This window comes from Hordeum vulgare, chromosome 1H (assembly GCF_904849725.1).
Source record: "Hordeum vulgare subsp. vulgare chromosome 1H, MorexV3_pseudomolecules_assembly, whole genome shotgun sequence".
Lineage (NCBI taxonomy): Eukaryota > Viridiplantae > Streptophyta > Magnoliopsida > Poales > Poaceae > Hordeum > Hordeum vulgare.
This window is the reverse complement of record NC_058518.1, coordinates 212,073,214-212,145,302: the sequence shown is the minus strand read 5'-3', so window position 1 is coordinate 212,145,302 and position 72,089 is coordinate 212,073,214.

The following is a 72,089-nucleotide window of genomic DNA, read 5'->3' as shown; positions in this document are numbered from 1 at the left end:
CGCATGAGAAGGTTACCCAGGTTCGGGCCACCTTCTGGTGTAAAACCCTACTCTTGCTTGTGTGGATTGCTTGAGGTGGAAGACGAGTACGGAACGTGAGTTCTTGCCCTAATGGAGACGACGTGGGAATCGATCCCTTCTAAGGAGGCCAGGAATCTCTATTATACTTGCCTTGGTGCTCTTCCCCCAAAAACACATGGCTGGAAGGGTTTCCACAATGTGCATTTTCAAAGGGGACAGAACTGCAGTCCACCCTGACAAAAGTGGTCGTTGACTACCAAAGCTCTACGCCGTGACGCATAGGTGGGCTCGGGGGTGACCTACGTTGTGCCGAGCCCCTAGCCTTGATCCTCTTGCACCCAAGGGGAAACCTTTAAGGTTTGCTTTGGAAGCCCGCCAGCTTGGCCCACTTCCTTAGCACGAAAGAGGAAAGCCTCCCTATTTGGGCCCGCTGGCACCGCTCCAGCATCGCCCGCGCACCCTACGTCTCCAACATGGGGGCGCAGGGTCACAAGATCCTGCCTGATTTCCCTTGGCGAGCCCGCCCTTTGAGAGCCTCAGGGGTGGCCTGAAGACGCTCCCTCGTTGGGCTTGACGATGGGCCAAACCAAGAATGTATGGCGGGGCCGCGGGCCGACGGGCCAGCGTACCTGTGACAACCCGAAACCAACGTTCCAGAAGATTCCCCTTCTTTTCCATTTCGGTCGTGTGTCTATTTTATTTGTCGCATCATCATCGCATCATCTGCATTGCATCGACATCTCCGTTGCCGCCAGTTTTCAGAACTTGCATCTGTTGTTAGTTGCCGGTTCTCGTCGTGGTCCGTTCTGAGCCCGACCACATACGCACGCCCCGTGGCATAGTCTAAATCTTGTTTTCAGAAGTTTGTTTAAAACTTTCTCTGATTGGGTTGGACCTTGGCATGCGGTCGTAATTAGTTGTCGCTAGGCCGCCTGTGAAGTTTTGTCGGAATCGGAGTCCGTATGGTACCCGAACGGTTGATCGTAGCGGCACCGAATTCGGTCTATCGTCGTACGTGTTTCGGTGTTTTAAATCGCGTTGCCGCGCCGCACCGTTTCCCTCTCTTCCCCGGCTAACCTACTCTACACGGCCACTTAACCGTCCCCGCGTTCGAGATTGTCCGATTCCGACCGTGCGGTTGGATCCGGGACGAAGTTCCGCTAAACCTAGCCCCCCATTTGTTATAAATAGACCTCCCATGCCATTTTTAGACACACTACCCCTTTGCCTCAAAATCCGTGTTATTGCCCACCTTCTCCACCTTATCCTCCCAGATCCAATCGGAGCGATCTGGACTGTCAGATCGGAGATCAATCGGACCAGATCCTCCCATGCCCGCATCTCCCCTCCTCCCGAGCTCCTCGCGGGATCTCCCATCGCCGTTCTGCTCCGCGCCCCACAGCCTCCACCCGACATCTGCCTAGGCCGGCCTCGAGCAATCGCCGCCGCCCGTCGTTTGTCCCTCGCCGGATCTGGCCAATGCGGGCCCCGCCGAACCCGTTCCGCCGTCGTGTGCCTCCCTGCTCACCTTGTCTCGCCACCTCCCGTCGCCCAACCTGCAGCGCCGCCTAGGTCAACCCCGATCTAGATCGGATCGGGAGAAGCCAGCCGCGAGCGACGCCAGATCCACCCACATCGCCCCTGGCCGCGTGGGCATCCTGCCCGAGCCGGCCCAGCTGGGCGCAGCCGCCTCCCTCCGTGGCCCAGCTCCGTCCCTGGTCAGGCGGCCCACCGCCTCGCCTCTCCCGTCGGCTGGCCCAGCGAGCGCTAGGCCGGCCCACCTCCCCGTCTGCCTCGCCCAAGTCTCCTCCGACTTGGGCCAGGGCCCGAAGGTGAGCGCCCCTTTAACCAGCGCCGTGCGCGTGTTTTAGCAATATTGCGCCCAACCATTTTTCGGCGTGGTAGAATATTAGGCCCGGTAGATATTTTTCTTGTAGGTATTTTCGGAATTAATTAAATTCCATAAAATAGACGTATATTCAAATGCCCGTAGTTTCTAAACCCTAAGTCGGATCAAGGTGATCTATATATGGATCTTGTATAGATTTTTGTGTATATTACGAATTCGCAACTTGCATAAATGTTTGACGTAGTTTGAACCGCCAAATGCCTAATTTTGCATGCTGTCCCAATAAGATACGTCCCGTAGTTATTTTTTTTCGGGCGTGTCCGAATTGCTCGAACACCGTAGATAAATGCTCATGTTTTAGGAACCCTTTTGCCATGTATTTTAGAGTAGGCGTTGGTATTTTTGCATGTAGGATTCCGTAGCTAGTTTGCTATACCGTGTTTAGGATATTATCTCGCATATACGTGTGGCGATATTTTTGTGTTGCAACCCCACATGTTTTATATGTTTTCAGGGTAGAAAAATCCATAAATTTTAACTGTGCATCTAGTTTTAGCTTTTGAGCAAGTTAGTTCGCGTGATATTTTGTCGTGTTGCCCTTTTGTTTATTTTGTGGGATTTAATCCGTGCGTGATATGATTAAGTTGTCAACTAGAGAGTTGCTCTTGGATGTAGACTAGCCCCTGGTAATTTTGGTTGCAATAGAAATCCATGTTTAGGTGTGGTTTGCTTGTTCTTTACTTGCTAGGAAATAGTTTTGTTTTGGAGATGCCGAAATATTTCTAAGTCTGAATCTGTTATATTTTGTTGATGTCTTGTCTTGAGTTTATCTGGTGATCTGTAGCTCTTTTGAGGTTGGTGCAATGGAGTTAGTTGTAGACTTTAGGATTCTCTAGCACGCTGTAAATTTTCATGCCATTTGGAGTCCTGTAGCTTATGTTTTTCCTGCTGTCAATATGCCTTCAGATTGAAAACTGCAGTTTCATAAACTGTCATTTTCACTAAGTCTGAAACTGTGTGTGAGAAGCCATTTTGTGACTTCTTTTCCTAGTGTTCCATGCTTCCATGCTAGGTGATATAAGTTGTATGTTGTAGTGCTTCTTGCCCTCTTTCGTGTCATGCCTTGGTTGAGTAAATTGGATTTATGTAGCTCGTAGTTGTGGGATGTAGAAAATGCTATGTGGCTGATTTTGGCAGATTGTAGTGATATCTTGTTTTGCTCGTAGTTGTTGAACCGTAGCTCCGTTTTGATCGTGTCCTATATGAAACTTGCTTAGAATCTTGTGTAGTTTCATATTATCTTGCTGGTTGCGTGTTTTGAAATGTTGTGGATACCATTTGCACACATATTGCATTCATGCCATCATATCTTGCGGTGTCCGTATCTTCTGAACCGTAGCTTCGTTGGAGATGTTCTATATGTGTAAATGGCTTATAACGATGCGTAGAATCATGTGAACCAATTTGTTTTGTTGTTTAACAACTTTTAAAACATGTTAGTTCAGATCTGGACAAAATTGTTAATTAACATGTGAGGTCGTTTCGGAGATGCTATATGTCATTTCCGACCTCATTTAAAATGCCTAGCTAGGTAGATTAATTATGCTTCACCTCTTGCCATGTTTCAGCACATTTAATACTGCCACGTACCTAATCGGGATAGAACTAAATAATTCGTATGTGGAGTTTTGTCAATATGCAACTCGTTGCATATTGAACTTCAGTTAATGTGTAGTGTTTGGTTGTTGTGAATTGACATGCCGTGTCTTGCATATGTCCAACAGCTCATGCATCATATGTGTTGTGCATCATGTGGTGAATACCGTGTGTTGATTCTGTTTCCGGTTTCCTTCGTCTCGATAGAGTTTCGCAAGCGTGTCGGATGTGAGGACCCGTTCGACTAGATCGGTTCGTCTGCTTCACAGAGTCATTCTTCTTCCAAGCGGGATCTCAGGCAAGATGACCATTACCCCAGATACCATTACTATCATTGCCATGCTAGTTTTGTTGCTTCTAACGATTATGTCTCGTTACCTACCACATGTTAAATATCAGCCTCTCAACATTGCCATGAAAACCTTCAACCTGTTCACAACCTAGCAAACCATTGATTGGCTATGTTACCGCTTGCTTCACCTTGTGTTAACTTTGCAAGTTGCAGGTGCAGTTGCTTCCATGTGAAAACATGGGTTCCTTGTTATATCACCCTGTTAAAGGCTATTTATTTTAATGCACCTATATACTTGGTAAAAGGTGGAAGGCTTGGCCTTTCTAGCCTGGCGTTTTGTTCCACCTTTGCCCCCTTAGTATCGGCTACCGGTGTTATGTTCCATAATTGAGTGCTCCTAATACGATCGGGGTTGTTATGGGGACCCCCTTGATACTTCATTCTAGATTAAAGCTGGTCTGGCAAGGCCCAACATTGGTACTATTTGCCCAACATAATAATTATGTTAATACTGAAAGCATAGGGCGTCATGAACCCGAGGAGTAATTTTAAATTTTAGAGGGAGGGCCAATGCTGATGGTGCTGGTCCAAAACAGAGCAACTTACTAACGCTACCCGGGGCAACTCGGCGTCTGGCGTGGTAACCATCGCTCATCCGTCGTGTCCTGAGAACGAGATACACGGCTCCTATTGGAATCGTCAACACGCCGGGCGGCCTTGCTGGATTAGTTTTACCTTTGACGAGATATCTTGTGCATCGGGATTCCAGTGATGCTTTGGGTAATCTCAGAGTTGAGGTTTTCCACTAAGAAATCCGACGAGATCGCAAGCTTCGTGATCGAGGATTTCTATGCGGCTCATGGTAATTTGTGATGGATTAGTTGGAGCACCCCTGTAGGGTTAAATATTTTGGAAAGCCGTGCCCACGGTTATGTGGCAACGTGGAAACTTTGTTTAACACTGGTTCTAGATAACTTGAAGTTAACTTAATTAAAATATGCCAACTGAGTATGTAACCGTGACTGCATCTTTCATGAGTTCCTTCTCCAATCGAGGACACGGTGGGGTTATGTTTGACGTAAGTAGGTGTTCAGGATCATTCATTTGATCATCAGTAGTTCACGTCCGTTATGCGTAGATCTTCCCCCTCTTATTTCTTATACTCGTAAGTAGCCACCAAATATATGCTTAGCCACTTGCTGCAACCTCACCACTTAACCTTGCCTCACCCATTAAGCTTTGCTAGTCTTGATACCTTTGGAAATGAGATTGCTGAGTCCCTTGTGGCTCATAGATTACTACAACACCAGTTGCAGGTACATGTAAAGGGTTACTTGACGCGAGCCCGTTGATTGTTCATTTGGAGTTGCTTCTTCTTCTTTATTGATCTAGGACGGGTTCCAGGCCGGCAGCCTGGGATAGCAAGGATGGACGTCGTTCTTCTTTTCTCATTTGTTATCGTCCATAGTCGGACCCTGCTCTTCTTCGTATAATGTATTGTATTGATGTGACTCTGATGTAGCTTGTGTCGAGTTTAAGCCAATTCTATATATATCTCTTCTTTTAAGTACATGTACTTGTAATGAATCCATTCTTGCGAAACGACGAGATGCGCTTAATTCCTTGACGAGGCCCTGGTGCCAAATTGAGGATATGATCGCATCTTGGGCGTTACAAGTTGATATCAGAGCAGTACCGACCTAGGAGCCCCCTTGATTGATCAAACTTGCCGAGTCGAGTCTAGTGAAAAACTACTTTGAGTCTAGTTATATATCGGAGAGTAGGATTCTTTTTTCTCCTTTTCTATGCTCTGGTGAGGAATCTTGACGTAATAATTTTAATTCTACTCCTCTTCTCACTTATTTTTTTAGATCACGCGGATATTTTTGGAATCTATATGATGCCGATGTGACGGAGTTCTGTCTTAGTGCCTCCTGTCTGACTTGATTTCTTCCGGGGATTGAGCTCCACGGGATTCTTCAGCACATCGTTATCATTCAGATTTCCTAGTATCTCAGAACGTAGGATGTTCGTAATTGCTTCAATACTAGTACTGGCAAGATAACCCCGATGTCCCCAGTACTGGTGCCGATTGTTCGGGAGTACTGCCATACTTTGTATCGTTGTGATCAGGAGGTTCTATAGTAGATGAAGGTCTGAGATTCTGGTTATGTGTTGACGGATGTGATACACTGGACGGGTTAGTATAGGATTTGTGTGAAATATTACTCCTTGTATCCGTATACCAGATTGCATGACTAGATATTTCGGGAATTCTTAGGTGGGAATTCAAGTAGTTACTTATAGGACAATCTTCCAACAAATACAGGGTGTTAGGTTGGGGTTCGACATCTAGTGGATTCGTTTGTTCACGGTCGTCTTACAACGGTTCTCGTTGTGTCTTAAAGAGTCCTTGTAGCTTGCTACGACTTGGGGACGCTTCGTATGTCGTGTGCACTGCCTTGCATAGGATGGCTACTGTAAGGTTCGAGCCCGTGCGATCCTGTCCACGAATATATCGGACGAAATCTTTCTCATGAGTTTGTTCTGGCTAATTGCAAGCCGCATCCTTTGTTTTGTTGAATATGGTAATTCGAGTTGCTTCGATGTCAAATGGTGACTTCATATCTTTCCAAGAGCTGTTCTCGTATTTCTATGGGAATGCTCATTAATTCTTTTGTTCAAATCAGATTTTCTTATCATTTCTCGTCAACCGGAGTCGACATGTTAATTCTTTCCACCCGGTGTGCTTCTCTTAAGTGGATTCTATCCTCTCCAATTTTGCAAGATCGATCTCCCTTTTCTTTCTGGAGTTGTCTCCTCTGTCTTAAGTAGTCTTTGTTTTCCCCGTCCTCCCGCCCCTTTTATTCAGTGATTGGATTTCATCCGAGTGCATTTCATTTCTTTATAGCTTCCTCTATCTTCTTACGTTTTGTATCCGGTGGTTCATTGTGAAGATTCTCAGGAGCTTCATGTTCTTCTTTATTCAATCTTGTTATCTTTTTTGGTGAATTCAATTCAGTTATCCGTGTCATCTTATCCTATTCATCCTTGTAATTCTTTCCTATGTTGGAAATTCTTATCAACCTATGTTGTTATTCATTCATCTCTTTTCTATCCGGTGTGTTGAAGATATCTCAGAGTTTCTTGTTTTCAGATCTTTCATTATTTCAAGGTTTTCTACCTCATCTAGTTTTCCTTATACCGGTGCAATGTCTCTTTTTCTAAGCAATCTTTTCAACGATGGTTTCTTTTGAGTGGGCCCATAACCCACAGGTTTTCCCAGGATCTTATCTGGCTATTGTAACCTTTCCGGAGATCTTTAATTATTTTCAACTATGACATAAGTATGAATTTCATCAGTCATATCCCTTCTCCAAGATCTATTCGAATTAAATTCTCATCCCGCTCAACCTTTCATTCTTCATTATTTCGGAGGTCTCAGTTATTCTGGTGATGTTCTTCTCGTCATTCTCTCCATTGAAGACCGAAGGGGTATTTCTCTCAATCTTGGTTCATTCTCTTGGAGATTCAGCTTTCAGCGTTGTGGCATCATCTTGAATTGTTCCCAATCATGAGTGATTCATTTCTTGCTATCTGGTGCATTTTTGAATTGTTTTCATTCTCTATCCTCCGAAGGCCATCATTTCAGAAGATTCTTCGTTCTCAGCTTTCAGCTTTCATCCTCAATTCTTCTCAATTATTGTCTCTTCGTTCGTCTCTCACTTATTCCGGTGTCTTGTTTAAGTTTTTATCTCACGTGGATCATGATCTCTTCATTCTCATGTATCTCCATTAATTCTTGGTATTCCCATTCAATTGTGAATTCTTACCGGTGCTTCCTTCAATTATGCTTCAAGTGGTGCTTACCTATCTCTCTCTTCAAGTTTCTTTCAAGAATAATAAGTTTTATGCTAAATCCGTTGCTTGTCATCAATTTAACTCGATGAAGGATAAGCATAACATATTTCTTATTCCTGTTTCATAGGGATTTCAATCTTTCTTCCGGAGCGGCTCATGATATCATTTCTTTTCTCAAGTGCTTATCTTTCTTTTCCGAAGTTCCAAGTTCTATTAAGTATCTCTTTGTGAGGCTACATCTAAATCTTGGCAAGGTCATAATCTTATTATTTTCTACCTTCATATCTTTGCATCATTCATTTGTATACGGAGGTCCTTCGTGGTGGTTCATCAAGGTTTCAATCCATTCTCAGGTGTTCTTCAAGATTCTTGTGATAGTAGTTGTCATTCTCTTATTCTTTCTTGTTCCCAATGATCTAGTTTTATTCTCTTGTTCCGGAGGCATTGTGATGTTGCTCTTTTGGTTCAATCATGTTGTTCTATCAAGATCATGTTGTTCCCTTATTAATTTAGTTGTTTGTTATGAATCTTCTCTAATTCTCCCATCTTATCGAATTTGTGTCCCCTTCTCCTACCGAAGTGGTGCCGAAATTTTCCGTGAATTCTTGCTTGTTTCTCATATCATTCCTCATCTCTTTGCAACCTTCAAGGATTGTTGGTTTCACTCATTTGTCAAAGAAGTGATTAAGTTTTACCACGTGCTTTCTCTTCCTCTTCCCCTTTCATTCTTGGATCTCGGGTCAAGATCCTCTTGTAGTGTAGGAGAGTTGTGACAACCCGAGACCGACGTTCCAGAAGATTCCCCTTCTATTTCGTTTCCGTCGTGTGTTTATTTTATTTCTCGCATCATCATCGCATCATTCGCATCATCTGCATTGCATCGGCATATCCGTTGCCGCCAGTTTTCAAAACTTGCATCCGTTGTTAGTTGCCGGTTCTCGTCGTTGTCCGTTCTGAGCCCGACCACACACGCACGCGCCCGCGACATCGTCTAAATCTTGTTTTCAAAAGTCTGTTTCAAACTTTCTCCAATTGGGTTAGAACTTGGCGTGCGGTCGTAATTAGTTGTAGCTAGGCCAACTGTCAAGTTTCGTTGCAATCGGAGTCCGTCTGGTACCTGAACGGTCGACCGTAGCGGCACCGAATTTGGTCTATCGTCGGACGTGTTTCAGTGTTTTAATTCGCGTTGCCGCACCGCACCATTTCCCTCTCTTCCCCGGCTAACCTACCCTACACGGCCACCTAACCATCCCCGCGTTCGAGATTGTCCGATTCGGACCGCGGGGTTGGATCCGGGATGAAGTTCCGCTAAACCTAGCCCCCCCATTTGTTATAAATAGACCTCCCATGCCATTTTTAGACACCATACCCCTTTGCCTCAAAATCCGTGCCATTCCCCACGTTCTCCACCTTATCCTCCCAGATCAAATCGGAGCGATCTAGACCGTCGGATCGGAGATCCAACGGACCAGATCCTCCCATGCCCGCAACTCCTCTCCTCCCGAGCTCCTCGCGGGATCTCCCATCGCCGTTCTGCTCCGCGCCCCACAGCCTCCGCCCGACCTCTGCCCGGGCCAACCTCGAGCAACCGCCGCCGCCCGCCGTTGGTCCCTTGCCGGATCTGGCCAGCACGGGCCCCGCCGAACCCGTTCCGCTATCGCGTGCGTCCCTGCTCGCCTTGTCTCGCCGCCTCCCGTCGCCCAACCTGCAGCGCCGCCTGGGTCAACCCCGATCCAGATCGGATCGGGAGGAGCCAACCACCAGCGACGCCAGATCCGCCCGCATCGCCCCTGGCCGTGTGGGCCTCCTGCCCGAGCCGGGTCAGCTGGGCGTAGCCGCCTCCCTATGCTGCCCAGCTCCGCCCCTGGTCATGCGGCCCACCGCCTTGCCTCTCCCGTCGGCTAGCCCAGCGAGCGCTAGGCCGGCCCACCTCCTCGTGTGCCTTGCCCCAGTCTCCTCCGACTTGGGCCAAGGCCCAAAGGTGAGCGCCCCTTTAACCAACACCCTGCGCACGTTTTAGCAATATTGCGCCCAACCATTTTTCGGCCTGGTAGAATATTAGGCCCGGTAGATATTTTTCTTTTAGGGATTTTCGGAATTAATTAAATTCCAAAAAATAGACGTATATTCAAATGCCCGTAGTTTCTAAATCGTAAGTCTGATCGAGGTGATCTATATATGGATCTTGTGTATATTTTTGTGTAGATTACGAATTTGCAACTTGCATAAATGTTTGAAGTAGTTTGAACTGCCAAATGTCTAGTTTTGCTTGCTGTCCCAATAAGATTTGTTCCGTAGTTATTTTTTTCGCGCGTGTTCGGATTGCACGAACACCGTAGCTAAATGCTCATGTTTTAGGAACCCTTTTGCCATGTATTTTAGAGTAGGCATTGGTATTTTTGCATGTAGGATTCCGTAGCTAGTTTGCTATACCGTGTTTAGGATATTATCTCGCATATACGTGTGGCGATATTTTTGTGTTGCAACCCCACATGTTTTATATGTTTTCGGGGTAGAAAAATCCATAGATTTTAACTGTGCATCTAGTTTTAGCTTTTGAGCAAGTTAGTTCGCGTGATATTTTGCCGTGTTGCCCTTTTTTTTTATTTTGTGGGATTTAATGCGTGCGTGATATGATTAAGTTGACAACTAGAGAGTTGCTCTTGGATGTATTCTAGCCCTTGGTAATTTTGGTTGCAATAGAAATCCATGTTTAGGTGTGGTTTGGTTCTTCTTTACTTTCTAGGAAATAGTGTTGTTTTGGAGATGCTGAAATATTTCGAAGTCTGAATCTGTTATATTTTGTTGCTATCTTGTCTTGAGTTTATCTGGCGATCTGTAGCTCTTTTGAGGTTGGTGGAATGGAGTTAGTTGTAGACTTTAGGATTCTCTAGCACGCTGTCAATTTTCATGCCATTTGGAGTACTATAGCTTATGGTTTTGCTGCTGTCAATATGCCTTCAGATCGAAAACTGCAGTTTCATAAACTGTCATTTTCACTAAGTCTGGAACTGTGTGTGAGAAGCCATTTTGTGACTTCTTTTCCTAGTGTTCCATGCTTCCATGCTAGGTTATATAAGTTGTATGTTGTAGTTCTTCTTGCCCTCTTTCGTGTCATGCCTTGGTTGAGTAAATCGGAATTGTGTAGCTCGTAGTTGTGGGGTGTAGAAAATGCTATGTGGCTGATTTTGGCAGATTGTAGTGATATCTTGTTTTGCTCGTAGTTGTTGAATCGTAGCTCCGTTTTGATCGTGTCATGTATGAAACTTGCTTAGAATCTCGTGTAGTTTCATATTATATTGCTGGTTGCATGTTTTGAAATGTTGTGGATACCATTTGCACACATATTGCATTCATGCCATCATATCTTGCGGTGTCCGTATCTTTTGAACCGTAGCTCCGTTGGAGACGTTCTCTATGTGTAAATTGCCTGTAACGATGCATAGAATCACGTGAACCTATTTTTTTTGCTGTTTAACAACTTTTAAAACATGTTAGTAACGATCTAGACAGAATTGTTAATTAACATGTGAGGTCGTTTCGGAGATGCTATATGTCATTTCTGACCTCATTTAAAATGCCTAGCTAGGTAGATTTATTACGCTTCACCTCTTGCCATGTTTAACCACATTTAATATTGCCTAATCGGGATAGAACTAAATAATTTGTATGTGGAGTTTCGTCAATATGCAACTCGTTGCATATTGAACTTCACTTAATGTGTAGTGTTTGGTTGTTGTGAATTGACATGCCGTGTCTTGCATATGTCCAACCGCTCATGCATCATATGTGTTGTGCATCATGTGGTGAATATCGTGTATTGATTCTGTTTCCGGTTTCCTTCGTCTCGATAGAGTTCTGCAAGCGTGTCGGATGTGAGGACCCGTTCGACTACATCGGTTCGTCTGCTTCACAGAGTCATTCTTCTTCCAAGCGGAATCTCAGGCAAGATGACCATTTCCCCAGATACCATTACTATCATTGCCATGCTAGTTTTGTTGCTTCTATCGATTATGTCTCGTTGCCTACCACATGTTAAATATCAGCCTCTCAACATTGCCATGAAAACCTGCAACCTGTTCACAACCTAGCAAACCACTGATTGGCTATGTTACCGCTTGCTTAACCTTGTGTTAGCGTTGCTAGTTGTAGGTGCAGTTGCTTCCATGTGAAAACATGGGTTCATTGTTATATCACCCTATTAAATATTATTTATTTTAATGCACCTATATACTTGGTAAAAGGTGGAAGGCTTGGCCTTTCTAGCCTGGTGTTTTGTTCCACCTTTGCCCCCTTAGTTTCGGCTACCGGTGTTATGTTCCATAATTGAGCGCTCCTAACACGATTGGGGTTGTTACGGGGATCCCCTTGATAATTCGTTCTAGATTAAAGCTGGTCTGGCAAGGCCCAACAATGGTACTATTTTCCCAACATAATAATTTTGTTAATACTGAAAGCATAGGGCGTCATGAACGCGAGGAGTAATTTTACATTTTGCAGGGAGGGTCAATGCTGATGGTGCTGGTCCAAAACAGAGCAGCTTACTAACGCTACCCGGGGCAACTCGGCATCTGGCATGGTAACCATCGCTCATCCGTCGTGTCCTGAGAACGAGATACGCGGCTCTTATCGGGATCGTCGACACGCCGGGCGGTCTTGCTGGATTAGTTTTACCTTTGACGATATATTTTGTGCATCGGGATTCCGGTGATGCTTTGGGTAATCTCAGAGTTGAGGTTTTCCACTAAGAAATAAGACGAGATCGCGAGCTTCATGATCGCTAATTTCTATGCGGCTTGTGGTAATTTGTGATGGATCAGTTGGAGCACCCCTGCAGGGTTAAATCTTTCGGAAAGCTGTTCCCGCGGTTATGTGGCAACGTGGAAACTTTGTTTAACACTGGTTCTAGATAACTTGAAGTTAACTTAATTAAAATATGCCAACTGAGTGCGCAACCGTGACTGTCTATTTCGTGAGTTCCTTCTCCAATCGAGGACACGGTGGGGTTATGCTTGATGTAAGTAGGTGTTCAAGATCATTCATTTGATCATCACTAGTTCACGTCCGTTATGCATAGATCTTCCCCCTCTTATTTCTTGTACTCGTAAGTAGCCACCAAATATATGCTTAGCCACTTGCTGCAACCTCACCACTTAACCTTGCCTCACCCATTAAGCTTTGCTAGTCTTGATACCTTTGGAAATGAGATTGCTGAGTCCCCTGTGGCTCACAGATTACTACAACACCAGTTGCAGGTACATGTAAAGGGTTACTTGACGCGAGAGCATTGATTGTTCATTTGGAGTTGCTTCTTCTTCTTCTTCATCGATCTAGGATGGGTTCCAGGCCGACAGCCTGGGATAGCAAGGATGGACATCGTTCTTCTTTTCTCATTTGTTTTCATCCGTAGTCGGACCCTGCTCTTCTTTGTATTATGTATTGTACTGATGTGACTCTGATGTAGCTTGTGGCGAGTGTAAGCCAATTCTATATATATCTCTTCTTTTCAGTACATGTACTTGTAACAATATCCAGTCTTGTGAAACGACGAGATGTGCTTCTATCCCTGACGAAGCCCTCGTGCCAAATTGAGGATAGGATTGCATATTGGGCGTTACAGTACCGTCGGTCCTAGGGCCCGACAATGTGTGTGTGAGAAAGATGATACTTCAGCTAAGTCAGGTGACCTAATATGATGAATGAACATAAGATGTTCAACCCCTTCTTACGATGACATTGTAACTTTTTTGTATGGATATCTCCAACCCGTTGATGCATGCTTTACAAGTTGATTCGAAGATGTCATTGCACTCAAAATTAGCTTTCCGCAACTTACCTACTTAGTTCTATACCATGCATGGTTATTGCCTTCATGGGTTGCTTGCGAGTACATTCAAAGTATTGATTGGCTTGCCACTGGTTATTTTATTGGCCAGGCATAAAAGAACATGATATGATGAAGAATACATTGGTGACATACATGCAAGCTAGGAGGATTCCCAGTCAGAATGTATGTAGGGTTCAGGCAGATGGCATGGGTTCATGCTATCGATGAAGATTTTCCGCTACAATTATATGAAGACTTGGCTATAAAGGACATACTCGAGTAAAACAGTATGTTATGGATGGAAGACACTCGTTATGCAGTTTATGTGTGTTCGGTGAGCATTGACCTATGGGATCATTGTGCATGTACATTCGTTGATCACAACTTATGATTCAGAGTCCCCACATGAGAAGACCACTTAGTGGATGTCAAAGACCCTTTTTAGGGGAGATCTATCATGGATTTCAAGGCCCATCACTCATAGAGATTTGGATGATATACCTATGTAACTTTATTTCCGTTCATGTTCTTGGATCTTGATGCACCTCTTTTGTTGCTTGTGATTTGATGAATATATGGTGTGGATCTTGCCAATAGAGTGATTTCCCTTTGATTTCTCCATGTATTTCCATCGTGTTCTTCATGTAATTCCCCGAATCCACCTCCAATTCATGAAGATCAGGCCACCCTCTGGTTTGCCCCATGTCAAGAACACAAGCGCTCGACCTTCCAATTTGTGGATGTTAAGTTGCACTGAATACAAGCTGAGTTTGCAATGCTTCCTACAAGTGATCCCAAAATCTGGACAAGAACTATAAACCTCTATCAAACACTATGGTCTTTGGAACTCCATGTAAACAAATAATACATGAGAGGTAGATCTTAGCAAGCTTCTGCGTGGAAAAAGTTGTCTTTACCTGGATGAAATGTGTCACTTTTGATAATAAGTCAGTGATGACCCAGATGGCATCATTCTCATGTCGCGACTGGGGTATTTCGACAATAAAATCCATTCCTATTGCATCCCACTTCCATGCCGGTACTCTAAGTGGTTTTAGTATCCCTTCTAGTTTATGATCTTCTATCTTAATGTGTTGGCATGAATCACAACATGCGATTAATATGGCTATATTTGTTTTCATTCCATGCCACCAAAACCTTTCTTGGATATCCTTGTACATCTTCTTCCCCCCTAGGTGGATGAAGGACGGGGTTGCATGCGCTTCTACAAGATTTGTTGCTTTAGCTCTTCCTGATTTGGTACACATAACCTTTCTCTCTACTAGAGAATTTCTTGGTCATCAATGGTAAATTCGGCGTCCTTGCCCAGGCTTTTTTTATCCCCTCGATGCTGGGGTGTCCCTTCTTAGCTTCATTCATCTGTCCTTCCAAGGTTGGTTTTATTTCTAGATGTGCAATCGTTCCTTCTGTGGCCAAAACCATGTTAAGTTTGGAAAATTCTGTGTTGAACTCAGGTCGTAGAAATTATAGATTGTCGTTGTTTGGACATGGGTTTTGGCTGAGAGCATCTACCAGAACATTTTCCTTACCATGATGGTAATGAATTCCCACATCATAATCCTTGATTAATTTGAACCATCGATGTTGTCGTAAGTTTAGTTGTGGTTTTTTGATATACTTGAGGTTCTTATGATCCGTATATATTTCACAACAACTGCTAACAATAAAGTGTGACCATTCCCTGAGTGAGTGTATCAGTGCTACTTATTCCAAATCATGGGTAGTGTACTTTTCTTTGTGTCGTCATAGTTGTCTTGAGGCATAGGCTATAAGTATGCCATCTTGCACTAGCGCACATACAAGGCCCTTCATGGGTTGAACACAATATAGTACAAAAAAGTGTACACATCCTCTACAATCAATACTGGTGCAGTTGCCAACCTCTTCTTCCGTTCTTGGAAACTCTTCTTGGAGGCTTCATTCCATTCAAACTTATTGTCTTCCTTCAGAAATTGGATCATAGGTTTGGCTATAGTGGAGAAGACTCCAATAAGCCTTCGGTAATATTCGGCCAATCCGAGCAAACTTCTAACGTCAGTCGCGTTGGCGGACTGGTTCCCATCTTGTTGGGATCCACGACAATCCCATCTTGTATTAACACATGCAGTAGGAAAACAACTTCGCGTAGCCAAAATTCAAATTTCTAGAATTTGGCACACAACTAATGTTTCCATAATTCTCCCGACATGATTCGGAGGTGTTGTGCAAGTTGTTCTCACGTCCTGGAATGGACTAATATGTCATCAATGAACACCACAACAAACTCATCCAAATATTTCATAAATAGTTTTTTCATGAGGTGCACAAAATAAGCTGGACCGTTGGTCAATCCAAAGGGCATCAGCCTGAACTCATACAACCAATATATGGAGGTAAAAGCTCTTTTGGGTATGTTTGACGACCGAATTTTTAACTGATGATAGCTCGACCTCAAGTCTATTTTGCAGAAAACTCTCACCCGTGCGAGTTGGTCAAACAAAATGTTACCGGCAGAGTAATCTTCATGTTGGTTTGGCATCTTCCTGGGATGACCCCTTGGAATATCCCCATTGGCTTTAGATCCATGTCGGGGATCTCCAGCTTCTTGATCACATTTGGTGAGATAAGGTTCAATATGGACCCACTGTCTACCAGTATCTTTTTCACTTGGTGGTTCCAAATTCTTGGTGAAACCAAGAATGTCACACACCCAACGACAATGGTCCGGTCAGGGTGATTCCCAACGTCAAAGATGATGGGCGTGTTGGACAACTCGAGGGGCTTTTGTGCCTCTGCTGCCAGTTTCACCACATTGATCTCATAGGACCATTGTTCGAGCTATCAGTGAGAGGAGTGCAAACATGCACCTCCATCAATGCACATGGCATGTATCTCCTTCTAGAACTCCAGACCATAAAATCCTTCTTTATCCTCGTCATCATGATCACCTTCGCTGTCTGATTTCTTGTCTCGTCCTCTACAAGGATTCTCCTTTTGTTGCTTGTCCTTGTAGTGGAGAGCACCATGGCCGCCACGGTTCTTCATGCCGGAATAATTAACACCATCTTGGCCCTTCTCCTTGTCGCGCTTCTCATATTCTTGCTTTTGTTTCTCAGCAAGCTGCTCGACTTGTCAGCACTAATTTATGTCGTGGCAGGTGCGATGGATCTTGAAGTACGAACGGTCAGCCTTCTCGCCTACTATGGCCTCATTATCGCCTGAGAATGCGGCAACCTCCTTGCGAGAGCTCTCTTTAATGCATTACTTGTCAGTTTTAATGTTTTTGGAGCCTTCAGCGACCATAACTGCTTTACATTTGCGTTTGCGGTTGCGCTTCCATCCTTAGTTGTTGGAGGTGGATACATCTTTGTCGTCAAACTTGACGAGTGCACCAACATCTTCTTTCGGAAGCCTTCTCCCCTATTTGACACGTGCACACATCAACTAGGGAACATAGCTCGTCTATATTATGCACCTAGTTAACGGTCATCTCCTCACGCGTTCGCCTATTGCGCATGTTTGTGTGGAATGCGATAATAACTGCAGCAAGAAGGGCGTGTGGGATGTTGTGCTACATACAATTGAATAGCTCAACATACCTGCAGAGGGATTCACCATCGCTATGGGGAGCACATGCAGATAGCTCGGCTGTCGAGGAAACTAGTGGGCTCCATGGTATGCACCAACAAACTAATCGCATAGTTCCGGCCAGGAGCAGATGGAGCCCTCTAGCAAGTGCATCAACTAGCTCCTCACGTTGGGCTTGAGCGCAAACGAGAAGTAGTTGGCAGATACCTTCTCATCTTGTCCCCCGACACCCTGCACCATGATTGTGTAGATGCCAAGGAATTCTGACGAGCTGATCTTGTCGTCATACTTGTCTCGCAACTCAGGCTTAAAAGTCTTTGTGGAGGGCCAGCGGACTTGCCACTACTTACGGGTGAATGTCGGGCACCTTATCTCATAACAAAGGGTGTCAGGAACCCATGGCGAAGGCTCGTCGACACCTGGGCCGGCACGGTCATTTGAATAATGGCATGCATCCTGCTGTTGTTCGATGGTGGTGCGGGCATCCTCCTTTTGCCGGTCTTTCAGGAATTGGTGTTGACCTTGGTGCTGCCGTTGGCCATTAGTAATGTGGGCTCTCTATTAGCACCAACCATAGTAATCAATAAAGCCCCATCCCATCAGGGGTATCGTGGTCGTGCATGTAAGGTTAGAGTAACAGTCACAGCTTAAACCAATCCGATTTAAAAAACCACACATACTCACAAGCCTCCGTATACCACTTCTTTCTGAAGTTGCAACCTAGGTCACACCATCTCCCTCGGTCATTAGTGGCACCCGACGGGGATTTCATACAACCTTTGAAATCACCTTCCTTTACCGTTACCATGCATGTACTCAATCCCATGCGTAGCACCACTAGCAACCTAACTGCACACCACCCGCACAACCCTCATCGGTAGGTAGGGTCGTGCCGAGGTGCAAGTGTCAACGAGGAACTTTCAAAAACACCCTACCGATGTAGTTACAGACTCAACATGATCTTATGCATCGGAAGAAAATGCTAAATATAACATGCATGAATGTATTCTCTTAGACATGGTCAAGGGGTTGCTTGCCTTGCTCAAAAAAGTCTTTGGGGTCTTCAAAGTCTTCCGGTCCAAGTCCCTCGTAAGCAATGCAATCTATCATCGCAATATCAACAGGGAAAAAAAAGCAATGAACCAATAACAGAAAAAATAATCTACTCAGAAAAATGTCACACCATTTTTCTAAAATACTAGGCTGAGTATAGGTACTGTTGAAATTATTGGGTTTTACTTTCAGACTGTAAAAAGTTGTAGAAACTATTTTAATAGAGTGTATGCAACCTATTGTAAAAATTACACAAGTGGCACCCTAAAATACTACACAATATTACAAGATTTTTTGTTGAGGAATATTTCAATTTGGACAAATATTTAAACTTAAGAGATAAAAATAATACCACTATTCCCCATGGGATAAACCGGCTCGGCAGAGCCGCCGAGAGGGAAACCAGCCTGCGCTTCATACGTCCCAAACGTATCTATACTTTATGTTTGTTCCATGCTCTTTTGGGTGACATTGTTATATGTTTTGCTACACTTCCATACCTTTTTCCACATATTTGGACTAACCTACTAACTCAGTGCACCGAGTGCCAGTTTTTGTCTGCTGATGTCTTTTTTGCAGGGACTTTTACCCCAATTTACAGAGCCCCAAAAATTCGGAGCAAAATATATAAAAATCAGCATGACGGAAGCTTCACGAGGCATCAAGTGGGGCCAGATGGGAGCCAGGGCTCACCCAGGCAGCCACCCTGCGCGGCCCACCCCCTGGCCGCGCCACTAGGCCGCCTGGGTGGGGCCCATCCCCTCTCATGCCCTCCTTCGACCTATATTTACCTCTCTGACAGAAAACCCTTACAACAGATCCATAATCGCTAATTTTTCCACTGTTTCCGCCGCTGCAGCGCTTCCAAGATCGGGAGCACCAGAAAACCTCTTCCCGCCACCCTGTCGGAGGGAGGATTGATCTCCGGGAGCTTCTCCACCACCATGGACGCTTCCCGGACATGCCGTGACTAGTCCTTCTTGGATCATGAGTCCTTGACCAGTAGCTATGTGATGTCTTCTCTCTAATCCTGTGCTTCAATGCTTAGCCCTTTGTGAGCTTCCCTACATGATCAAGGCATCTATATAATTTACTTGTTGTTGCTATGCTACGTTTGCTGGGATCCGATGTATTATGAGATTATGTTCAAATTGTGATGAGTTATATATTTGGTTCTCCTTTTATATTATGTTCTTGAGTAATTCATGCATGTTCTCCATTGCTTTTTATTGCTTTGGCCGAGTAGTAGATTGTAACTCGAAGATGGAGCGTTATGCATGATTGTGGGTTTATTCCCCCTGATGTCTAGCTTGAGTGACATAAACATGAGACTAGGGGATGTGTTGTTGCCACCAGGGAGAAAACAATGGAAGTTGTGACCACGGTTGCAAGGATTGTTCGTTAATGTAGTTGTCCGTTGCTTTGAGTTTACACCTTGGGTGGGGCTTGCAACTTAATACCAGCGAGATGTTCTGTATAGATATCTCAATGTGGATGATTAGAGAGTAGATGCTGATGGATAAACGGTCTACTTGTCTTTGATGTACTGGCCATTACTTTTGAGCCTTAACTTTCTTGTAGCATGATTAGCATTGTGGTGCGTTTATAATTCTGTCAATTGCCGAGCTGTAATTTGTTTACCCAGCTTAGTTTTTTATCACCACCCCTATAAAAAGCACGAGTAGGCAGATCCAAATCACAATCTAAACCGTCTAATTACATAATCAATGGCCTAAAATCTTCATTAACAAAATGCTAATGCTCACAACTCGCACGTCCTCTTCACCCTGCCTCCCCTTTCACGCCCCTCGGCCCGCTCACCCGCATGTCGCTCATCCCAGAACCAATCCCCTCTGCATCTGCGCCTCCACTCTCCTCCATCGACACCAAGCACCCTAACCGCTCCTCCCCGACCTGCCTCGACGCCTCCCCACAACCGTGCTCCCACACCCTACTCCACGTGTCACCGTCTCTCCTCCCAACTATCATCGTCGCCGCGCCTCGCCGTCCTCCTAGCGGAATGACAACTAGCATGGTCGGGGCATTCCCTCACTCGCTCGAGCATAACCGCCTTCATACAGTGAGAGCAAAGCAGATGCAGCGCTGGATCGAGTGGGCGGCACTGGAAGACGCACGGCAGGTGCGAGCGCTGCCACTCCCGCATACCAGGTTGTGGGCGAGGACACGGGCTTGGGTGCCGCTGCCGACTTATCCACCACCACTAGCCAATTCGAGTTTGATGTTGTTTTAATTTTCGGATCCTGCGATTTTACTTTGTCCTTGTCGATTTCCGTCGGATGCATGGATTTCAGAGGATCAACGCGTGGATGTACAATCAGTCCTCTTCTAATGATTCTACTTGAAGGGATACCAATGTGTGGAAGGCGCCGCGGCCAGGACAACACCATGCATAGAGCTTCTCCCAGTATGGTGTTTTATCCATTTTACAGGTTAATTATGTGTTCCGTGGCTAGGTGTCTTGTGCAGTCCTAACATAGGTTATGCGGGACACTAGCAAGTGTTCCCCGTCGTACCTAGAGAAAATCAAGTTCGATGTATGAAAGGTTTTGCTCTTTCAAAATAAATGCATTTGTAAATAACAAGCTTAATAAGATTTTTAGGGAGGCTTAAGAAGGTTTCCTGAAAGTACTGAAAGGATCTGAACTTCAAACTCATTTTTTTTCTTTGGTTGCTTGGCAGTACAATCTGCAGTATATAAAAATTCTTATCATTTCTTTAGTTATAGTCACATCTTTTGAGAAATCTTGTTAGAGGAAGGCGATGGGCTTTAGAGAACACAAATAATGGAATAGTGGTAAATAGAGGGATAATTGATCTTCGTAGTAAGTGCTGGTTTATGAAAGTTTGGTACCAAATTTACCCAATTAGAAATAACAATTGATGGAGCTAGTATGTTAATCTGAAAGCCCCGGCATTAAACATGTTCTTCTTTTGTCCTGTATATCCACATTTACCTCCTTGCAATTGTAACATGTTGGTCACTTGATATTCAACGTTTTATTTAGAAAAAACTATCTGACGAGGTTTAATTAGGAAAGTTGGGTTTATGTGACCTTTTTATTTGGACAAGCATATGCATCTCTGTTTCTTTTTTGTCATTTTAATTGTTTATTTGTATAGTTGGAACATTAGTTTGTTGTGAGTTTCAGATAACATATTTTGAATTGGCCCCAAACTGCGACCAATTTCATCTCTAATGCGTCCTTGTGAGGACACGGGGCAGCCTGGTGAAGTATTCCACATGACAGGCAACAAAGACTCCACCACGCTACGATCATATAGAAGCTCCACCCTTAACATCCGTCATTCGTCCGCACCGCCCATGGAACAGTTGATGCATGCGACACATCCAATTCGATGATCTGCATGTAGTTACTGCTTTGCTGAGTCTCCATAGTTGTTTTCGTGTGAATTGTGCAAACTACAATGAGGTTCTTATTTCCTCTAGTTTGCAGGTGTCGAGTTTTGCAAGAATTGCACGTGTACATGGACGATATTGCTGAGTGATCTTAAGATGCCCTACTATACTACATGGAAGCAGGTAATTATGCAAATCGTAATCACGTTGGTATAAAGGTTGGACTCTACTGCATGGAATAAAGAAACATTTTATGAAGTCCCTCGACTAAAACCATTAAATCTATTTTACTCTGTATTGTTGCAGCTTCATTACCAGTTCATTAAACATTTGGAAACCAGCATTAGATGAGACTACCCAGATTTAAAACATATTAATATAGATAAAAATATACTATCAAACTCAGGTAAAAGGTAAGTACAATTTTTAAGGAGTCGTGTCTGCTTCAACAAATATGTTCTTCAAAGCGTAGAACAAGCACGTACATCTCCATTAATGTTTATTTACTTCCATTTGTAACACTTCAGCTCATACTTATCGAATTTTAGGGAAGCTTCATAAGATTTTTAGGGAAGCTTAAAAAGGTTTCTTGAAAGTACTAAAGGGATCTGAACTTCAAACTTAGTTTTTTTCTTTGGTTGCTTGGCAGTACAGTCTGCAGTATATAAAAAATCTTCTCACTTATTTAGTTATAGTCACATTTTTTGAGAAATCTTGTTAGAGGAAGGCGATCGGCTTTAGAGAACTCAAATAACGGGATAGTGGTAAATAGAGGGATAATTTATCTTCGTAGTAAGGGCTGATTTATAAAAGTTTGGTACCAAATATACCCTATTAGAAATAACAGTTGATGGAGCAGGCATGTAAAAGGTGAGTACAATTTTTAAGGGAGGGGGGTATAACATCGTTAATTTTAGCTCTTATTATTATAGATGGGTGGACAATACATCTCTACTCAGTCCTTTCCATAATTCTTGCCATTGTTTTAGTTCAAATTTCTTGACAAGAATTATGCATGAATTGGAGGGAATAGTTTGGTACATTATTCATTTATTCTTGTTTATTCCTCATATGTGTGCTTGTAAGCATTTCAGTTAATGTTTTGCTACCATGACAACACAAAATTCAGTTCATTGATTGTCGATTGGATATCTGATTGAACAAAGAAATGTATATTTAGGCATTGGACATGTTTCATGTCTAAAATTCCAGACTAGGCATTAGTAAATGGATAGATATACAAGGAGTACTCTTGAAGTAAGATTGGTAGAAGAAGGTGATCATAGCATCAGATTGTCTTAACTTGGTGCAAAACTTTGGTCATCATGCATGGGCATATCTCTTCCACGACCAAATCCAAGACATAAGTCAATGATGGCTAGATTTTTGTGTATTTATTTGTTTTTTTAGTCGATGGTGTAATAGTTATTTATTTGTTAGATCAGCTACCCAACTTGTATCTGTTCCGTTGTATGAGGCTCGAGGGTTAACCCTAGCTCTTGTGATGAACAATTCAATCAGAAAGTTTCTTGTTTTATATTTCGATTATCAAGCATGCATTTGTATACCAATAGTCAATTCTGAAACATAATAAGCAAGACCATGCCCTTTGGGCCGTCGAACGAAAAAGTCTCCTTGGTCCTTTATTTGCACCAATCCTTGTGTAACCACAATGAAAAAAGACTTGAGTTTCTAGACGGAAATAATAAATCAATGCAAGTTGTACTAGAGTATTGCAGATGATGTTGTTTATGATCATTTAGCAATAACACACAACATGCTATCTGGTTTGAAAAGGTGGTTCGAAAACTAACTTTCTCCAAAAGAAAGACTTGATGAGATTACCACTTATAATACTAGACTTTTTAGAATTCTTTCTTAGCCTTAGATGTCCTTGATGTCATGAATGAATTTATTTTCCAGTGAATAGACACGTTATATCCTCTAAAGCTCTTATGTTGTAGTATTTTTAATTTTACTCTATCAGTTAACACGTGCATTGCACGTGTACGATTACGAGTCGTATTTTGGGAGAGAGACATCACTAGTGAACATCATGAGACTCTGGTCCACATTACCACCGTTGTTTACGCCTCCATCATTTACTGCTTTTATTTACTTTTCCGTTGCAATCACTATTGCTATTCCCGCTTGTGTTTTGATCCTTTGCAAACTACAAGGTCAGAGAGATTCACAACCTATCGGAACTCGTTGGGAGCAAAGTTATTTCTTGTGTGTGAAGGTCCACGTCTTCTGCTAGTGCCAAAGCCACGGACACGTACTTGTTGATCCTCGGAGTCCTCCTGGTTCGATAAACTTTACAGTCCATGTGTAAGGGAAATCTGCTGGTGACTACATCTCCACCTTCCACTTGGGGTAGCCAATGAGGGGCAAGAAGTATACCCATCAACTCGTCATCAGCGCCAGGCGGCCATGTCGAAGGCGCAAAGGCGTTTTACACCTTCAGTCGACACGGCATACGGACGACTGATGCATTCAAACCTGACCACTGGGCCCGAGCAGTCAACGAAAGGGGGAGGCGGAGAGGAGGATGGCAGGCGGGTGCCTACCGGTGTCGTCTTCAACCTCCTGACAGGAGAGAGGGCGAGCTCACCGCCAGCGAGATGGGGCATATCTGGGCTCGGCGATGACGGGAATGGGACCAGCGTCGTCTCGCCATTTGGTGGATGGTGGAGGGAGCAGTTGAGGTGCAGCGAGTCGCCGATGGCGATGTCTTGTGGCGAAGGTGCTTTGGGAGGGTGGTCATTGGGGCCGAATCCGCCACAAAAAGAAAGGGGAAGAGGGGGGAAACATCGGGAAGCTACCACGGTTCAAATTAGGAAGAAAGGAGGGCCCGAGCGGCCATGTACCCGGGGATTGACGGAATACGGATGCGGAGGATTCAGAGCTCGATCTCGAGCTTGGGAGCTTCTGGCTAGGAGTGGATGGTTCAGGAGGTCGATTAGGAGTAGCAGGTGCTCGAAGGGAGGGAGAGGGAAGCTCTGGGTGGCTGTTAATAGTAGGGGCATGCTCCACCGAGAGCTCGTGGGCCGACAAGACCGTGGCGACTACCAGGGGAGGAGAGGGGACCTGGGGACACATTTGCGGTCTTCATCGCCGTGGTCCGGGGTTGGAATGAGGGCGAGGAGGAGCAAGGGCTGGCTCATCGCGTGTTGTGGTGGCGGCCACCTTCTGATCGAGTCGGGCGGCCGAGGGCACGCGTCGTAAGGCGGAGGAGAAGGGTAGAGAGGAGGGCCCCTAAGTGGCGCAGAGTCTCGGTTGTTGAGGGCATCTCAGGAGACAGCCGGAGGGGGCACGAGCTAGTCGGGCCTAGCCGCCCTCAGTGCGGATGCGCACTGTAGCGTGTCGAGCGCACAGTTTTGACATGCCATGACATGTTGGTGCGCTCTCGCGCGTTCTTCCTTATCCACTAGCGTCTGGGGCAGTGGAGATCCTTTTTCGATGCCATGGAGCCGAGGAGAGAGGAAGTGGTCAAAGGAAGAGGGGGGAAATCCTCTGCTAGGGTGAATCGGAGGGTTAATTGGGGTCTTTGCCCACCCCCATGTTGAACCAAAGGTGGGTGTCTTTGCTGTAGATGAAGGGCAACACTATGGGCTTGTGTGAAGAATTTTGTGTGTAGGAGAATGGTAGAAGGGGTGAAAGCAGTAGTTTTACCGAATCAGCAGAAGGTGTTTGATGTTGGTTTGAGCAAGATAAACTTCACAACTTGCAGTGAGATTTAACATGATTATTTGATGGGCAAAATAAGTAGGATTCACCAAGTTTGAGCTCATTTGAGCAAAGTTGATAATGTAAACATGAAAACCCTAGAAATGGATAGAATGAGATTTCTGTGGACCTAGGTGATCAAATTAACTCCCACAAATGCACAACTTGGTGTGGCATCCTGATTTGTGGGCTGGATCACTCCTGTAAAGTTTGGCATCAATTGGATAAAGTTGGCAATGTAAAGGTGCTCAAATTTATTCTGAACACAAAGGGTTTTGGGATTGTTAGGTGGAACAAATATATTTGGATTAATATGAAACTTTGCAGGATCACCAAATTTATCATGGGTGACTTGCTAGAAATTTCCTAGAATTTATTATTTCGAAAGCTTGAAATAGACAGAAAGGCTTTTGAGGGGTTTTGTCCAATATTTTGTCAAATATTACTCAAATATTTTTGAAGCAAGAAAAGAATCTTTTGCCTTATGAAATACAATTTCTAGCCTCAGAAAAAGGTATTTAATTAAAATAGGAATATAGCTTTTAAAATAAGTATTTTATGGTTTTGGAAGTCTTTTGAATTATAGGATCCAAATAAAATCTTTGGGGTAAAACATCTCTCCTATATTGGACACTTGCAGTGGCATTCCCAAATGAGAGGTTTTGACAAACTTAAAATAAATAATTGCCTTTTAGTAAAATCATAATTTACAAAAATGGTCTGCTGGTTCTATTCACATGGCATGATCATTAGGCAAGGCCTTGGGGTCAAGGAGGTGGGTTTTAGAGAGGAGCACAACTATAGTCGTTCAAAACTTAGTGAGTCACACAAGCAAGTTGCAACAAAATCAACCATCACACACATGCAAAAAGTTTTCATTGGCTCCAATTTTTATAAAAACAACATGTGCCAAAAGTAGTACAAACACAAAGTGTGACAGACCTTCCCCCTTACGAGAATCTCGTCCCCGAGATTCCGAGGCTAGGCGTTAAAAAGAGAAGGAAACTCTGATATGAGGTAGTCTTCACGCTCCCATCTTGCTTCTTCTTCAGTGTGGTTACTCCCCTGGACCTTGAAGTGATAAGTGAGGTCTCGCTGTAGATTGATGGCTTGATGATCGTTATCCTTGTAGAGCTCATGGCGGTTGGGAACTTGGAGGCACTTTCGGAGATGCGACACTTGGAAAACATTGTGCACATTCGAAAGTTCGGATGGTAGCTCCAGCTAGTAGGAAACTTCTCCCCGTCTTGCGGTGATCTTGAAGGGGCCAATGTACCTTCGTGCAAGGTTCCCCTTGTCGTGGAAACACTTCGTTCCCTTCAGAGGCGTGACTCGAAGATAGACATAGTCCCTAATATGGAAACTCATGTCTCGGCGATGGGACTCGGCATAGCTCTTTTGTCTTGATTTGGTGGCCTATAGACGGTCCCTGAGGAGTTGAACTTGCTCTTCTTCTTGAGGGATGACATCTTGTCTGAAGACTAGCATGTGTCCGGTTTCTGACCAGTTGAGGGGAGTGCAGTACTTGCGACCATACAACACCTCAAATGGTGCCATCTAGAGGATGGACCGATAGCTTTTGTTGTAGGAGAACTCGACAAAGGGCAAATTGACTTCCTACTTGGATACATATGCCAAGACATAGGCATGGAGAATGTCCTCGACTATCCGGTTTACTCGTTCTGTCTATCTGCCTGTGTGAGGGTGAAAAGCGGTGCTGAAGGATAGCTTGGTTCCCAAGGCCTCTTGAATCTGTTCCAGAACCTCGAGGTGAACTGAGTACCTCGATCTAACACAATCTCGTTAGCTACTCCATGGAGGCTTACAATCTGGGTGAGGTAAAGACTTGCCAACTGGTTCCAGTGTAGGTCGTCTTGACGGGAATGAAGTGTGCTACCTTGGTCAGGTAATCGAGAATGACCCAAATGGAATCATGTCCCTTGATCGATCTGGCAAGACCGGTGATAAAGTCCATCCCGACTTTGTCCCACTTCCATTAAAGCACTTGGAGATGTTGTAGAAGTCTAGCGGGTTGCTGATGCTCAGCCTTGACCCTCTCTCATATGTCACATTTAGTGAGATAAGAGGCTATTTCTCTCTTCATGCCATGCCACCAGGATTTTTCCTTGAGGTCTTGGTACATCTTGGTTCTTCCAAGAAGGAGGGAATATGGAATATCATGTGCTTCTTGCAAGATCAGGTTCTTAAGCTTAGCTTTGTTGGATACGCAAATGTAGTCTCCAAACCATACAACTCCTTGTTCATCCACTAAAAATCGTGGGGCCTTGCCATCCTTGATCTTCTTATTGATACTTTCGATGCTCTCGTGTCCCTTTTGAGCTTCCTTGATGTCATCCATCAACGTAGGCTTTGCTATGAGGTTGGCCAGAAATCCTGGTGCGACTAGCTACAACCTGAAGCTCTCAATTTCCTCATACAAGGCAGGTACATTTCCTTGATCATAGCATTCAAGGAACAAGCATTTCCACTCAAGGCATCTGCTACCAGATTGGCCTTTCCGGGGTGGTATTGAATACTGAGGTCGTCATCTGTGATCAACTCCAACCATCTTCACTGCCTCATGTTCAGTTCCTTCTAAGTGAAAATATACTTCAAACTCTTGTGGTCTGTGTATAACCCACATGACTTTTCCAGAAGCTAATGTCGCCATGTCTTCAAGGCATGAACCACTGCTACTAGCTCAACATCGTGAGTTTGTAGTTCTATTCATGAGGACATAGTTGTGTGGACACCTATGCCATGACCCTTCCTTCTTGCATCGGGACACCACCAAGCCCGGTCCTTGATGCATCATAATATATGACAAACTCCTTCTTGTGTGGCCAATACTAGGGGCATTGCCAACCTCTTCTTCAGCTCCAAGAAACTTTCCTCACACTTAGGTGTGCATTCGAACTTCTTGTGCTTCTTCAAGAGTTGAGTCATAGGTCGGGCGATGCTTGAGAATACTTTGACAAACTTGTGGTAGTATCCTGGGAGTCCGAGGAAGCTTCTGACTTCCTTCACGTTGGTCGGCGGTTGCCACTTCGTCACGCCTTCAATCTTGCTAGGTTCAACTGACAATCCATCTACTCTCAACACATGGACGAAAAACCCAACTTAATGCAGCCAGAATTCACACTTGTTGAATTTGGCATACAACTGGTGCTCTCAATGCTTTTCCAGCACCGTCCTCAAGTGCTGCTCATGTTTTTCTTCACACTTGAAGAAAACGAGTATGTCGTCGATGAAGACAATGACAAACTTATCTGGATACTCCATGAAGACTTTGTTCATGAGGTACACGATGTAGGTTGGGGAATTTGTTAACCCAAATGACATGACCGTCTATTCATACAGGCGATATCTTGTCAAAAACACCGTCTTCAGGATATCTTCGGGTCTGATCTTCAACTGGTAATACCCAGACTTTAGATCGATTTTGGAGAACACCTTGCCACCATTCAGCTGATCAAACACGTCTTCAATCTTGGTGAGTGCATTTACTATGACTTTATTGAGAGAACGGTAATCAACACAGGTCGTGATTGTTCCGTACTTCTTTGACACAAATAGAACAAGCGATCCCCAAGGAGAAGCACTAGAATGAATGAATCCTTTTATGATCTACTCAGCGAGTTACTTCTTTAGTTCAGCCAACTCTTCGGATCCGATTCTATATGGATGCTTATAGATGGGTCCTCCTCCATGCATTAACTCAATAATGAACTCAATGTCACAATCAGGTGCCAATTGGGGCATCTCGGTATTCACATACCACTGGCACTTGATCTTTCCCAATTCCCAAAAGGCAATTAAACTAAGGGGCTTGATTAGACGTAGGGTTGGGAAGTTTGACCCCTTGGCTATTTGTCAGTGTAATAGTCATGTTGGCACAGTACAACAAGCCTTGGTGCTTGGTTACTCAAACCATGCCAAGTATCACTTCCAAGCCGTGCGACTTTAGGACAATGAGATTTGCTATGAAGTCTACACCATTGATGTTGATCCCAACTCTACACCCTATCTTGGTCCTCATTACTGCACCCGGTGTTTGTTCCATCATGTGCCTACCCAAAGGCATAGCCTCCATGCCACTCTCTAGTGCAAACTTTTGGGTACCAGAAGAATGTGAAGCACCACAATCAATCAGAACTGTTGCTCGGGTTGAGTTGACAATGAACGTACCCAGTATGACAATCGGGTCCTCCGGGGCTTCCTATGCGGAGACATGATTCACACGACCTTTGCCATTGTTGTGTAGGTTGCGGGGATCTTGTTCTAGGGCGGCGCTCGACGGCCTTGTCCCTGGTTTGGCGCATTGGGGTGTGGTGCATCTCGCTTCTTGTGGGGGCACTACCTCGAGATGTGTCAAGGCTGACCACACCCAAAGCATGTGACCTGCCTGAAATTGTTGGTTGTGTCCCCATTGTTGTTGCTGGGAGGGTTGTATGCCGGCCTGGGGTTAGCATACTGCTGAGCCTGGTAGCTCGAACGAGGTGTAGGAGTCCCGGATTGCTGAGTCTAATAGTTTGGACTTGCTGGGGCTCATTGCCATGGGGGAGTCTTCTGGCTACTGGAGCCACCAATGATGCTCATCTTGCGTTTTCGTGTGTCCTCCATGGCATGAAACTTATATTTGCAGAGCCAAGGAAATGTTTGAACATTGGGGTGCGCTTGCTCTCCAACCTTATTCAACCTTTCAACCTCACGGCGGCCCTACGGTAGCACAAGACAGTTTACCCAGGTTTAGGCCACCTCGTGGTGTATAACCCTACTCCTTCTTGTGGTGGGATTGCTTAGGGTGGAAGACAAGTACAAAGGTGGGTTGGGGGGTGACCACCATCCTGCTAAGACCCCAGCTTTAGTCCCCTTGCACTAAACGAGAAACCTCTGGGGTGGTTCGGGAGCAAGTTAGTTGGCCCAACCTGCTTAACACGGAAGGGGAAATACTCCCTGCCCGTGCCTGTTGGCACCGCTCCCGTACCGCTTGCATAGCCTGCCTTGGCCATGTGAAGGAGCTGGGTCATGGGACCCAACCAACATGCCATCGGTGGGCCCGCTCCGCAAGGGCCTCCGGGGAAACAAACGCCCTCCCGAGGTCCTTGGCGACAATACTCAAGCGCTCGCCTCACGAGGTTTGCACCCTCGCGAGGTTCTTCTTTGCCAGAATCTCCGATGGGTCGAGCTAGGCTTATCTAGCCACGTCTCACGTGGGGCCATAGGCTGAAGGGCCTGGGTACCCCCGGTCTCAGGGGCCCGATAGTAGCCCCCGGGCCCGCATTGGATACGACTCTTCCGAACGGGAGGGGAGAGGTGACGCGGGCCACAACCGCCTACAGGCCTGGCGTGGTCTGGCACTCGGCCAGTTGTGGAAAGACCTTGATGCTTCCCACGATGCCTCGGTAACCATCATGAACTGGCATAAAGCTCGAGCCCGCGGTTGGCCCGTCATTGCTCTTCCTTGCCTCGTGTCGCTTCCCGATGTCTTCATTCTTGCATAAGGTTGCTCCATCCGCCAAACAACCACCGACCCTCCCCACACTATGTTTCCACAACCCCTCCAATCGGGGAGAGCAAGGGAATGGCGGAAGAAGGAGTTTGCTAGACTCCGGGGCCCGTGCTGGGCAGGCCCATAGTGCTGAATCACGAAGGGCTCAATAAGATCCTACCCATCGTTGCGGCCAGCTCACGCGAATGGGGGCCAACCAAGATCTTGTTGGGTTCGACCCCCCTATCGAGCTATTAGCAACTTCCATCGCCCTTCACGTCCCGACACTCTTCTCCGGCCTGCTTCCACCATTCTAGGAGTTCTTCCTTGCCTTTCTCACGCATTACTAGATTCACGCATTGCATCTTGATCCGAGGTATGTTCTCCTCCTCTTGTCCTTCGCCTTTCTATGCGAGGATTTCCATGGTGTCCTCCCTTTGGTGGTGCTTCTCTGGCACTTCTTCTCCCTCCAGCTAACGGCGCCCGACCAGCGCTCTGGGAGCGTGTCCTTCCAGGAGGAGGACACGACGGCGAGGGAAAACATCCACATGGATATCGATCACTTCGCCGAAGGATTTAGGCTTCAGTGGGTGTTTGTGGACACAGTGCTGTACAACCCCCTTCTATTGACCCCATCTTCCCCGATTGCACCGAGCCCCAGCTGGGAGCATGCGCCACTCGCCGACCCGAGGTTGTTGTCGGTGTGGAGGTGATTGGAGACTTTGAAGGAAGCAGGGGTGACCGCCGCACTAATCATGAGGGAATTCCTCATGCAGCGGATCACCCCCATCAATGTCACTCCCTCCTGATGTAGTCCTTCTCTGGGCCGAATGATCCCATGCGGGTCCACTCGGGGTGCATGTTGAGTGACACGCTCGACGGGGTGCTCTAGTCTTCTCGGCAAGTCCTTCGACGGCCTCGCCGTAGGGGGCGCCCCTGTGTAGAAGTACACGAACGGGGGACACTTTACCCGGGCGTTGCCCTATTTCGACCATTGGGGTCTGCTTCCCGGAGGCCAAGAGGGGCCTCAGGACGTGCCTGTCTTGGTGCCTTCGAGCCAGGGGCCTCGGGCTCTGCTGACGGCATTGAAGAAGAGCAATAGATGGACTACGAAGGACTAGTAAGCGCCACTCCTCCATTTCCCTTGCCTCCTTGCTCCACGTGTGACAGACCCCTCATTCGAACACGCTTCTAGCGGGCAAGCGGCCCTACCAGCCCCTAGCCTGGTGCGCGGCTCCTTGCCGTCATCCAGGGCTAGGGAGAGAAACCTTGGCACGCCGGACCACCATGCGAGCGATGCGCCTAGTCGCGAAGCGACCCAACCCTCGCCTCCCAAGGCCGAAAGGCAAAGGGGGCAAGTTTCCTCGCGTCCCCCGCTGGGAGCACCGTGGGTGACCATGTGTCGGGGGGGGGGGGAGAAGCCCGATTCGCCCTTGGCGCCCCTCTAGACGCCATGGAGGATTCGGGGGGTGTGTGCTAACCGCCCCGGATGGGGACTCGAGACCATAGCTCATGGCGCCCAGCTCCGACGGGGCAGCATGTCCATCAACTAGTTTTCATCCCCCTGCGAGAAGAGGTGTGGCCTCTAGGGCCGTGCCTGGGGGCGGATGTGTTGGGCCTGAGATGGATCGCGCCCTCGAGCTCGTGGATTCCCAGACTTCGTTTCGCCACGACCTCCTGAGGGGTACTTTGAGCATGGTAAAGCATCTTGGGGCAGAGCTTCAGGACGTAGACGCACACTTCGCCGGGGAATGCCTGCCAAGCTAAGCCTCCGCGAGCACAAAGAGGCTTGTGTGAAGATTGAAGCGTCACTCGCCGTGGCAAGAGAGGCGCGTGAGCGCGCCCTCATGTCATGGGAGAACGAACACCTATGGGACCGGGAGGATCTCTTGTGGTTCGGCAGGGGAGAGGGATGCACAAAGAGCAGACCAAAGAGTCGGCACAAGGGGAAGTTTTACCCAGGTTTGGGCCACTCGGAAGCGTAATACCCTACTCCTGCTTTGTGTGTGTATGTATTCGATGATAGCAGAAGATTTGCTAGGTAAGTCCTGGTTGAAAAACTAGCTAACCTCCCCCTATTGAGCGTGCCGTGGGCTTCCTTTTATAGATCAAAGGGGTCACCAACACTGGCAGCACAGGGTTCCCACGGGGTGCACAGCGGAATAGTGCACCCATGGGGCGTACAAGAAAGTACAGTGTCTGGTGTCTAAGCACACACATTTAATACTTCGTCATGTGTCCCAGAGATGGGACAAGGGCGCATCCCTTCTGTACTATTCTCCCTAGGTACCGCTCGACACACGGCGTGTGAATCGACACGTATCAAGTGGCGAGGGGCATCTGGCCGCTTCAGTGGCACAGGGGCGAGCTTGGATCCTGCCGGGGACGAGTTGCGCTGGAGCTTCGCTGAGTCCCCCGGCAAGGGCCCTGCCATGGCTTCGCTAGCCTCCCCTCGCAAGAGTATTGTTGCGGGCTATGTCTTCAGTCTTCTGGGCTTGGATGCCTTCATGGGCACCCCCCCGGTAGCGGCACAACACTCCGGGGAGGTGCTCTTGCCGGGGCGGGCGTCGGAAGTCTTGTCGGGTATTTGCCTTGTCGTGGCTGTGTTGTCTCCCACCCTAATCTCACCGGGGCTCTTTCCTTCTGGTGTTGGTCTTCCTGCATGCTGATCTTGGCGCCTTCTCGACGGCTTCGCATCTGCTTCCTTTCATCCCCGGCAGGCCTTGCCGTAGGCGTGGCTACCACTACCCGTGCACAAGTCCTGGGCGCTAAAGGCCCATTCTTTAGTGCACCGACAGGAGCCCCCGGGCCTAGGCCATGTGTGTGAGGCGTTGTTGGGCTAGCCCGAAATAGTGCACGGACACGCGTGGCCTGGGTTCAAGGTTTGGGCTTCCTTCGATTGCCATGTCCCCATTATGCACCTTTGAATGCCCGATGTGGGAGACGTGTGCGGAGTGGCTGAGAAACCCGTGCGGCTGGCGCGGCCACCATGATTGGCCGTTTCCGCCATGTGTGCTGCATGAGTAGCGAGGGCCTAGCAAGTTGCGCCCGGGACTTAAAGTCCTTACTAGGCAGAAACCGCCGCGCCCTGGATTGGAGAAGTGGGGCGGCCACCTGTTGGCCCGTGATCGTGGGCGAGGGGATTGGTGGAAGTGGGCGGTGACTATTGTAGGTGGAGGAGAGCCAACCCCCGCACTTCCCCCTATAAAGCTGGGGGATTGCGAGGGGCGATGCTCATTCATCCTCCAAGAACGCACTCTTCTACTTCCCACCCTTCTCCTTCATCTTGGGTTGTGCTTGCCCTCGACCATGGCCAGAGGGAGAGGGCGGCCACGATACTATGCCTCAACGATGAGGGGTTCCCGCTTGGATCATGCCATCGCTTCAGTCGCCGATGCGGAGGATGGCCCGAGCGCCCGCGACGACAAAGGGACGAGGGGCCGTGGTCATCGTGGAGGCCGTGGTCGAGGAAGGAGGAGCGCCGCTCCACCCCTTCCCCCAGCGCCAGATCCTCCTCCCATGGAGACCGCTGTAGTTCAGCGTCAGGCTGCACGACCCCATCTTGAGTCATCTACGCCTCCCCGCCCCTTTCACCAGGGTGATGGAGGTGGACAAGCCGCTCGTGTTGTGGATGTGGGCGCACGGCTGCTGTAATGGCAATGTGCAGGTGGACGTGGAGTATCCCGAGCATCGCTGCTCCTCGAATGCGGGTGGAAAAGCTTTGCCTGTGCCCACAACCTCATGGGTACACACATTCTCCATTTCAAGATGATGGAGGCCGACATGCTCTCCGTCAAGATTTATGGGAGCTCAGGTGCGTGCCTCAGCTGCTGCAAAGAGAGCACGAGCGGGATAGAAAGACTTTCCTCGCGTAATAGCAGCGAGGAGGACATCTATGGTAGCGGCAACAACGATTGGTCCGAGCCCCGAGAATTCAGGTCGGAGTACGATGACCTGGGCTCGGACTGACCGTCGGTTCCACCATCAGTGTCATCTCACGCCTCTCCCCCTCTCCGGCAGGGCGGACTCGCTGGTGGATCCGACGCTGCCTCATCTTCCAGCAGGCTCGTGGACCCCGGCTTTGTCATCCCTTCCGGTTAGCTTCTCCTTTGTGCCGTGTTGGTCCTGGAGGGGCCAACCTGGGCCCCTGCCGTAGGCCTTCCTGCTCTTTTTCTTCTTCTAGATGCCGCCTCGTGGCAAAAGACAATATTATCTTAAGTTCTTATGGCAACAACTATCAATATAATATATTTGACTATATCATCATGAATAAAAATGTATGTTCTTTTCCTTGTTCAATTCCTTCCCACGCGGTACAAACCCTACGTTGTATTGGAAACCCACCGGTGGACACAACCCTGCCAAGAGCGTTTTGAGGAACGGGTCCTTAGCAGCCTGATGGAGGCGCCGCTACCGGCAAGCAACCTTGCGAGGATAGATGTTGCCGGTGCGTACGACCCCGCCGCGAGCGCTCGAAGGAACAGGTCCTGGGCACCTTGCTGGGGGTGTAGCTTCCGGCAAGGCATCTTGGCGCAGTCAGCGCAACCGCTTAAGTTGTTGCATGGACTCGAAACAAAGTAAGGGTGCAACCGACCGTGACAAGGTTCCTTCGCGTTCAAGTGTTTCATACCGAAAAGGTTGAAATTAACCAAGGGAAACAACCGCTTCACTGGGACCTTGCTGGCATGCTAACCCCGCCGCGAGCGCTTTGAAGTACGGATCCTTAGCGGCCAGCTCGAGGTGTTGCTGTCGGCAAGGCTCCTTGGCGTTCTCAGCACTGCCGCTTAAGTTCCTGAGCAGGCTCGAAGCAAAGCAAGGGAGCGCTTGATCACAACAAGTTTCCCTCGCGCGCAAGTGTCGGAATAGGGGAGGTTCGTTAACACTTGCCGGAAGTAAGCGTAACGCACAACTACGCACACCAATAAATATGAAAGTCGGCAAGGAATGCGAAACGTTTAACTTTATTTAACTGTGCATATGGTATGTGCATGGTTGTGTGCAAAGGTTTACATGCCCTCCCGGCAAGACTTGCACAAAGGATGGTTGCCGGGAGCCCCCGGCAACCATGCTTCATGGACTGCCAGCAAGGATCTTGCCGACCTGGAAGCAGCTAGTGCGATGCCAGGGCTGCTAGGGAGCGACGGGCCCCGACAAGGATGCGACGTCTTGCCGGGGGTGCTCTCCAGCGTTCCCTCGACAGCTGCGCAACACTACGAAGACGCGCGCTTGCCAAAGTGAGCGCCTGGGGTCCTGTCGGAGCCCATTGGCACACCCTCGACAATGGTGCATCACTCCAGGGGAGGTGCACTTGCTGGAGTGGGTGCCAAAGGTCTTGCCGGAGCCCCCGGCGCGCGCTCGACACCAACACTACACTCTATGGGGAGGTGCGTTTGCTGGAGTGTGTAGAAGCCCATGGCCCCGGCCTCCTCCTCCCTCGTCCGAGCCGCTGCCGGTCTGCATAGTTGCAGGTGTGGTGGTCGAAGACCGATTAGCCACCATGGCCGCCCTTCTCTTGGTGGCCGTGGTGATGGTGACGATGATGGAAAGGATGCCCTGACTACCTTGTCAAGTTAGCGCACCTCCCTTTCCCTCTAACTGGAACGCCAGAGATGTCGTGCGAGAATGAACACCTACAAGACCTGGAGGATCCCTTGTGGTTCGGCGGGGGAGAGGGATGCACCAAGAGGAGACCAAACATTCGGCACAAGGGCAATTTTTACACATGTTCGGGCCGCTCGAAAGCGTAATACCCTACTATTGCTTTGTGTGTGTATGTATTGGATGATAGCAGATGATTTTCTAGGGAAGTCCTGGTTGACTAACTAGCTAACCTCCCCCTCTCGTGCATGCCTTGGGCCTCCTTTTATAGATCAAAGGGGTCACCAACAGTGGCAGCACAGAGTTCCCACGGGGTGCACAATGGAACAGTGCACCCATGGGGTGTATAGCAAAGTACAGTGTCTGTGGCGTCTAAGCAGACACATTTAATGCTTCGTCAAGTGTCCCAGAGATGGGACAGGGGCGCGTCTCTTCCGTACTGTTCTCCCCAGGTACCGCTCGACACGTGTCATGTGAATCGACACGTATCAAGTGGCATGGGGCAGCTGGCTGCTTCGCTGGCACAGGGGCGAGCTTCGATCCTACCGGGGACGAGTTGCGCTGGAGCTTCATTGAGTCTCCCGGCAAGGGCCCTGCCATGGCTTCGCTAGCCTCCCCTGGCAAGAGTCTTGTCGGGGGCTATGTCTTCAGTATTCTAGGGTTGGATGCCTTTGTGGGCACACCCCCGACAGCAGCGCAACACTCCGGGGAGATGCTCTTGCCGGGGCGGGCGCCAGAGGTCTTGTCGGGTATTTGCCTTGCCTGGGCTTTGTTGGCCCCCACCCTGATCTCACCGGGGCTCTTTCCTTCTGGTCTTGGTCTTCCTGGATGCTGATCTAGACACCTTCTCGACGGCTTCACATCTGCTTTCTCTCGTCCACGGCAGGCCTTGCTGCAGGCGTGGCTACCACTACCCGTGCACAAGTCCTGGGAGCTGAAGGCCCATTCTTTAGTGCGTCGAAACCTCCAGAAGGCCGATGAGGCGGCGGGCCCCAAAGGCTGCCGAGGAGCATGAGCGGGAACTTCGGGCCTCGAAGACTGCTTTGGAGGAGCGGCTTCAGGGGTGGAGGGCGAGGCGGAGGACCTTGCCCTCCACGAGGCAGACCTCTGGCCCCTCGATCTACAGCTTGCTTTGGCGTCGTCGGAGCTTGTCGGATTTCGGGATCCGCAAAATCCTAAAGATTCGAATACAGGGGCGTGTACGAAGATCTCTCGCGGGCTAGCCTCACCTAACTTGCTACTCACTGGGGATGCCAGATTACTTACTTGATGGTGAGGAAGACACAAAACACGGCAGTTTACCCAGGTTCGTGCCGCTGAGAAGCGTAATACCCTACTGCTGCTTTGGTGGATTGCCTCTCGTGGAGGTTGGTGGATCAACTAGTACAGTGTTCGAGGTCCTCCGGAGGCTGGATGGCCTTTGTGCGGTGCCTATGGGCGAATGGAAGGATCTCGTGTCCTATGAAGTAACCTACTCTCTATATATATAGTGGTGGCCCGGTCCTCTTCCCTTATTGTTTCGGTCGAAAGGGATCCCACAATGGCCAATTTTGAAGGGGAACAGGGGAACATGCTCCCTTGCCCAAAGGTAATCTTTGTCTACAAAGTGCCTGCCAGCGATGCATGGATGGGTCCAGGGATGACATTTGTCCTGCTGTCGGGCGACATTTTTCCTTGTTTCATCATAAAGGAAACCTTTGGAAGATGCTTTGGGAACCCGAGTTCGTCCTTGCTCCCTTTGCACTAAAGGGGAAACTGCACCGTCCTGTTGTATGCTGCTCGGCTGTCGTTCCTCCACGTCATCTTTGACTCGTGAGGCCGGGTCTCGTTGTGTCGGTCCGTTATTGCTTTCCTTTCTCCTGCACTCGCTCTTCCCTCCTGGTTTCCAACTCCAACCGACGTCTCCTAGATCCAACACCGTGTCGTATCCTTGTTGGTTCAGCGATGGCGCCCGCCGGCAAGCACAAGTCATAGACGCAAGGTCCTGCCCTGGCTTCTTCGCTCCTGGAGTGCGCCCTCTCCAAGGACGTGGATCTTACCCCAGTGCTCCCATGGACTGCGGCCAAGTCCAACGAGCACGGGCGGACCCTGATCTGGCCCGGCGCCACAGCAAAGCGGCCCACGTCGAAGGCGGTATAGCCCTTCTTCCTACATAGCGTCTTCGCCGGGCTGGTGCCGCGTTTCTCCTTGTTCTTTACCGCCATCCTGAACCACTATGGGATCCAGGCCCTTCACCTCTAGCCCAATTCCATCTTGCTCCTGTACGTCTTTGCTTTCTACTGCGAGGCCTTCGTAGGCGTGCGTGCTTTAGTAGCCCTCTTCCGCCAGTTCTTCAGCCAGAGCCTGCACGATGGCGCCCATTTGTCGGCATGCGGCTCCTTCGTAGCGGCCCAGGGCGGCAATTTGCTCCTGAAGGCCAGGAAGGAGGTGGAAAACTTCAGGCACCGTTTGGTTTTCATGAGCCTCAAGGATGCCAACCCTCGGCTGGAGGTGCCAAAGGGGCTGCCGGAGAAGTCTTCTGCGTGGAGCTCAGCAAAGCTCTCCGACCTTCCAGCCGTGCCCATCCTGGAGCGCTTCTCCCGCGACATCAGCGCCAAGAGGCTGACCGGTGGGATGATAGTGAAGGAATTCTTGGCACAGCGCCTGGTGCCCCTTCACGCCCATTCCAAGCTCATGTGGGACTACTAGCTCGGTGACGACAAGCTCAGGCTCCGGTCCCAGGACCTTCCTACTGAGGAGAAAAAGAGGGACGTGGCGACCCTGCTGGGCGGTGACCCTCGTGACCTGCCCGATGCTCTAGGTCCGCTATACCGTCTCAACGACCAGGCCGAACTGATCGCCGCGCTGACTATCGTTGATGAGCGGGGGTTCTCCCCGGCTGAGGGCTCTGGTCCGGTAGAGGTGTCATCAGACGAAACCTTCGGTGGGGAGGACTTAGAGAAGATCGCCGACGACTACCCGGCGAGCGCGCCTCTCCCGTCACAGGTCGTCCTTCTGCTCGAGCATGAAGATGATGATGCCACCAGTGAAGTCTCGGCGGTGATCTCCTCACGCGTGACTAAGATCTCTAAGGGACCCTCTTCGACCCGCGCTCCAAGCGGTCCACGTGAGTGCTTGCTCTCCGGAAGCACGGGACTGAGTTGCCCTAGGCGCATCCTGCCTCCGTCGGCGGGAAGTCTGAGGCGCCGGGCTCGCCCCCCTTAGTGGGGGGCCCTGTCGCCCATGCTCTCGCTTGGGCGGAGAGGAAGAGGAGATGGGTCGATGTCGAAGAGTAAGTGACTCGTCTTGGCACGCCCCGAACGTCTATCGTCCGTGCATGGATGATTCCCTTTTTGCGAGATGTCCAGCGGCATTGCATCGCTGGAGGCAAAGAAGAATGTCGGTGCACTAGAGACTTGGATCTCCCGTGCCCCAGACTTGTGCACGGGCACCAACAACACACTTGGCGGCAATACTCCAAGCCGGCCGACGGGAAAAGGAATCCTAGGCTTGCCAAGACCACAACCCGCCAAAGGTGTAAAGAGCCAATCCAGGCTACAAGGCCCCGGTGAGCCCTCCACACCGGGAAGCCTCACAAGGCCCCGGCGAGCCCTCGTCGCCGGGAAGACTCACAAGGCCCCGGCGAGCCCTCCTCGCCGGGATGACTTGCAAGGCCCGGGCAAGGCCTCTTTGCTGGGAAGATGTCCAGGACCCCGGCAAGCCATCCTTTCCAAAATGGTTGGCGAGGCCGTGGGCAAGGGCGCCAGGCCGGTAGGCTCTCTTCGCTCGCTAGGTGTCCCTCCTGCCATAGTGCTGCCGACCGCGACCGCTTCAGCACATCCCTCATGCGCCAGTGCAAAGCCCAGGTGTCACCACACCTGGGCATGTGTCGAAGCCACCTTGATGCAGGTCAGGGGCCAGACAAGGCATTTACTACCCCTGACACCACAATAGAAAGATAAGCGGTGAACCCTGTTCACTATGCAACCCGTGAGTGCACTGTTGGTGACCCCTTTGCCTATAAAAGGAGGCCCATGGCTCATTTTCTATAGGTTGGACCTTTTGGGTTTCAAGACTCCCTAATCACCAGCTAAATTACTGTAGCAAATAACCCTACAGTAAGCCCCCATTACAAACAAAGCAGGAGTAGGGTTTTACGCGCCAAGTGGCCCGAACATGGGTAAACGACCTTGCCGGTGTTGATCGCTAGCTCCGCTCTCAGCGCCACCTCTCTCCCTCCGTAGAACGTTCGAGGGACCCTTAGAGCTTCCCATACGTGTTGATTTCCCTCACATCTTTTCATGCCCCAGGTAGGGGGACGCGGCCGATGAGGGCTTTTCTTGCGGATTCGAGTAAGTTCCGGACCAGATCTTGGGAAGTTGAGCGCACCGTCACGGTTCCCAGCGTCAGAACGCAGCAGTGGTCGCTCCACATCGCTATGGCCTCCTAACGCATGCGTGAGCACACCACTACACGAGCACAGGACAAGGAGGCGGAGACCCCGAGCTTGATGGCATCAGGTTGATGCGCAACTCCACGGCAATGTGTTGCTGTCGAGGGTGTGCCTGGGGACTTCGGCGAGGCCTCCGGTGCATACTCCGGCTGACAAATCTCCACGGAGTGATGCATAGCCGTCGAGGATGAGCCGACATGCCCCGAAGCCCAGACATGCACTCCAGAGGAAACGTTTTCCCCCCTTGGATGCGTCGTGTCGCTATCGAAGGTGCGCTAGGGGGCTCCGCTAGCACAACCTGGCAAAATTAGAAAAGGACTTATACTCCGAAACCCCTTTCCTATACGATAGTCAAGGACTATCGGCAGGAACCTTGCCAGAGGGGAAGGTGCCGGGAGAGTGTAACCTCCTGCTTGCCGGGGATCTAAGGCCCCGGAAAAAGACCTAAACGTCGTGGGAAGAAGTGCCGCGGCACAACAGATAAGTTATAGAGATTCTAGATGAAATTTCAGAGTAGATAGGTGTTTTCTCTCTAAAAAACCCAATCTTTGTTTGAGAAACCTGCGTGCAGATGGAATCTTGTCAGGATCAGTGCACCTTGGCTTTGTGTCGAACTCGTTCAACGACCTGAATGGCCACAAAGCGCCTTTACATTGTTTCGAACTGGTTCAACAGACGAAGCGGCTATGCAGCGCCTTATTTCTCCTCGAGCTGCGCTCGATGATCTAATGGTTGCACTAAGACAACAAGGAGCCATGCTGGTAACGACCCCTCCGACGAACTACTAAGGATCCGTTCCTCAAAGAGCTAGTGGCAAGACCAGTCACGCTGGCAAACTTCCGGAGAACGCAAAGTGTGTACTATACAAAGAGAAGGATCAGACACAAAGGAAACAACATTTCATTTGTCTGTTTGAGGCAAACTCAGACATATTACATGGATGATTTTTACTACTCTAACCTATGATACTATCTTTTGGCGAATGACATGCTTGCCGGACAGAAGTTCAAGCAGACAAAAAGCCGCAAGACCCCCGACATGACCTAGGATTGCTCCTCCAGGACCACCACTGTGCCGACGAGAACGGGACCAGCCCCGGCAAGCACCGCCCGGTCTCTCCAGTTTAGCGCAGGAGGACAGGGCCACAGGAAGGGGCGAAGGATCCAGAGCCCGCGAGCGCGCCTCCTCCCGGAAGACAAGGCACCGACGCCAGCCCCGGCGAGATAACCCGAGCAGGAGGGGATGGAGAAATCAGATCTTGCGGAGGTGCCTCCACCTGTAACACGAGGCACCGACGCCAGCTCTGGCAAGGTAACCCTGTCGGGCGGGGGATAGGCATGAGTTGGCCTCGGTGGCTTGGTCGGCGGCCAGTCAGAGCTCGGGGTGACGTGATCCGAGTTTACCACCCGAGATCCTGACATGCCAAGTGCGCCTCTGCTGTCCTCCTCACCGCTATCGCTCGAGGAGGGACATTCGGCGCCACTCGAACTCTCTTCGCAGCAGCCAAGACGCACGCATGAGCGCCCCAAAAAATTGATGGATAGCATATTGTCCTCCGCTAGCTTGAAGCAGAGGACATGCCCTTCGTTGAGGCTGTGGGCGCGGGCGAAGGGTTTCCAGTCCTGCCCGAGCAACATGGAGTGGTGTTTCGGGTACTCCACGTGCACCTGCATAGAGCCGTGGGATCAACCATATGCCCGCAACCACAAGATGGGAGGCTTGGCAGCCCCCATCGCCCGTGTGCCACCTCGGGCGCTCGGGCCGCCCTCCGCAGCTGCGGCCCCTGAAGCTCTGGCATGATCCGAATGGGATCCTCTTGCTGTCCTGACAGCCAATGGAGGCCGCCCTCGTCCCCTAGCCATGGTTAGGGGGAGCGCCACCTCATCCTGAAGAAGACACCATAGACACAAGCCGGGGATGTAGATTGTTTCAGGAGTTGGATGGATGAGCAAAACCCCCTCGCAAAATTCCTAATTTTTAGGGCGAGGCGCGGGGGCTAGCTCTCCTCACTCCAAAAACCGCCGCCCCTCTCGCCCAATCACTCTTGATCACGGGCGAACAGGGAACCACCCTACTGTGCCAATGCATGCAGGGGCGGGCCCTGCCACGACTGTAGCCTTTAAAGCCACGAACGACACTTGCCTGACCGTTACTTCACATGCCTCACGCGTAGCAGTAATGCTTCAGGAGGTGGGGAGGCCACTTTGCACGCACCTCTCCACCTCGCGCGCTCAATGCACGACATGGGGAGGGCCACTTGCAACGGCTCCGAACTGCCAAGCAGAAGCCAGTGCACCACTTTGGGCCTGGCCCAACTACGCCTCGCATGCGTGTGTGGCCCAGGCCCGGGGGCTCCTGTCGGTGCACTAGAGATTGGGGTCTCCCACTCCCCAAACTTGTGCACTGGCACTAGCAACACACTTGGCGGCAACACTCCAAGCCAGCCAACGGGAAAAGGAACCCCAGGCTCGCCAAGACCTCACCCCGCCAAAGGTATGAAGAGCCAACACAGGCTACAAGGCATCGGGGAGCCCTCCTCACCGGGAAGACTCACAAGGCCCCGGCGAGCCCTGCTTGCCGGGAAGACTCACAGGGCCTCAGCGAGCCCTGCCCACAGGGGAGACTTGCAAGGCCCCGACAAGCTCTCTTGGCCGGAAGATGTCCAGGACCCCAGCAAGCCATCCTTGCTGGAAATGTGGGCAAGGCCATGGGCAAGGGCGCCAGGCCGGCATGCTCTCTTCGCCCGCTAGGTGTCCCTCCTGCCACAGTGCCGCTAACCGCCACCGCTCCAGTGCATCCCTTATGCGCTACCGCAAAGCCCAGGTTTCAACACACCTAGGCATGTGTCGAAGCTACCTTGATGCAGGTCAGGGGCCAGACATGGCATTTAGTGCCCCTGACACCACAATAGAAAGATAAGTGGTGAAGCCTGTTCACCATGCAACCCGTGAGCGCACTGTTGGTGACCCCTTTGCCTATAAAAGGAGGCCCATGGCTCATTTTCTATAGGTTGGACCTTTTGGGTTTCGAGACTCCCTAATCACCAGCTAAATTACTATAACAAATAACCCTTTAGTAAGCCCCCAATACAAACGAAGAAGGAGTTGGGTTTTACGCGCCAAGCGGCCTGAACCTGGGTAAACGACCTTGCCGGTGCTGATCGCTAGCTCCGCTCTCAGCGCCACCTCTCTCCCTCCACTGAGCGATCAAGGGACCCTTAGACCTTCCCATAGGTGTCGATCTCCCTTATAAAGAAGAAGGCGGGCGTCAAGCCGAAGGCGACTCTTGACGCACCGCCGGCCCTCCCCAATGCGTTGCCGTCTGCCGATGAAGAAGGGGAGGCTCGTGTGGCGACCTCTCAGGCCTTGATCGCCGAGCCCCCGAGCCCCCGAAGCGTCCTCAGGAGATCGTGGCAGCGCTGTTTCCCGAGGGCCAGGATCTTGTGGCCCCTCAGTACACTGATGTGCCAAAGCTCGCAATCTCCTAGCAACCTTCGGAACCCCCTGTTCCTCGTGGCACTGCCTCCCCGATGACACCGCAGGCGACAACACTAGAGGCTCCTCAGGGAGAGATCTAGAGGACTCCGGTATACATCCAAGGTGTGCTGAACAAGGCCTTTTAGGCCCTGGGCAGGGTGGCGATCGTGATGGCGGAGGGCAAGAAGGAGGCCAAGGCCGCCCTTGTTGGGAGCGAGGACGCGCTGGAGGAAACCGAATCCGCTCGTGACAATGGAGGCGCGAGGAGGCGGTGAAAGGAGCCCTCTGGCTGCCAAATGCTGTGAAGAGGGGGAGGCTCGCCTGAAGTCCTTCCAAGAAGAACAAGCCAAGCTAGTAGAGCAGCTTCGCCTACGGGAGGAAGAACTAGAGGCCCGCAAGACCAAGCTCGCCGCGCGGAAAGAAGAACTGTCCCAGGAGGAAACTCACCTTGGCACAAAGCAGGCGCACTTGGACCAGCAGGATAAGGAGATCACCTCGAAGAAGACCCTTTTTTGATGTGAAGGGGGAGTCCCTCGCCGTGGCCAAGAATAAGGAGGCCGCGGAGCTGGCCGGTTTCCCTGACGTTGAACTCAGGTTTTGCACGATGCTCCACACCCTTTGTCGGGACGGGTTTGACGAGTCTCTGGCCACCCCAGAGGGAGGCTTCGCCATGCTCGAGACGGAGCTCGCCATGGCGTTGGAGGATGCCGTCATCCAGGTGGAAAAGATCTTGGACACTGAGTGCCGCAACGTATTTTCTGAGGTCGCGACACGCGTCTTCTGTCACCTTGATCTTCATGAGCCGGGGTTTGACTTCGACTCTGTGATCCTGCCGGTCTCTACTGAGGCACGCGACAGCACTGCGGAGGCGGTGCAGGGCCCCGTGGAGGCGTTGGTGAAAAGGTTCGCACGTGTCGCAGTTCCTCCATCTCCAGATGCCGCTAAAGCAGACGGCAGGGAAGATAACGCCATTGACGCCGACGACAAGCCCACTGAAGATGGAGCGACCGGTGGCAACGGTTCTTCCTGATTTCTTCCCCCTGTCTTTTGCCTGCAATGCACATCGTGCCTCGTGGAGGCGTCAAACTCTTTTGCGTTTTCAAGAACTTGTTAAGGCTTGTAATAACTGGCTGACTGCTTGAATGTTTTCTTTGCCTCGTTTCTTACATGTTTGCTATGATACTCTGCATCGGCAGGGCCCGGCCCGTGCATACCTCAGCCGCCATTGAACCGAAAGGATTCAAGGACGGTTCCCGAGGTGAGGGGCTACGGGTCTAGTTAGGCTCCTGAGTCGAGATGCTCAGGAGTCCCCCTTCACGTGCGAGCAACCCTCATGAGGGGAACGCAACGAGGATTTTGAAACTTCAGAACACCTTCACCACTCTTCGTCGGCAGGGTCCACCCCGCGCATACCTACGCCGCCTTTGGGCTGACCGGAGACCAGGATGACCCATGGGGGAAGGGGCTACGAGCACATTTAGGCCCCTGAGTCGCGATGCTGAGGAGTCCCCCTTGACGTACGAGCGACTCCAATTTTCCTCCTAAGAAACTGACAATTTGAGACTCCCAAACTCCTTCAGCACTCTGCATCGGCAGGGCCCGCCCCGCGCGTACCTCTGTCGCCGTTGGACTGCCTGGGTGGACCAAGAGGGAAGAGGCTACGGGCGCAGTTCAGGCTCCTGAGTCGTGATGCTCACGAGTCCCCCTTGACATACGAGTGACTCCAGCATTTTCCCTAAGAGATTTTAAGTAGCTTGTTGAGCGCACTAGGGTCTGCGCCGGCAGGGCCCGCCCCGCGTGTACCTCCACCGGCCCGATGAGTGCAGCGCGCGCGAGGGCGACTTGGTCTTGTTGCTCCAATGCATCTACTTTGAGCAGGACACGCTCGCGGCATGGGACTTGCAGCGTCATGAGCGCGTGCGCGTCAGCGTGTGGCCGAGGAACCACGTGACAACTTGCTTCCTCTCCTGGCCTTGCCCTGGGTTCGCGAGGACGATCATGGGATGCGCTTCCTGCCTGGGCTTGGGGCACGTCACGCTACGGAGGTGGGGGTGTTGCGTCTTGCTCCTCGTCATTCGCCACGTACGATTGAGGTCGAAACGAGCAAGAGAGCATCGCGGAATCACCGGCAGCGGTGATGTGCTCCTCGCTGCGCTGGAGCGAGTCGTTGTGGCAGTCAGGGGCGGGCCAGTAGCGGAGCAGCTCGGTGGCCATGGAAAGCGCACGCCGGCCATGCGTCATCCCCGACCGAGCGCGCCAGGCCGACCCAGAAGCCCGGACGAGCGACGGAGTGGCAGTGCGGCCGTCGGGCTGCTCGGTAGCCGGCTGGGAGGAACCTTGCTGTACTTGAGCGTCGGGGCCCATGGCGGTGTTCACCATGGGCGATGGTGACCGGCACACGCCGGCAGGGCCCACGGACACTGTCTCAGCAACACGGGTGGCACGGCGCTCGGCGCGAGCCCGTCGAGCGTCTGCCATCGGAGCGGCGAAGCTTGGAGGAAACCTTGACACACCCCCTTACTGGCGCGCCAAATGTCAGATTTCGGGCTCCGCAAAACCCTAAAGATTCGAATTCAGGGGTGTGAACGAGGATCTCTCGCGGGCTCGCCCCACCTAACTCGCTACTCGCTAGGGATGGCAGAGAACTCACTCGATGGTGAGGAAGACACAGAACACTGCAGTTTACCGAGGTTCGAGCCGCTGAGAAGCGTAATACCCTACTCCTGCTTTGTTGGATTGCCTCTCGTGGAGGTTGGTGGATGAACTAGTATAGTGTTCGAGGGCCTTTGGAGGCTGGATGTCATTTGTGCGGTGCTGGTGGGCGAATGGATGGATCTTGTGTCCTATCTAGTAATCTACTTCACTTTTACTGTAATTCAAAAATGTGAGTTTGTTAAAACTTTTCAAAATCAATGATGTGAGTGCCATGGTTGTCATTGTATGCTTGTATGCTTGATTGTGAGATATCAAAAATCATATTTTTCATAACTCAAATATTCTCAAAACTTTTTGGATTGCACTACAAGTCCTTGATAGAATGGAGTGCTTTCATACAAAGTTGGTAATTTGTTCCAAAACTATTTTAGTTTACCAAAACCATAAAACCATTATTTTATAATTTTTTTATTTTATCTGCATGTCCATTTCCGAGGCCATATATGATATTCCTATATAGAAAAATACTTTTGTGCGTAAGAAAAATCCGAGAAAATTTGGAGATACTCAAAGGACATATATTTTCCATACATAAGATTCTAAACCCCTATTTATATTATAAATAATTGAGTAAAACCAAAACCTATTCTGTTTGTTTTGACCTTTTCAAATATTTCCAAAAGAAATATTCTCAATAAATTCCTAGAAAATTCCAGTGACCTCCCTAAGCCATATTTCGTGCCCATATAAAGTTTCACCTTGATCCAAGACGGTTAGGGTCACCAAATAATTCCAAAACCCTTTTTGTCGAGTATGAAGTTAGAGCAACTCCACATAGCAAAGTTTATCAAGTGGAGTTGTAACTTTGCAGGAGTGCCTAATACCTCAAATGAGGACTCCATGCCCAAAAAGGGATTTGTGGGACTTGATTTTCCCACACTCCCTTTGGAAGGGTCAAATCTGGCAATTTAGGAGTGATTTCAAGTTTACATAGCTAAACTTGTCCAACGGAGCCCAAACTTGGTGTAGCCTCATGTTTTTGCACCAAACCTAGTCCTGTTAAGTTTCATATCCATTGGTGGGGTGCAACCACCCCAAACCACTGTCGAGCACCTTCTGACAGATTGGCAAAACCCCTATTAACTCCAGCTACACCCACTCCCCTTCTCTCAAACTCCTAGATTAGGTGGTCAGCATCAATGCCCAACTCCAGTCAAGTGGCTCTTCTCCGGTTCTAAGTAGAAAATCCAAAAACCCCAATCTAAGCTTCAGCCCAAGGCTGATAGCATCTGGTTTCCACCCCTCCTTTGACTAGCTGATGCTCCCACGGGATGCAAACGGCTAGGCATCTCCAAGCAAGGGCCCACGACACGCCAGACACGTTAAAGGCGCCCCAGATAGCGCCAACATGCCGTAGCATGCCAAAGTCGTGATATGGGCGTGCTACAGAGAGCAACCGAGGTGGGGGCGACTCCCTTGGCCAGTTCCAGCCTCCCCGCGGTGTGCCGCCTATCCCCCGATAGCTCCTCTGCATCAGGCAGCCCCCAGGGCCCCTCCTTTCGCACGCTGAGAGCTGCTACTTCTCAAACAACAGCGCCAGAAATTGAAACGTTGATGGATACTTGCTTGCATTGTTTTTCCCTTGAAGAGGAAAGGGTGATGCAGCAAAGGAGCAGTAAGTATTTCCCTCAGTTTGAGAACCAAGGTATCGATCCAGTAGGAGAGTCTCGTCAAGTCCAGAGTACCTGCGCAAACACAAACGAGCTTGCACCCAACGCTATAAAGGGGTTGTCAATCCCTTCAAGATTGTTTGCAAAGTGAGATCTGAAGGCGGAAAATGCAACGAAGTAAAAAGTGTAAGGCTGAAAATATGTTGTGGAGTAGACCCGGGGGCCAAAGTCTTCACTAGAGGCTTCTCTCAAAATAGCAAATATCACGGTGGGTGACCAAATTACCGTCGAGCAATTGATAGAACCGCGCAAAGTCATGATGAGAGCTAAGGCAATGATCATACATATAGGCGTCACGTCCGAAACAAGTAGATCGATACTTTCTGCATGTACTACTATTACTCCACACATCGACCGCTATCCAGCATGCATCTAGTCTATTGAGTTCATGACAAACAGAGTAACGCCTTAAGCAAGATGACATGATGTAGAGGGATAATCTCAAACCAATGATGAAAACCCCATCTTTTTACCCTTGATGGCAACAACACGATGCCTGCCTCACGATCCCTTCTGTCACTGGGTGAGGTCACCGCACGGTATGAACCCAAAACCAAGCACTTCTCCCATTGCAAGAATCATAGATCTAGTTGGCCAAACAAAACCCACAACTCGAAGAGAATTACAAGGATATGAAATCATGCATAAGAGAGATCAGAAGAAACTCAAATAAGATTCATAGATAATTTGATCATAAATCCACAATTCATTGGATCCCGACAAACACACCGCAAAAGAAGATTACATCAGATAGATCTCCATGAAGATCATGGAGAACTTTGTATTGAAGATCCAAGAGAGAGAAGAAGCCATCTAGTTACTAGCTATGGACCCGTAGGTCTATCGTGAACTACTCACGCATATCAGAGAGGTCATGGTATTGATGAAGAAGCCCTCCGTATCCGAATTCCCCCTCCGGCAGGGCACCAGAATGTGCCCCAGATGGGATCTTGTGGAGACAGAAGCTTGCGGCGGTAGAAAAGTACTTTAGATGATCTCCTGATTTTTTGTGGAATTTTTGGGGATATATAGGCGCAAAACCTAGGGCAAAGGAGGTCCAGTGGGCCCACAAGCCTGGTGGCCACGGTCTCCCCCCTGGCCGCGGTGAGGGGGCTTGTGGGGCCGCTGGGGACCCCTGCCTTGGCTCTCAAGTCTCCCGATCTTCTTCTGTTACGGAAAAAATCTTTTCGGAGATTTTATTCCGTTTGGACTCTGTTTCAAATTCTCCTCTGAAAGGGGTCAAAAATATGGAAAAATAGGAACTGGCACTTGGCACTGAGTTAATAAGTTAGTCCCAAAAAATATATAAAAAGCATGCAAAATATCCAAAGTTTGACAAGATAATAGCACGAAACCATAAAAATTATACATACGTTGGAGACGTATCAAGCATCCCCAAGCTTAACTCCTGCTCTACCTCCAGTAGGGAAGTGATAAATATTTTTTTTTATGTGGAATGCTACCTAGCATAGTTGTCCTTTGGAAATTCTTTCACATGACATAAATGTTCAGAGCCGTAAGATTCAAAACAATACTTTGCTATTGACATGAAAAAAATAATACTTCAAGCAAACTAGCAAAGTAATCATGAACTTTCAAAATAACAAGGCCAAAGAAAGTTGTCCCTACAAAATCATATAGTCTCGCTAAGCTCCATCATCCTCACACAACTAATATAAATCATGCACAACCCCGGTATTGGCCAAGTAATTGTTTTCACACTCTTACTTTCTCAAACTTTTTATAACTATCACGCAATACATGAGCGCGAGCCATGGATATAGCACTATAGGTGGAAGAGAGTGTGGTGGTGGTTGTGAGACAAAAAAGAGGAGATGGTCACATTGACTCAGCGTATCAAAGGGCTATGGAGATGACCATTAATAGATATCAATGTGAATGAGTAGGGATTGCCATATAAAAGATGCACTAGAGCTATAAGTATGTGAAAGCTCGAAAGGAGAACTAGTGGGTGTGCATCCAACTTGCTTGCTCACGAAGACCTAGGGCAATATGAGGAAGCCCATCATTGGAATATACAAGCCAAGTTATATAATGAAGATTCCAACTAGCATATGGTGGTGACAAAGCAAGAAGATCTCAATCATGAAGAACATGGTGCTATTATGAAGCACGAGTGTGGAAAAAGATAGTAGCATTGTCCCTTCTCTCTTTTTCTCTATTTTTTTTGTTTGGGCACTTGGCCTATTTTTTTATTTGGGCTATTTGGCCTCTTTTTTTTTATTTCCTCACATGGGACAATGCTCTAATGATGATGATCATCACACTTTTATTTACTCACAGCTCAAAGCTTAGAACGATGATGACTCTGTAGGAAATGCCTCCGGTAGTGTACCGGGATGTGCAACGATCTAGCATGGCGTATGACGTTGAAAACATCTCGCTAGCTATCTTACGATCATGCAATGGCAATATGATTGTGACGGCACAAGTCATGAGACCAAACGGTGGGAGTTGCATGACAATATATCTCGGAATGGCTATGAAAACGCCATAGTAGGTACGTATGGTGGCTGTTTTGAGGAAGGCATATGGTGGGTTTGTGTACCGACAAAAGTTGCGCGGCACTAGAGAGGCTAGAAATGGTGGAAAGTGAAAGTGCATCTATACCATGGACTCATATTAGTCATGAAGAACTCACATACTTGTTGCGGAAGTTTTTATTAGTAATCGAAACAATGTGCTAAACGCTTACTCCTAGGGGAAGGGTTGGTAGGTGTTAACCATCGCGCGATCCCGACCTCAACAAAAAGGATGACAATCAATAGATCAATTATGCTCTGACTTCCTAACATAGCGGTTCACCATACGTGCATGCTACGGGAATCACTAACTTCAACACAAGTATCTGTAGATTCACAACACCCTACTAACATAGCTCTTAATATTACCAAATCCACGTCTCAAAACTAATTGAGAGGAATTAGAACTTCTCTTTCTACTCAATGCACATGAAGATGGAGGTTTTTGTATCCTCTTTGAGTACCTATCACCTTTGGGACTACTTTCATAGCATAAGCCAACTACCAACTCACGCACCGTCGTGCTCTAAAAGATATAAGTGAACCACAATGAGCATTCTAGAAAAATCACGATGAGTGCATGTTTCTCTCTCTAAAAAGGTGTGCAACAAGGATGATTGTGACACACAAAAATAAAAGACTCCTACGATACAAGACGCTCCAAGCAAAACACATATCATGTGGTGAATAAAAATATAGCTCCAAGTAATGTTACCGATGGATTGAAGACGAAAGAGGGGATGCCTTCCCGGGGCATCCCCAAGCTTAGGCTTTTTGGTGTCCTAGAATTTGGCTTGGGATGCCTTGGGCATCCCCAAGCTTGAGCTCTTTCCACTCCTTATTTATTTGTCCATGAGAACATCACCCAAAACCTGAAAACTTCAAAACACAAAACTTAAACATAAACTCGTGATAACATTAGCACAAGAAAACAAACTACCACCTCTTTTGGTACTGTAGCAAACTTGAATTCTATCTATATTGGTGTTGGGCTACAGTATTCTCACTTCTCCATGGCTACTACCCCCCGATACTAACCATAGTTTCATCACAACAAGCAACCAACTCAACAAAAACAGAATTTGTCAAAAACAGACCAGTCTGTAGCAATCTGTATACTTCGTATACATCTGGTACCTCAAAAAATCTGAAAAATTACGACTGCCTAGGCAAAAGGCATATCAACCAGAAGCAAAAAGAATAAACTCAAAATCTCATTCTGAATAAAAATGAAAAATCATCTCGTGAGTGAAAAGTTTCTGTCTTTTTCCACGAGTATCAAACAACCATCACCCAGACTAGTCATAAAGATTTTGCTTGGCTCAAACACATAAAGAAACACAAAAAAACACAATCACAACAGAATTATGATGGTGTGGACGCAACAAAACAGAAAGAAAAATATAAATTCATTAGGTTGCCTCCCAACAAGCGCTATTGTTTAACGCCCTTAGCTAGGCATAAAAGCGATAGAATCACGTATCGTCGTCTTTGGTGCTCAAACCATAAGTGGCCCTCATCATGGATTCATAAGGCAATCTTATTTTCTTTCTAGGAAAGTGTTCCATGCCCTTCCTTAAAGGAAATTTAAATCTAATATTCCCTTCCTTCATATCGATGATAGCACCGATAGTCCTTAGGAAAGGTCTACCAAGAATAATAGGGCATGTAGGATTGCAATCAATGTCAAGCAAAATGAAATCCACGGGTACATAGTTCCTATTTGCAATAATAAGAACATCATTGATCCTTCCCATGGGTTTCTTGATAGTAGAATCAGCAAGATGCAAATTAAGAGACCACTCTTCAATCTCATTAAAACCCAGAACATCACATAAAGACTTTGGAATCGCGGAAACACTAGCACCCAAATCACACAAAGCATTGCATTCATAGTTTTTGATTTTGATTTTGATGGTAGGTTCCCACTCATCATGAAGCTTTCTAGGGATAGAGACTTCCAATTCAAGTTTCTCTTCATGAGACTTTATCATAGCTTCGACGATATGATTGGTAAAGGCCTTGTTTTGGCTATAAGCATGTGGAGAGTTTAACATGGATTGCATCAAGGAAATGCATTCAATCAAGGAGCAACTATCACAATTGAATTCCTTGAAATCCATGGTAGTAATTTCATTACTACTTAGAGTTTTAACCTCTTCTACTCCACTATCAAGGCTTTTAGCATCAAGATAGATGGACTCCGAATCATTGGGGCACTTTCCAACCAAAGCGGATTCATATCCAGCCCCATGATCATTAGGTTTGACACAAGAAAACAAAGATTCAATGGGAGTCACACCAAGCACTTTAAGATCTTCGTGATTCTTATCACGAGAACACGCCTTTTTAAGCCATTCAGGTCTAGCACGAATTTGGGTGGTTCTTTCTTGGCTCTCAATCATGGAAACACGCATAGCTTTCAAAGTTTCATCCATATTGATCTTGGGAAGAGCACATCTAACTTTCAAAGCGTCAACATCACTAGACATTCTATCAACGCTCTTAGCCAAATCGTCAATTTTGAGTAGTTTTTCCTCTATGGACGCATTGAAAATCTTTTGAGAGTTGATGAATTCTTTGATATTACTCTCTAGATCAGAGGGTAATCTATTGTAATTTCCATGAGTATTGTTGTAGGAGTTGCCAAAGTTATTAGAAGAGTTACTAGGAAAAGTCCTAGGAACATAGTTTCCTCTAAAAGCATTGTTGTTGCCAAAATTATTCCTACCAACAAAATTAACGTCCAAGCTAGCGTTGCTACGCTCAATCAAAGAAGACAAGGGCATATCTTTAGGATCTAAAGGAGCACTTCTACTAGTAACCAAATTCATTAACTCATCCATCTTAGCACTCAACGAGTTAATTTCTTCTATAGCGTGTACCTTCTTACTAGTAGGTGACTTTTAAGTGTGCCACTGAGAGTAATTCGTCATGATATTGTCTAGGAGCTTTCTGGCTTCCCCTAACGTGATTTCCATGAACGTTCCACCTCAGGCGGAGTCCAACATATTTCTAGAAGCGAAATTCAAGCCAGCATAAAAGATTTGAATAATCATCCAAAGACTCAAGCCATGAGCGAGACAATTTCTAATCATCAATTTCATTCTCTCCCAAGATTGTGCAACATGTTCATGATCAAGTTGCTTGAAATTCATGATATCTTTACGGAGAGAGATGATCTTAGCCGGCAGAAAGTACTTGGATATATAAGCATCTTTGCACTTATCCCAAGAATCGATACTATTTTTGGGCAAAGAAGAAAACCAAGTTTTTGCGCGATCTCGCAACGAGAAAGGAAAAAGCTTCAATTTGATCACGTCATTATCCACATCTCTCTTATTTTGCATATCGCAAAGATCAATGAAGGTATTGAGATGGGATGCGACATCTTCACTAGGAAGGCCGAAGAATTGCTCTTTCATAACAAGATTCAGCAAAGTGGCATTGATTTCGTATGACTCCGCACTAGTGGCGGGAGCAATCAGAGTACTAATCAAATCATTATTATTAGTATTCAAGAAGTCACAAAGTTTGGTGTTTTCATTCATGGTGACTTCGGCAAGCAAGCAAGCACACAAGCGAACAAAGAGCAAGCGAGAAAAAGGGCGAACGAAAAGGCGAACGAAAAAGGCAAATTATGAAGTGGGGGAGAGTAAAACGAGAGGCAACTGGCAAACAAAGTAATTGCAAGAGATGAGTTTGCGACACCTACTTGGATGAGTTCTTGACTTGATCTTCCTCCCCGGCAACGGCTCCAGAAATTCTACTTCCTACTGCTCCAACAACAGCGCCAGAAATTGACACGTTGATGGAGACTTGCTTGCGTTGGTTTTTCCCTTGAAGAGGAAAGGGTGATGCAGCAAAGGAGAAGTAAGTATTTCCCTCAGTTTGAGAACAAAGGTATCGATCTAGTAGGAGAGTCTCGTCAAGTCCAGAGTACCTTCGCAAACACAAACGAGATTGCACCCAACGCTATAAAGGGGTTGTCAATCCCTTCTAGATTGTTTGCACAGTGAGATCTGAAGGCGGAAAGTGCAACGAAGTAAAAAGTGTAAGGCTGAAAATATGGTGTGGAGTAGATCCGGGGGCCATAGTGTTCACTAGAGGCTTCTCTCAAAATAGCAAATATCACGGTGCGTGAACAAATTACTGTCGAGCAATTGATAGAACCGCGCAAAGTCATGACGATATCTAAGGCAATGATCATATATATATGCATCACGTCCGAGACAAGTAGACCGATACTTTCTGCATCTACTACTATTACTCCACACATCGACCGCTGTCCAGCATGCATCTAGTGTATTGAGTTCATGACGAACAGAGTAACGCCTTAAGCAAGATGACATGATGTAGAGGGATAATCTCAAACCAATGATGAAAACCCCATCTTTTTACCCTTGATGGCAACAACATGATGCGTGCCTCGCTACCCCTTCTGTCACTGGGTGAGGTCACCGCACGGTATGAACCCAAAACCAAGCACTTGTCCCATTGCAAGAATCATAGATCTAGTTGGCCAAACAAAACCCACAACTCGAAGAGAATTACAAGGATATGAAATCATGCAGAAGAGAGATCAGAAGAAACTCAAATAAGATTCATAGATAATCTGATCATAAATCCACAATTCATCGGATCTCAACAAACACACTGTAAAAGAAGATTACATTGGATAGATCTCCATGAAGATCATGGAGAACTTTGTATAGAAGATCCAAGAGAGAGAAGAAGCCATCTAGTTACTAGCTATGGACCCGTAGGTCTATGGTGAACTACTCACGCATCATCGGAGAGGTCATGGTGTTGATGAAGAAGCCCTCCATATCCGAATCCCCCCTCCGGCAGGGTACCAGAATGTGCACCAAATGGGATCTTGCGGAGATAAAAGCTTGCGGCGGCAAAAAAGTACTTTCGATGATCTCCTGATTTTTTGTGGAATTTTTGGGGATATATAGGCGCCAAACCTAGGGAAAAGGAGGTCCAGGGGGCCCACAAGCTTGGTGGCCGCGGCCTCCCCCTGGCCGTGATGAGGGGGCTTGTGGGGCCCCAGGGGACCCCTTGCCTTGGCTCTCAAGTCTCCCGATCTTCTGTTACCGAAAAAATCTTTTCGGGGATTTTATTCCGTTTGGACTCCATTTCAAATTCTCCTCTGAAAGGGGTCCAAAACATGGAAAAAACAGGAACTGGCACTTGGCACTGAGTTAATAAGTTAGTGCCGAAAAATATATAAAAGGCATGCAAAACATCCAAAGTTTGACAAGATAATAGCATGAAACCATCAAAAAATTTAGGTACGTTGGAGACGTATCAAGAGCCGGTGCGACGCGTGCCCGCGCGCACTGATGACCAACAAGTATAGGGGATCAATCGTAGTCCTTTCGATAAGTAAGAGTGTCGAACCCAACGAGGAGCAGAAGGATCTGACAAGTGGTTTTCAGCAAGGTAAAATGTGCAGGCACTGAAATTGTCGGTAACAAGTGATTGTGTGCTGAGATGATTCGTAGCAAGCAACAACTAACAAAAGTAGCAACGGTGCAGCAAAGTGGCCCAATCCCTTTTGTAGCAAGGGACAAGCCTGGACAAAGTATTATAGGAGGAAAACCGCTCCCGAGGACACATGGGAATTTCTATCATGCTAGTTTTCATCATGTTCATATGATTCGCGTTCGTTACATTGATAGTTTCATATGTGGGTGGACCGGCGCCTGGGTACTGCCCTTACTTGGACAAGAATCCCACTTATGATTAACCCCTCTCGCAAGCATCCGCAACTACGAAAGAAGAATTAAGACAAAGTCTAACCATCGCATTAAACTTGTGGATCCAAATCAGCCCCTCACGAAGCAGCGCATAAACTAGGGTTTAAGCTTCTATCACTCTAGCAACCCATCATCTACTTACTACTTCCCAATGCCTTCCTCTTGGCCCGAATAATGGTGAAGTGTTATGTAGTTGATGTTCACATAACACCACCAGAGGAAAAACAACTTACAACATATCAAATTATCGAACGAATACCAAATTCACATGACTACTATTAGCATGACTTATCCCATGTCCTTAGGAACCAAAGTAACTACTCAGAAAGCATAATCATATTCATGACCAGAGAGGTAATGAGTAGCATCAAGGATGTGAACATAAACTCTTCCACCAAGTAATCCAACTAGCATCAACTACAAAGAGTAATCAACACTACGAGCAACCTTACAAGTACCAATCGGAGTCGCGAGACGGAGATTGGTTACAAGAGATGAACTAGGGTTTGGAGATGAGATGGTGCTGATGAAGATGTTGATGGTGACGAGTCCCCTCCGATGAGAGGAGTGTTGGTGATTACGATGGCGACGATTTCCCCTTTCGGTATGGAAGTTTCCCCGGCAGGATCGTCCTGCTTGAGCTCTAGATTGGTACTGCTCAAGTTCCGCCTCGTGGCGGTGGTGAAACCACGAAAAAGCTCCTCCCTGATTTTTTCCTGGACGAAACCCTCCATATAGCAAAAGAGGGGGGCAAGTGGGCCTGCTGGGTGCGCACAAGCCCTCATGGCGTGGCCTGGGGGGGGGGTGGCCGCGCCGTGCAGGCTTGTGGCCACCTGCACGCCCCCTTGGGTACTTCTTCGGCCCAGTATTTTTGATAAATCGGGAAAAAAATCCTCGTTGATTTTTACGGCGTTTGGAGTTGCCTAGAATAGGTATCTCAAACTTGCTCCACTTTCAGGCCAGAATTCCAGTTGCCGGTATTCTCCCTCTTCATGTAAACCTTGCAAAATAAGAGAGAAAAGGCATAAGTATTGTACCTTGAAGTGTAATAACAGCCCAAAAAGCGATAAATATCAACATGAAAGCATGATGCAAAATGGACGTATCAACTCCCCCAAGCTTAGACCTCGCTTGTCCCCAAGCGAAAGCCTAGTTCAATAAATATGTCCACATGTTTAGGGAGCAAGGTGTCGAAAAAACAAGATACGAACATGCATGCATCATGATCATGATCAGAACAGCAATACGAACATATAATCTCTCATGCTAAATTGATGATTCCTTCACAAAGTAAAGCATGGATCAAGAACCTTACCGAGAAGTAACAACCGATAGCCTTTAGTAATTGAAGCAATTGCAATTTATCACAACATCAGAAAGATTCAAATAAGAGCTTGTAAAGAAAATCCACATACTCAATCATCCTTTCGTTCTCTACAATTGCTACAACTCACGTGGTACTCATGAGATCAAAGTTTCAGCTGGACACAGAGAAAGATAGGGGCTTACAGTTTTGCCTCCCAACTGCTTACCTCAAGGGTAAAGTCAACAATAATAATTAATGAATACTTACTTCCAAGTTGACATATGAATATAGATATTTCCCAAGCATATGACGTTAACCAAGATAAAGGCGAGATAAGGAATTGGTGAAGATCACCATGACTCTTTCAAGGGCAAAAAGTAAAGGTACAAGATAGGCCCTTCGCAGAGGGAAGCAGAGGTTGTCATGCACTTTTGAGGTTTGGAAGTGTGTCCTCTTAGTGCGGAGGAACGTCACTTTATATTGCCCCCTATGATAAAGAACTTTATTATGCAGTATGTCACTTTTATGTCTTCCTCATCACAGGTTCGTCCAAAGCTTATTTTCCACACACTAATAGATCATACATATTAGAGAGAATTTTTTATTGCTTGCACCGATGACAGCTTACTTGAGGGATCTTATTCAATCCATAGGTAGGTATGGCAGACTCTCATGGCAAAACTGGGTTGAAGCTTTATGGATGCACAAGTAGTATCTCTACTTAGTGCGGGAGTTTTGGCTAATATGAGGTGGAAGCAATTGTCACATGCAAAGGGATCTGTAATCATATAACATTGTTTGGAACCAAGCAAACACAATTCATTATGTTGTCTTCCTTGTCCAACATCTACTTCTAGGCATGCAATAGTTTAGTGAGTGTTCACAATCATAGATGGTGTCAGATATGCTATATTTATATGTGAACCTCTCCTTCTTTATCACTTCCTATTAATTGCCACGATGACCAAGGTCTACGTTTGCCTACCCTCAACAAGTTTCAATCCTCATTCTTGTTATATGTGAAGCCATCACTTCCCATAAGATCATTACACCCTCTTTCATGCTTTTGTTCTATTCTCACTATTTTGATCATGGCAAGAGGCAAATCCCTTCAACTAAGACACTCTTTATTATATGGCTCACGAGCTCGAATACATCGGGGGTGACACAAAGCAAAACTCAAGACTATAACACTAAGACTTTTACTCTACTAGAAAAAGAGAAAACTAAAAAGGAAAACTAAAACAAAGGTAAAGGCAAAAGATGTGATGGTGATACGATACCGGGGCAACTCCCCCAAGCTTGGCAAAAGCCAAGGGGATTGCCCATACCAATGCTCAGTTGTCTTCCTTTGGTGGTGATGGTGATGGAGTTGTTGAAGAGGTCTTGAGCTTATTTAATTTCCACTTGAGCATAAAATTTTGCTCCCTCAGATCATCATTTTCCTCTTCAAGCTTCAACAACCTTTGGCATACCTCCTGCTTACTCTCCTGTAAGAAACGAGAAGGGATAAACAAGGTCTTAGGCTTCTTCCTTGAGTCAGGGAGGCTCGACTTCTTGAAATCCACATGCGTGCGTCCAGGTTGAGGTAGAGGATCCTGCTCTTCATCGGAACTCGTTTGTTCCTTCCCCTTGGGATCATAATCTTCTTCCTCATCAGAGGTCCAGCCATAAGGATCAAAGTCCCCATAGACCTTGGGGTTAGCAAGGTAATCAGCCACATAGCTCTCCCCCAGTGAATCCTGAGAAGACATCTTGACCTAGATCTGCGGCAGAAAACAGGCTTGAAACAAAAAATAGAAGAATTCTCCGTGATGCAGGGGTCAGACCAAACAGGAGTATGTATAATGATTTTTTTAGACCAGAAGGAGTACCGTGCACGAAAACGGAGGCCGTGAGGCACACGAGGTGGCCACAAGCCCTCACGGCGCGGCCAGGGGGTGGGCTCGCGCCGTGCAGGCTTGTCGCCTCCTCGCGCACTTTCCGGACTACTTCCAATTTTTTTATTTTTTGAAATATTCCAAAACGGAGAAAATTTCCTACTGGAAAAGTTTTGGACTCTGTTTTCTTACCGAATCACATACCTCTTCATTTTCGGAGTCTAAAACAGGCTGATAAATATCCCTTAGGTATTCTTTCGGAGTTATGGTATTGATGATATTGCTTTCAACATTTATGGGAGTATCTGAGATATAATGCTTGATTCTCTGCCCATTTACAACTCTCGGACAATTACCTTCCGTGTTGTTGATCTTGATAGCACCAGAATGATATACTTTCTCAACAACATAGGGACCTTCCCACTTAGAGAGAAGCTTGCCTTCAAAGAATCTTAAATGAGAGTTATATAGCAAGACATAATCACCTACATTGAACTCACGCTTTTCTATCCTCTTGTCATGCCACCTCTTAACCTTCTCTTTGAACAACTTGGCATTCTCATATGCCTGAGTTCTCCATTCATTAAGCGAGCTAATGTCAAACAACCTCTTCTTACCGGCAAGTTCGAAATCAAAATTGAGCTCTTTGATTGCCCAATAAGCTTTATGCTCTAGCTCAAGAGGTAAATGACATGCTTTACCGTACACCATTTTGTACGAAGACATGCCCATGGGATTCTTATAGGTAGTTCTATAAGCCCACAATGCATCATCGAGCTTCTTAGACCAATTCTTTCTAGACCTATTGACGGTCTTTTGCAGAACTAGTTTAATCTCTCTATTGCTTAGATCTACTTGACCACTAGACTGAGGGTGATAGGGAGACGCAATTCTATGGTTGACATCGTACTTAGCAAGCGTTTTACGGAAAGCACCATGGATGAAGTGTGAACCACCGTCGGTCATTAGATATCTAGGCACTCCAAATCTAGGGAAAATAACTTCTTTCAGCATCCTGATAGAGGTGTTGTGATCAGCACTACTAGTGGGGATAGCTTCTACCCACTTAGTGACGTAATCAACAACAACTAAGATGTGAGTATACGCATTGGATTTTGGAAAAATTCCCATATAATCAAAGCCCCAAACATCAAATGGTTCAATGACAAGTGAATAGTTCATAGGCATCTCCTGACGTTTGCTAATATTACCTGTTGTTTGACATTCGTCACAAGACAAGACAAACTTACGGGCATCCTTGAAGAGAGTGGGCCAATAGAAACTTGATTGCAATACCTTGTGTGCAGTTCTATCTCCCGCAATGTGTCCTCCGTAGGCCTCGGAGTGACATTTCTATAGGATCTGTCACTGTTCAGGTTCAGGTACACAACGTCTGATAACACCATCTACTCCTTCCTTATAAAGGTGAGGATCATCCCAAAAGTAGTGTCTCGAGTCAAAGAAGAACTTCTTCTTTTGCTGGTACGTGAAACTAGGTGGTATATAGTTGGCAACAATATAGTTTGCATAATCAGCATACCACGGTGCACTATGTGAAGCATTGATGACATTCGATTGCTCATCGGGAAAGCTATCATCAATAGGTTGTGGGTCATCAAGAACGTTCTCCAACCTAGACAAGTTATCTGCTACTGGTTTATCAGCACCCTTTTTGTCGACAACGTGCAAATCAAATTCTTGTAGCAAGAGAACCCATCTGATAAGTCTAGGTTCAGCGTCCTTCTTCTCCATGAGGTACTTAATAGCAGCATGATCAGTGTGAATAGTGACTTTGGAATCAACTATGTAAGACCTGAACTTTTCACATGCAAACACGACTGCTAAAAATTCCTTCTCCGTGGTAGTAGAGTTTCTTTGTGCAATGTCTAGAGTTTTACTAGTGTAGTGAATGACATTCAACTTCTTATCGATTCTTTGCCCTAGAACAACACCAACGGCATAATCACTAGCCTCACACATGATCTCAAAAGGTAGGTTCCAATCAGGTGGTTGAACAATAGGTGCAGTTATCAAAGCCGTCTTAAGTATTTCGAAGGCTTCCTCACAATCATCGTCAAAGACAAAAGGAATATCCTTCTGCAAGAGATTGGTAATAGGCCTAGAAATCTTAGAAGTCTTTAATGAACCTGCTATAGAAACCAACATGACCAAGGGAACTTATTATACCTTTGATTTCTGTGGGGTAAGGCATTTTCTCGATTGCATCAAACTTAGCCTTATCGACTTCAATACCTCTTTCAGAAATTTTATGTCCTAAGACGATGCCTTCATTAACCATAAAGTGGCACTTCTCCCAGTTCAAGACAAGATTGGTGTCTTTACATCTCTGTAAGACTCGATCAAGGTTGCTGAGGCAATCATCAAAGGAAGACCCATAGACGGAGAAGTCATCCATGAAAACTTCGACAATCTTTTCACAAAAGTCAGAGAATATAGCCATCTTACATGTTTGAAAGGTGGCATGTGCATTACATAAGCCAAAAGGCATACGTCTATAAGCAAAGGTACCGAAAGGGCAGGTGAAAGTGGTTTTCTCCTGATCAGATTGTGCAACTGGTATTTGGGAGAAACCAGAATAACCGTCTAGAAAGCAGAAGTGTGTGTGTTTAGACAGTCTTTCTAGCATTTGGTCGATAAAAGGCAAAGGGTAGTGATCTTTCCTAGTGGCCTTATTCAATTTCCTAAAATCGATCACCATCCTATAGCCAGTAATAATCCTCTGTGGGATCAATTCATCCTTATCATTAGGGACAACGGTAATACCTCCCTTCTTAGGAACGCAATGCACCAGACTCACCCAATCGCTATGAGCAACATGATAGATAATACCCGCTTCCAGGAGCTTTAGTATTTCTTTTCTTACTACTTCTTTCATCTTAGTATTTAATCTCCTTTGATGATCAACAACTGGATTGAAATCAGGATCAGTTTTAATATTGTGCTGGCATAGAGTGGGACTAATGCCCTTAATATCATCAAGAGTATATCCGATAGCAGCACGGTGCTTCCTCAGAGTTTTTAGTAACTTCTTTTCTTCATGCTCCGAGAGGCTAGCACTAATAATGACAAGATATATCTCTTTTTCATCAAGATAGGCATACTTAAGAGTATCAGTCAACTGTTTAAGCTCGAACACAGGATCACCCTTTGGTGGGGGTGGATCCCCAAGCAGTTCAACAGGCAAGTTATTCTTAAGAATACTATATTGTTCTAAGACAACTCTATCTATTTCATCCCTTTCATCCATATGCATATCATTTTCATGCTCAAGCAAGTATTGCTCTAATGGATCAGTAGGAGGCACGACAATAGAAGCTAAGGCAATAGTTTCATCCTTTTCATGAGGTTGTCTACCAAACTTGGAGAAATTGAACTCATGTGACACACCTTCAAAGCCAACAGTGACAGTTTGCTTCTCACAGTCAATATGAGCATTGACAGTATTGAGAAAAGGTCTACCAAATACGCTGGGACAAAATCTATCTTGAGCGGTAACAAGAACGAGGAAATCGGCAGGATACTTCGTTTATCACAGAAGACTTCAACATCCCTAACAATTTGCACACGGCAAATATTATCTCTATTGGCAAGGTGAATAGCGACATCAATAGGCTCTATCTCAACGGGTGCAATCTCATCTTTGGTTTCACCGTATAAGGATCGAGGTATTGCACTAACACTAGCACCCACGTCACATAAACCATAATAACAATGATCTCCTATCTTAACAGAAACCACATGCATGCCAACAAATGGCCTATGTTTGTCTCTAATGTGAGGTTTAGCAATTCTAGCAGCATCTTCACAGAAGTGAATAATATGTCCCTCAACTTCTTCAGAGAGAAGATATTTGATAATAGCAATGCTAGGTTCAACTCTAATTTTCTCAGGGGGTGTAGGTGTTCTAATATAGCCTCTGCATATCACAGTTGAAGCTTTAGAATGATCCTTTATCCTAACAGGGAAAGGTGGTTTCTCAATGTAAGCACTGGAAACCACATGATCCTTATAGGCAATGACGTTCTGTTCAACTGGAGTGGGTTTAACTACATTGACTTCTAAAGGAGGATGATATTTAAACCACTTCTCTTTGGGGAGATCAATATGAGCAACAAAGGATTCACACAATGAAGCTACTATCTCAGAGTCAAGTCCATACTTAGCGCTAAAGTCACAAAAAGTATTTGTCTCAATAAATGATTTAACGCAATCAAAAGTGACATTCATACCTGACTCCTTACCTTATTCAAGCTCCCAATCTTCAGAGTTGCATTTAATTCTCTCCAATAAATTCCATTTGAAGTCAATATCTCTATTCATAAAAGAACTGGTACAAGAAGAGTCAAGCATGGTGCGATCATCATGAGAAAGCCGAGCATAGAAGTTCTGAATGATAATATCTCTCGAGAGCTCATGATTGGGGCATGAATATAACATTGATTTTAGCCCCCCCAAGCTTGAGCGATGCTTTCTCTGTCACGAGGCCAAAAATAATAAATATAATTCCGATCACGATGTACTAAATGCATAGGATAAAACTTTTGATGAAATTCCAATTTCAACTGATTGTAGTCCCATGATCCTGTATCATCAGATAGCCTATACCATGTCAACGCCTTATCCTTCAAAGATAAAGGAACGACCTTCTTCTTGACCTCATCCTCGGGCACACCTGCAAGCTCAAATAGACCACAAACTTCATCTACATAGATTAGATGCAAGTCTCGATGTGATGTTCCATCTCCTGTAAAAGGATTAGCCAGTAGTTTCTCAAGCATACCCGAAAGAAATTCAAAGAAAATATTTTCAGTAGGTGCAACAGGTTGAGGAGCAACTATTTGTGCTTCCGTTCGAGGTGAAGATACCCCGAACAAGCCCCTCAAAGGATTAGTATCCATAGTGATAGGTGACAATAAATTTCAGCACACTATATGAATGTTTCCTTACCAAGTTCTACTTACGAAAGGCGCTTCACTCCCCGGCAACGGCGCCAGAAAAGTGTCTTGATGACCCACAAGTATAGGGGATCAATCGTAGTCCTTTCGATAAGTAAGAGTGTCGAACCCAACGAGGAGCAGAAGGATCTGACAAGTGGTTTTCAGCAAGGTAAAATCTGCACGCACTGAAATTGTCGGTAACAAGTGATTGTGTGGTGAGATGATTCGTAGCAAGCAACAAGTAACAAAAGTAGAAACGGTGCAGAAAAGTGGCCCAATCCCTTTTGTAGCAAGGGACAAGCCTGGACAAAGTCTTATAGGAGGAAAAACGCTCCCAAGGACACACGGGAATTTCTGTCATGCTAGTTTTCATCATGTTCATATGATTCGCGTTCGTTACTTTGATAGTTTGATATGTGGGTGGACCGGCGCTTGGGTACTGCCCTTACTTGGACAAGCATCCCACTTATGATTAACCCCTCTCGCAAGCATCCGCAACTATGAAAGAAGAATTAAGACAAAGTCTAACCATAGCATTAAACTAGTGGATCCAAATCAGTCCCTTATGAAGCAGCGCATAAACTAGGGTTTAAGCTTCTGTCACTCTAGCAACCCATCATCTACTTACTACTTGTCAATGCCTTCCTCTAGGCCCAAATAATGGTGAAGTGTTATGTAGTCGACGTTCACATAACACCACTAAAGGAAAAACAACATACAACATATTAAATTACCGAACGAATACCAAATTCACATGACTACTATTAGCATGACTTATCCCATGTCCTCAGGAACCAAAGTAACTACTCATAAAGCATAATCATATTCATGACCAGAGAGGTAATGATTAGCATCAAGGATCTGAACATAAACTCTTCCACCAAGTAATCCAACTAGCATCAACTACAAAGAGTAATCAACACTACTAGCAACCTTACAAGTACCAATCGGAGTCGCGAGACGGAGATTGGTTACAAGAGATGAACTAGGGTTTGGAGATGAGATGGTGCTGATGAAGATGTTGATGCTGACGAGTCCCCTCCGATGAGAGGAGTGTTGGTGATGACGATGGCCATGATTTCCCCCTCCGGGAGGGAAGTTTCCCCGGCAGGATCGTCCTGCCGGAGCTCTAGATTGGTTCTGCTCAAGTTCCGCCTCGTGGCGGCGGCGAAACCACGAAAAAGCTCCTCCCTGATTTTTTCCTGGACGAAACCCTCCATATAGCAAAAGAGGGGGGCAAGTGGGCCTGGAGGGTGCCCACAAGCCCTCATGGCGCGGCCTGGGCGGGGGGGGGGGGGTGGCCCCGTCGTGCAGGCTTGTGGCCACCTGCACACCCCCCTCTGGTACTTCTTCGGCCTAGTATTTTTGATAAATCGGGAAAAAAATCCTCTTTGTTTTTTACGGCGTTTGGAGTTGCGCAGAATAGGTATCTCAAACTTGCTCCACTTTTAGGCCAGAATTCCAGTTGCCGGTATTCTCCCTCTTCATGTAAACCTTGCAAAATAAGAGATAAAAGGCATAAGAATTGTACCGTGAAGTGAAATAACAGCCCAAGAAGCGATAAATATCAACACGAAAACATGATGCAAAATGGACGCATCACGCACCAGTAGCAACCAGAGGAATGCGGCCATGCATGCATGCCACTCCTCACTTCCCTCTCTCTCGAAGTGAGATCGGAGGTCCAAAACCACGTCCTGAGACCGTTGTTTCGACACCAGCCTCTCTCTGTGCTCCTGTGTGTGCCACGGTAAAACCACTGGAGCTTCCCACCCGGTGCACCGTCGCGGGCTTATATAAGGCCGCGGGGTTGGCAGGCGTGGTCACCAACATCTCCTCTGCGGTCTACGGGGACAACACGGTCTCGGTGCCGAGCGACACGCTTGCTGTGGAGGATCTTGACCGCATTGCAATACTCCGTGTTGTGCGTGTGCATGTTGTGGAGGGCGCTGAACTTGCTGCCGGCCATATGTTGTGCGTCGCCGCAGCAGGGCCGCCTGAGGTCCGAGGCCGGTTACCGGGACCCTAAGGAGTATGAGCATGGCATGAGGCAGGGCCTGCTATGGCCCCTCAGGTTGAGGGCCGAGCAAGCCGCCACTCGGAGGTGGCTCATTGGTCGAACCCCCTGCCTCCGACCCTCCTGTTGATGTTGACGAGTTCGGCAACATGGTACGCCCATGTGTCATATCTTCCATCCACTGGGCCGGTAGAGGCCGTCCAACGCCGAGCTCCCGAGGCGCATGCGGTGAGCAACAGCGATGGGGTCAGTGAAGCTGGAGCAAAACCGGAGCGGGTGAGCGGCTGCGCACCCCTACCTTGCACGCCAAATGTCGGAACCGGGATTGTGCATGCCTAGGGTAAGTTTCGAACACTTGGGTGCGCTCAGTCTCCAACGTTGTCCAACCTCTTAACCTCACACCAGCCCTACCGTAGCACGAGCTAAGAAGACGAACTGAAACACATGGAAGTTTACCCAGGTTCAGGCCACCTCGCGGTGTAAAACCCTACTCCTTCTTGTTGTGGGATTGCTTGAGGTGGAAGACAAGTACAAAGGTGGGTTCTTGCACTATCTCGGGGATGGAACTGGATTGCCTTCTATGGAGGCTGGTCCTCTCCTATATTGTGGCTTTGCTCCTCTTCCCCCAATTTTTTTGGCAAGAAGGGTTGCCACAACGGCCATTTTCGAAAGGGGATAGGACTGCAGTCCCCTCTTACAAAGGTGGTCTTCGCCTGCAAAAGCTCCTCTTCATGATATGCAGTTTCTCTCGGGGGTGACCTCCGTCCCGCCAAGCCCCACCTTTAGTCCCCTTGCACCGAACGGGAAACCTTTGGGGGCTGCTTCGGGAGCAAGTTAGTTGGCCCAACCTACTTAGTACGGAAGGGAAAATCCTCGCTGCTAGTGCCTGCTGGCACCGCTCCCATACTGCCTACATAGCCTGCCTTGTCCATGTGAAGGAGCTGGGTCATGGGACCCTACCAAGTCGCCATCAGCGGGACAGTTGTGTTAGGGCCTCCGGGGAAACAAACGCCCTCCCGAGTTCCTTCGTGATGATCCTCAAGCAATCGCCTCGTGAGGTGAGCACCCTCGTAAGGGTGTTCTTATCCAACTTTGTCTCGCCGGGGGCCGTAGGTCAACGAGCCTAGGTAACACCAGTCCCAGGAGTCGGGCCTTGTTCACTAGCTTAAAGAAGAGTCGACAGTCACACACAACAAGTTGATACTGTAGTGATTGTTCAACCCCTTCCACGAAGCAACCTATCTTGGTTTCCTTAGTGCTGACATCATCAGGTGCATACCTTGATAAGAGGTTGAACTTCTGAACATACTCCTTGATAGAGCTACTTCCTTGCCTCAGCGCTTGAAACTCCCGCTTCTTGATGGTCATAATCCCAGAAGGGATATGGGCATTACAAAATCCTTGCTTGAAATCATCCTAGGTGATTACATGCTCGCCTTGCATGACCTTGAATCCATCCCACCAAGCTCTGGCAATAACTCCGAGGTAGTGAGTGGCATACAGAGCCTTTTAACGGTCCTCATTCCAGTTGACCAATGCAAGGAGGTCCTGGATGGAGCGTATCCAGTTATCAACACCCAATAGTTCAGTTGTCTCAACGAAGGTTGGGGGAACGACCATTGCTGTTCCAACCTTGCTACTGGTTGTTCATGAGACCCCGAGCCATCTGCTGGATGGCGGTAGTGTTGGCTTGGCGTTCCTCCCAAAGAGCTTGGAGAAACTGATCCATAGTCATGTTCTTCAGTGGAGGTGATGGCGGGGGAATATCGCTTTGTGGCTGCTCCAGGTGAGTTCTAGCTTGAGCAGACCTACCGGCTTCTAGATGCTAGCTAGAGTCGTTGCTGCTGGGGTACCAAAAGTACTGGTGTGAGTAGCAGTCACCATACTGTTTGGAGCAGCCAAGTCAAACAACTAGAATAGATGAGAGGAATAGCAACAAGAGGGAATCACGCCTAAGGGGATTGGTACAGTGCAATTGTGCCAAACAAAGGGTCGAAGACTCATCACGTAACCTTAAGATAAGAGGCGATGTAGGTGCTTAAATGTTGCCTATGGAAAAAGCGTGACTTGCCTCGAAACACAAACATAAAAATAGACAACAAGCGCACATGGTTTCATATGAACAATTACCCAGACTTGACTTTGCATGAGGGATACATAGCTGGTCTTACCCTAGGGGTTCTCGGAGTCAAGTAGTGGAGTGCTTGGTCTCATACTCACGCTCCTTTGGGTCTTCCACCTGGTCATTATCTGGACGTGCATCGTCTCCCGTCGAGGGAGTCGGGGAATGGGGTGATCCATCCCGACGATGTTTCGCCCGTGGAGTGGTGAAGATATTGTGATACTTATTCACACTCATGTGATGACTTCGTGTGGGAGAATCTCTAGCTGGGGGTAGTCCTCCACTGTAAGCGACAATGGGTCGCCCCTCGGAGGCTCCATCCTTCTTGATCTTCCCTGGCTTCATCTTATCTTGACGGAGTAGCTCATGGGTGTGGTGAATTTCCTGGCCGAGCTTCACCAATTCCTTGATTAGGTTGTGAGGCGGACTATCGATGGAGAGTCTGAAGTAGGTGTCAGTGTTCTGGGAATGAGGGTACCCAGACCTGCCTGCCTGTTGCCCAGGCTCAAGGCAAGTTCCTCGCAAGGGGCCAAGCCTCGCGAGGAGGAACAACATCAAGACCCGCAAGGGGCCTCCTCAGGACCCCTCCGGAGCAACGGATATTCCAAGGCAAGGCCATCCCCATGAGTCAAGGATGACGTGGAGGAACGACAGGCGAGCAGCAGACAGTTTCCCATGGAATCTTACAAAGGTTTCCCTCCCGGTGCAACAAGACCACAGCCGCCCGCGAGCAGGGCAGACGTCATCCCTGGACCCGTCCCTGCTGCTTTGGCAGCCACTTTGCAGGCGAAGACTACATTTGGGCAGGGTAGCATGTTCCCCTGTTCCCCTTCTAAATTGGCCGTTGTGGGATACCTTCCCGCCGAAACAATAATGGAAGAGGACCGGGGCTGCCACTATATAGAGGGTAGGTTACTTCATAGAGGGAGATCAATTCATTCACCCACCGAGACCATACAAAGGCGACCTATCCTCCGGAAGCCCTCGAGCGATATACTTGTTCATCCAGCAACCTCCACGAGAGGAAATCCACCAATGCAGGAGTAGTGTAGTACGCTTCTCAGCGGCCCGAACCTGGGTAAACTGTGGTGTTCTCTGTTTCCCTCACCGTTGAGTGAGTTCTGTGCCATCCCCAGCGGGTAGCGAGTTAAGTGAGGCAAGCCCGCGAGAGATCTTAGTACACGCCCCTGAGTTCGAATATTTAGGGTTTTGTGGAACCCGTAATTCGATATTTGGTGCGCCAGGTAGGGGGCTTGTCAATGTTTCCTACAAGCTCCGCCTTCACCAAGCTCCGTCGTTCCGATGGCTGACGCTCGAAGGGCTCGCGCCAAGCGCCGTGCCACCCGCGTTGCTCAGATGGCGCCTGCGGGACCGCCGGCGCACGCCGGTCACCATCGCCCGTGGTGAACGCCGCCTCGAGGTCGACGCTCAAGAACAACAAGGTTCCTCCTAGCCAGCTACTGAGCAGCCCGACGGCCCCACCGCCACTCCATCGCTCGTCCGGGCTTCCGGGTCGGCCTCGCGCGCCCGGCCGGAGATGACGCATGGCCGACGTGCTTGCCATGGCCACCAAGTTGCTCCGCTACCAGGCCACCCCTAACCGCGACAACAACTGGCTCTAGCGCATCGAGAAGCTCGTCGCTGCTACCGGTGATTCCGCGGCGGTCTCCTGCTTGTTTCGACCCCAACCGTCCCTGGCGAACGACGAAGAGCCATACGCGCCACCCCCACCTCCGCGGCGTGACGCACGTCCCAAGCCCAAGCAGGAAGCTCGTCCCCGCGACTGACCTTGCGAACCCAGGGCGAGGCCGGGAGATGAAGCAAGCTGTCAGGTGGTTCCTCGCCCCCGCGCCGAGGCGCGCGCGCTCCTGGCGCTGCAAGTCCCGGGCTGCGAGCGTGCCCCGCTCGAAGCAGACCCATTGGAGAAACAGGACGACGTAGCCCCCGCTCGCGCCGCACCCGTCGGACTAGTGGGGTACCAACTGCGTGGCCCTGCAAGTTCTAGCCCGACCTACCCCCGCGCTACGATAGAACCCTGGACCCGGCCGAGTTCCTGCAACTCTACACGCTGAGTATCAGGGCGGCAGGAGGGGGCGACAAGGTCATGGCGTGCTGGTTCACCATGGCACTCAAGGGAGGCGTGCTCTCTTGTCTCCTCAACCTCCCAAGGGCGTGCATCACCTCCTGGGATGATCTATGCGAACGCCTCATCACCATCTTCCAAGGCACCTGTGACCGTGCTCCTACCGTGAACGACCTGCGCGCATCAAGCAACAGGAGGGGTAGACCCTGCACAAGTTCATACAACGCTTTAAGGTCATGCGCCTCAAGATCCCCAAGGCATCGGACGAGGCCGTCATCTCGGCCTTCTCCGACGGAGTCACCGACCTCAAGATGAAGGAGGATCTCACCATGAGTGATGAACTGAGCACTCCACTAGAGATGTTCAACCTGGAAAACAAGTGCGCCAGGGCTGAAGAAGGTCGCCTGTCGCTCCTTGGGCCTCAGGCGGCAGAACCAGAAGAGAAGAAGACCAAGGCCAAGGAGACGAAGTGCAAGTCCCCGGCGTTGCTCGCAGCCGAGCCCGAGGCGAAGCACGACCGAGGGGGAGAGCGTCCGCCAGGAGGGGGCCAACGTGCATCTTTCGTGGCACCAGCGGCCATGATAGCTCCGAGTGCTAAGAGCTCCGACTAGTCCGTGCCGGGCACTTCAGCAAGCGCCCCACACGGGTCGAGAGAGGCCCCGCGCACAGCGGTGGCCGTAGTAGAGGCCGTTGGGATGACCGGGAGCCACGTTAGGGGTGGCGTGAACACCCTCATGAAGACCGTTGGCATGGCCAGCCTCACGAGGACCGCTGGCGT